Source organism: Semicossyphus pulcher, unplaced genomic scaffold (assembly GCF_022749685.1).
Source record: "Semicossyphus pulcher isolate SPU_LCO1_2020_fin unplaced genomic scaffold, fSemPul1.0.p SCAF_22, whole genome shotgun sequence".
NCBI lineage: Eukaryota > Metazoa > Chordata > Actinopteri > Labriformes > Labridae > Semicossyphus > Semicossyphus pulcher.
The window spans coordinates 18562637-18633512 of NW_027211696.1; the positions used below are offsets into that span (position 1 = coordinate 18562637).

General features: G+C 41.0%; 5 protein-coding genes across 9 annotated transcripts in view; 4 read left to right on the forward strand and 1 right to left on the reverse strand.

Moving 5' to 3' along the window:
* The first annotated feature begins 3636 nt into the window (after positions 1–3636).
* Positions 3637–33776, forward strand: LOC138601749 (ceramide transfer protein-like). 4 transcript variants are annotated; one of them, XM_069672907.1, is made up of 20 exons: positions 3637–4019; positions 4147–4270; positions 6070–6204; positions 17426–17542; positions 17674–17751; positions 22561–22668; positions 22828–22966; positions 24437–24520; positions 24978–25135; positions 25284–25376; positions 25471–25557; positions 25663–25755; positions 25944–26015; positions 28778–28873; positions 28998–29130; positions 29226–29296; positions 29385–29513; positions 29628–29757; positions 30647–30783; positions 30884–33776. In XM_069672907.1, the coding sequence occupies exons 2-19, from the start codon at positions 4160–4162 to the stop codon at positions 30772–30774; spliced, it is 1962 nt and encodes a 653-aa protein (XP_069529008.1). In that variant the 5' UTR covers positions 3637–4019; positions 4147–4159; the 3' UTR covers positions 30775–30783; positions 30884–33776. The 4 variants fall into 4 exon arrangements, with proteins under 4 accessions (XP_069529008.1, XP_069529010.1, XP_069529011.1 ...); XM_069672909.1 differs by having other exon boundaries at positions 17674–17739; XM_069672910.1 differs by lacking the exon at positions 25944–26015.
* A 36-nt stretch (positions 33777–33812) lies between these two features.
* Positions 33813–43190, reverse strand: LOC138601748 (3-hydroxy-3-methylglutaryl-coenzyme A reductase-like). The gene is made up of 20 exons (XM_069672906.1): positions 43118–43190; positions 42389–42592; positions 42157–42268; positions 41964–42051; positions 41471–41555; positions 41253–41358; positions 40666–40772; positions 40456–40575; positions 39192–39325; positions 38823–39094; positions 38586–38734; positions 38301–38495; positions 37734–37892; positions 37489–37646; positions 36983–37088; positions 36715–36885; positions 36213–36353; positions 35938–36096; positions 35285–35439; positions 33813–34766 (listed from the first exon to the last, which is right to left on the reverse strand). Exons 2-20 carry the CDS (start codon positions 42548–42550, stop codon positions 34733–34735), a joined length of 2613 nt encoding a protein of 870 aa, XP_069529007.1. The 5' UTR covers positions 42551–42592; positions 43118–43190; the 3' UTR covers positions 33813–34732.
* Positions 43191–46134: 2944 nt separating this feature from the next.
* LOC138602306 (beta-1,3-galactosyl-O-glycosyl-glycoprotein beta-1,6-N-acetylglucosaminyltransferase 4-like) lies at positions 46135–47403 on the forward strand. The gene has a single exon (XM_069673763.1). The coding sequence runs from the start codon at positions 46135–46137 to the stop codon at positions 47401–47403; it is 1269 nt and encodes a 422-aa protein (XP_069529864.1).
* Positions 47404–57915: 10512 nt separating this feature from the next.
* LOC138602415 (beta-1,3-galactosyl-O-glycosyl-glycoprotein beta-1,6-N-acetylglucosaminyltransferase 4-like) lies at positions 57916–59193 on the forward strand. Its single transcript, XM_069673889.1, has one exon. It carries the CDS (start codon positions 57916–57918, stop codon positions 59191–59193), a length of 1278 nt encoding a protein of 425 aa, XP_069529990.1.
* An 8424-nt stretch (positions 59194–67617) lies between these two features.
* Positions 67618–70876, forward strand: part of LOC138602025 (beta-1,3-galactosyl-O-glycosyl-glycoprotein beta-1,6-N-acetylglucosaminyltransferase 4-like) — a 4144-nt gene continuing 885 nt past the window's right edge. The window contains exons 1-3 of one of the 2 annotated variants that reach the window (XM_069673387.1): positions 67651–67706; positions 67887–67946; positions 70362–70876. The exon at positions 70362–70876 is cut by the window's right edge and continues 885 nt beyond it. In XM_069673387.1, the coding sequence (XP_069529488.1) occupies positions 70363–70876 (514 nt within the window). In that variant the 5' untranslated portion in view covers positions 67651–67706; positions 67887–67946; position 70362. Of the gene's footprint in view, positions 67707–67886; positions 67947–70361 lie in introns of both variants that reach the window. The other variant, XM_069673388.1, reaches the window with a different exon arrangement.

The window sequence follows — 70876 nt, forward strand, 5'->3', positions numbered from 1 at the left end:
GGACAGTCATGCATTTAATTGGAAAATTATACTCAGTCCACACACAACATTTTCAGAGCAACTGTGTGCATTCAATAAATGATAAATCTCAAGCATACATTGAGTAAATAAATGCTCGAGACTTAAGAAAATGTTGGATTTCTATTCTATTTTAGCAGAATGAAGGTATATAGGATTGACAGTCTGTGGTTCATAGTGTGTGTACTCCTCTTGGCCAGCAGAGGGGGCTATTTCCTGTTTCATTTACTTTTATAATAATAATAATAATTACTTTATTTATATAGCACCTTTAAAAACAAGAGTTTACAAAGTGTTTTGACAGCCAAGCAAACAGAAAAGCAGAGAACAAGCAGATCACAAAACCAGCAATTCACAAAACAAGCAAAGCACAAAACCCAATACCCAATAGGCACAGGAGAAGACCAAGGGGACGAAGCAGGAAGAAGTAGAAAGAGTAAATAAAATGAAATAAAATAAAATACCTAAAACAGATAAAGAAAGGAAATAACGCAAAAAGAAATAAAAGCTGTAAAAGCAATAGGAGAGATAGAAACCAGTAAAAGGCAATAAAAACAATAAAAGAGCTAAAAGCAATACAAGCAATGAAAAGGAATCAAATCAGTAAAGCAACGAAAGAGATTAAAGGAATAAAAGCAATAAAGGAGATGAAGGATCAATAAAAACAATGAAAGATAGAAAAGTAAGAATAAGGTGAAATAACATTTTAAAAACATAAATAAGAGCCAATAAGAAGACGATAAGAGGACGTAAGCAGTTTGTATCTTGGTTTTCTTTGAGGTGCCGTGCATATTTTTTTCCCCTAATATTGGAATGATTATAAATTGGCAATTTCTGTATATTTACTGGAACTAAAAACTTAAATTTTACGCCAAATGACATTGAGATAAGACTTTCAGGATGTTCTGTAAACATAAAGTCAACGAGGTATAACTAAACCTGACATATAAGAATAACAAAGTGAAATTTCACATTTTACAAAGCTTTATTCATTACTAGTACATTATCTGTTCCAGTGTACATGCAGGAGGTTACAAAAATAATGCATGAACTGCCCTTCAGTGAGGCAGCGTGCATGTGACATAAAGAGACGCATGCAGCCTGTTAACTCTGTAATACTTCCTCCTCCTGGTTTCCAGCAGCTCTTTCCAACTCGTCCAGTAAGTGTTGTCATGGTGTCGGGATTAGTGTCACAGCTGTTGTACCTTGATGAGATAAAACCACACACACACACTGTTGTTTATTATTGTCTACAAAGGGGCCACCAGCAGAGGGCGCAGCAGGCTCATAAGGCAGGTCAAACTGCTCCAACCTTCCCTGAGGTTTCTTATGCAAGACTTTTCCTCTCACTTTCCCTCCTCCTGACTCTGCTGCACGACAGTCACGTCCACATGCAGCTGGCGTCAAATACTAATAAATATCTTTTCAAAATAAAGCGTACGACACCAGTAAGAAGTCAAATAATCCATCCTGGCCGGGCCAGCTGCTTCTTTCACTTTTACCCACTTGTAGCAGCTGACCTGTGGGCAACACGCAGCTGGGAAGAGGATGTGATTTAATCACATTACAGCTTGATCAGCCCTGCCTGAGTCATGGTCATTCACTCCTGCCCTCTAAATGAATCACAGATGCACTAAGTCAGGGACAATTTGTAAGTCAGCGTGATTAAATCAGCTGCTTCAATCCAGTCAAACAACAGGTTATGTAGGAGACCTTTCCCAGGTCATGTTGCAGAGAGGCTGTGGGGATTTTCAGGCTCTTAATTTGAATGAAGAGAGAAAAAAAGTGCTGACTTTACAAGTACAGTCTTGTTTTATTACCTTATTTTACTCCCCTCTCCTCTACAGCATGTTCATCTCTTCTGATTGCTGTTGAAGCACAAAATAACTGCATCTGAAAGAGGAAATAATGAGTCAATCAAGACATGTTTCCGGACACTACTTGTATAAAAAAAAAAACTGTTTGGATAATGAGTTCACTATATTGTCTCACAGCTTCCTGCCACTCACACGTTTCCTCTTACTGCAGGAGAAGAGCGGGGTTGTTGCAGCTAATAGAAGTCTTGTGGTTTCTTCCTTTCGTTTCAGGTCTCATGATTCCTTGGAACTGCATCCCACTCACAAAACCCATGACATGGCTGAGAGCTCCCATCTCCTGTAACTCACTGCTGTTTGAGTAATGGGAGGTGTGTGTGTGTGTGTGTGTGTGTGTGTGTGTGTGTGTGTGTTAAATTGTGCAAGGATTATCACCTGACTCATGGTTAACATAAGAACAGGCTTAAGTCGAGTAGGGAGAGAAGACAGAGAATGTGTTATATCAGTAAGTATTATGGCGTTAGGTATTAACTGGAGCATAATGCCTCCTTTTTTTTAAAGCATTAGCAGAAATTCAAAAGCACAAGCAGATAAGAGCTCAAACCATCAACAAACACGTGTATAATAAATGTATTAATACATTTTTCAACAATAAAATGCCGTCTTTTTCCTGCAAATGAAGGCCGGTAATATCTGACCACAAACACAATAAATGTTCCTGCTAATGTTCCTGCCTCATATGCAGTAAGCGTCTGCACTGTAAGTGCCCTATACTTATAGAGGTGAGGTGTTAAATTTCATCATGATTTAATTAATCAAAAAAATGTGTCGAGAAAATATCTAAGTCAGTTACAGGAGTGCAGTTAACTTCCTTGGGTTGAAATCTTATTAAATGATGGTGGAACTATTAAAACTGTTCAGAGCTTTTAAATGAAATCAGCTTCTCTATCTCATGACAAAACATTCTGCCAAGCATGCAAGAATTTCCGTTGTTCAGATTTTTTGGCTGATTTTGCTGATATCATGCACGTTTAATCAATTAATGTGATGAAAATTGTGGTGGGTTCTTTGCTGATGTTGCCAACGTTGTCAGAAAAAAGTGATCAGGCCAAACTGACATGGTCAGGATGATGCAGATTAGCTGTTTTTCTGAGGGTTAAACTCTTGATATTTACCCCCTGTGATTGTTAACTGTTAATGTTCAGTGTGATAGAAAAACATAGTTTGTAAACCTCCTTTTCAGGAGGTTTAAGGCAAAAAAAGAATAACTTTGTGATAAGGAAACGTGTATCATAATTGAACCTGACTAACTTGGAGTGGGACACATGTGTATGACGATATATATCCACCTCTAAAGATATAATAACTTTAACAATGGTTCTGTTGTATTCAGGCGTCTGAGAAAGCCATGACAGGCAGTCAGCATGCACACAACCAGGCCCATGAAATTGAAGCAGCTAAATGGAATACAGCCATCATTAATGCTACTATAATAGAGATTTAAAGATGAACAAAAACGATATTATTATTTGTTTTGGTTGGCCAGTGCATTGCTAAATAACTAGTTCGGATTTAGGGATTTCCCATCGGTGTGTTCAAGCTAAATTAGGCTAATAGTCACACCTGCTGCCGTCTGGAGCCTGACACTGATGATGAGCTCCGCGGTCTATTTTCAGAGCGCTATAAGCAGGGGGTGGGGCCTGCTTCCTGTTTAGGAGGGGATTTGGTGACGTCAGCTCAGCCAGCGCCCCTGCGCACCACACAAGTTGGAGCACGCGCTCACCCACCGAGAAGAAGAAGAAGCTCGAGACGTCAGTTGAACATGGCGTTGAGCTGGAGAGCTGTCACCAGTCTACAGAGGGAAACAATCACCGCAATTGCCACCGCGTTCATCTGAAAGACAGTGACGGATTAAACCTTTGACTGGTGAAGCTTTCCTCAGCATATCTATTTTTTTTTATTTCATCCTTTTCTGCCGCTTTTGGGACTCACGAAGAAGAGAAGAGACTGAAGAGCACAGTTGACAGCTTGCGTTACAGGAGGCGTAGCTAACGTTTAATTACCTGGACAGCTTGACCACATAATGTGTACCAACCTTTCAAGCTAACAGACGCTATCTGGAGCTAGCTGGTTATCGATCCTGTCAAAGCGCTCAGCTATTTGGGTTAACTCCTCGTGCACTAAGAGGTATTAGTCAGTCAATAATAACACAACATGATTCAGTGAACTGTTGCTCCTTTATATATATAGGTCCAAACTGCCCAGCTAGCTATCACTGTTAGCTTAATATTGTTTTTTTTCTCGGCTTGCACAGTGTTAGCTTAAAAATGTCTGATAATCAGAGCTGGAACTCCTCCGGTTCCGAGGAAGATGTAGAGCCCAGAGACGAGTCTGGACATCTGGTTAGTGTCGTCGACTTAAGCGGAGTCCTTAGTAAGGTAAGTCACTGTAATAATTAAGTTTACTTACTTAGCTTGCTCAATGTCAGTGCCAGGTGCTAAGGGCATGACTGTCAGGTAGGCGCCTGTCTACATAGCCGAGACGAGGCATTGTTGTAATGTTTTATGTCAAATCATGGCATGTTTCACCCTCTGTCAACATTTCCACGTTGCAGCTCAGGAATATAACACTGGTATTCCCCACTGAAGCAAAAGGAAAACTAAGTAGATTCGTAATGCACAGCTAGCTTTGTGAGGTTATAGATCTTTCTAGAATAATTTGCGATTTATTTTATTGTGATGTTGGTAAAATTATTTCCAGGTTTATGCATGTAGTGTGTCACCAGTTGTACACAAGTATCTGGTGTCCTTAGTTAGCCATGGCATTGGGGATGTTTACACAAAGCTGTCACCAGTAAACATACAGGATTAGGTGGGGGATGAAATTAGCCCCTGCCACCTGCCAAATGCAAGGTAAATATTGGCTGTGGCAGGTAAAAATTCAGATCACCTTCCACCATTGCAGATAGATTTTCCGTATATTCATATATATATAACTTGTAAAAAGCTATTATTAAAGCTACTGTGATGAGTTTTTCACTGGTTATGAATCATACTGAAATTAATTCTGATTACTATTTATGACCTACAAAAGCAAACCAGACAAGATTGATTTTTGCTATGTAGTAATTTTTAACGCCTCAAACTGCTGGCGGTTGGTAGGTGTCGGACGAAGCCACTAACTTCATGCTGCCTTTGTTTACATTTTCCAGGGCAAACATTTAAAGTGAATGATACATATGATTGTTAAAGAAAGCAGGATGAGATTTCTTGTTAAAAACCACCACTTAAGCATCTACAGAACAAAAACAGCAAAGAGATGAGGGGTACGACTGTGTCCACAGATGGTGCCAAAATCAACACAAACAAAAAGTTAATCACAGGAGCTTTAAGTTAATGATAGTTAGGAATTAAGGTCATGTGATACATTGTACACTACTCTCGGGAACAAGTGACTCAGTGTCAACAGTTTTAAATCGTTCTACAAAGATACCGTATTAGCAGTGGTGGATAAAAACGTAATTTCAGACACTGTTAGCATAGTGTTTGTCTTATAGTAAGATTTATTATTTGACTACAAAGAGCTCATTTCTAAGGTAGCTGTACATTCCCTTGCCAAGTCTGCTTTGACAACAATGTTAGTACAGCGTTAGTGCTCTTAACATTGTTTTGACAGTATGCAAGGTACAGGGACACATGTACAAGTAAACTGAGTGCACTGAATAACACTTCAAGCTATTGTTGACCTGCCCTGTTTTTGCTCGGTAAACAGACAGTTAAGCCCACTGCTGTACAAAGGCTTGGTAACCTATTTGGCCATATGCTTCTGCTCGCTTGTGCAATACTTTGTTTTGGACAAATGGCCCAAAGATTTAATGAGTTAAGCTGCTGGCAAGCTAATGTGGTATTAATCTCACTGTACGCTGGCTGCCTGTAAACAGATTGCACGCTGACCCGCTAACCAAGCATATTGCGAGATTAAGCAGCTCTGTTTCCAGAAAAGCTCACCTGTTCAATCATACTAAGCCCGATACACGTCACAGGTCTTGTGAGGATTAATGAGTCTGCACCTTACGTAAAATCCCACATGTGTCAGGTTTTCCATAAGGTGCAGGGATATCAGGTTAGGCAATATGCTTTATGTTTACTTTACTGCTACTCTATGGTGTTAAAATCTATGTGCAAAAGCATACAATGCACACAATGATATTAATAAAGGTGCTTTGTTTATTTTTCAGTGGACAAATTACATCCATGGATGGCAGGACCGTTGGGTGGTCCTGAAAAACAACACACTGAGCTACTACAAGTCTCAGGATGAGACCGAGTATGGCTGTCGGGGTTCCCTCTGCCTTAGCAAAGCTGTCATTACTGTGAGTACTATTGTTATTCTTCTACAAAGCAGCACTCGTCCTTTCTGTGCGACAATCTTTTAACTGTAGGCACCAGAACTTATTTCATATAATTCATGTTCTTGAATGCAGCCATATTGATCCTTTCCCAATGTCTTGCTAGAATAAACACTGTTGTTTGTACTTGTTTGACAGTAAACGGTCAAACTTACTTCAGCACACACCCACTGCTATTCAGGACCTGGGAGGATACTCTCGTGTTTATGTTATTTAAATGTTTATTTAAATAGCAACTTGAAGTTACAACTGCCGTTCTCACTTCACCTGCCACTTTAGCTAATTTTCAGTAGAAAACTGTGTGTAAGTGTAGCTTGACCTCCCATTCCGACAAGCCAAACAGCCAGCTGGTGTACAGGCATTTTAGTTGCAAGACCATGACGACCACAGTGAGTATATTTTCACCATAACAAATGATGAACCGCTTTGCTTATAATTGTGACAAAGTTACTTTTATGGAGTCTTAACCTTCACCTTATATTGGATGACTAACTGAGAGAAGAAGGGACTCCATTCTTTTGCTATTCAGTATTGACATAACTTTCTAAACCTTCTAGTACTCATGGCGGCAATTTGGGGAAATGATAATAGTCATAATTATAATAACTTAATTCATATAGATCCATTTAAAAGCATAGTTTGCAAAGTTCTTTGACTGACAGACAAAATTAAGATAAAGTTAAAACATCAGGGCAACAGATGCAAAAACACAGGAAACAGAATATAGAAGGATGATGGAAAAACGAGGACAAAAAAGCTGATAAAATAGGATTAATAGGAATAAATACAAATCAATAAGCAATTCAAAAGACTCATCTATTACAAATCAACTGTGTCCTCAGCTGATGAACTTAATGGAACCATGTCTTAATAGTCTGAAGCCACTGACAATTTGTTACGCCTACACTGTTCATTATAACAAGTTAAGTGACTTAAAAAAAAAATAGGAAACTGGTCACCTTAGGAAATGTAAGTAAAAGAACTTAACTGTGTCAAGTCATGTGAAATGATTGTGTTTATAATAAACGTGTTATTCGAGCTAGCTGTACTTTCTTATAGATGTGAGCACTTGTATCTCACTGTAAAACCTGATAAGATAGTTCAGCTCAAACATTTGAAAAAAACAAACTCTTTATTTATTGTAAAGGTAACCTAATTAAATTGAGTAAAGAGTACCCATTCCATTCAGTGTATTGAACTTAAAATGAGCGAGTATTTTGAACTTATCAGTTAAGTAAGATGAACTTATTTAAGTAGTTTATCTCTTAAAACTCTCCTGTGTCGACTCATTTCAATTGAGGAAACCGATTACCTTAAACCTTTTAAGTTGCATTAACACAAAACAAATACTGTAGTAAGTTTGGTGTATAAGACGCATTTTGAATGCATATTTTTGTTTTTTCTATTTATAAAAAAATGTATAGTTTTTTTCAATAGCTTCCATGTCATGTGACCCAGTGTCCTCAAATCAATGTCAGATGTTAATACTCACTTGGACAAATAAGACACACCTCATTATATTGGAGTTAATGGCTGTTAATATTTTTTATTAATATTTACATGTATTTTTTTCCCAATTTTTTCATGATCGCCGTTGCAGCGTCCACCCTTACAAAAATCCACATTACTGTAGGCTCCGTTTCCCCCAAGTTTCCCTTCAAAATTACTCTTATTCCAGCAGCAATAGACACGCTGTAAGTCCAGCAAATTATTGCTCAGTCATATCTATCATCGCTTTTTCTCTTGTGCACACTTCTGAACCGGCAAAAACCGGTCACTCTGCATCAGAGCAGACTTTGAGGTGGGGTATACCATTTTTAAAAAAGCTATGAACCCAAGTTAGACTAAATAAGTTATTGTAACTAACTGTAATCAATTACTGCAACTTTAAGTTTTCCAGAAATGAGTCACTCAAAATGAATGGGTACCACTATAATAATTTTTGAGTTGCTGCTAATTCATTGGGATGAGTTATGTCAAATTTCTTTGAGAGTTCAGTTTACTAACTTCTTTTATTACCATAGACTGTTAGGTTTTACAGTGTACATGATCAGTTTATGTGATGATGAAAAATTGTACGCCAATCAACTCTGTTTTGGGCAGAAACTTTGGCTGTTGCGCGGGTGTTTTGCCAGAGTATGAAATTCACTGGATTTCCTCTTCGGTCTCGCTTTTTTCCGTCATTGCATTCTTTGTTAAAATCTCATGTGATCACAACATGTGCTGCAAACTAATCATTAGCTTCTCATAGTAAATGAGTTCTAGTTGTGTGTTACACGTGAAAACCTTCACTTCATCAATTAACATTTCTCCACACTGTGAAATCCCACATGAACTTTAAGCAGAACGTTTCCAGTTGTTGCAGCGCTGTTTAAAACTCTATACTATTTGTTTCTTAACACAAAATCATGATTTTCTTTGGATTTTTCTGCTTCCATGAGCATTCTCCCCGCCTTTCTCTCTTTCTCCTGTAACCTTTCACATAGTTTTGAGAAATTTGGCATCTGTTATATTTGATGTGATTCAGATGTCAGGCATCCATCCACCATATGTTTCTCCTAAATTCATGAAGGAAAGGCTCCGCTCCTTCCTGGATCCATATGTAAGCCTAAGGCTTGTTGACAATTATAATCAGATGAGGAACTTTGCCCTAGAGTTTCTCAAACTTGTTTTTCCACTTCAGGTGATAACCTTTTTTTTTTTTCTCTTCTGATTATGTCCCAAGTTATGCTTGAGGGTTTCTGGTCTGTCAGGTGCTTGTGTAGTTTCAACACAACGTGTTATGTGGTAACATTTCACTGGAAACATCATGAGACTAGTAATGTTGTGTCACCGTGTTGGATTGTAGAGAAGACCAAGTAATCCATGATAGCTGTAGCATACAGCATAGTGAAACAGAGAGTCCCCTGCCTATTAGACTTTAAACACTTCTCTCCCAAAGACTCAAAAGAGCTGACACACTCGACTAAGCACATAGAATATAAATCTAAACGTGTCTCGGTGTTTAACACTGGATGTTCACACTGTTTCACCTTGCATTCTGTTTCATTTTTAACCCTGGTCAGTCATTGACTGAAGCACCGTCTGCATGTCTCTCCAAACAGTAACAAGGGAAATGAATAAGTTACTGTTCCCAGGCCGCCTAAAGCAGGCTTTGCTATTAGCTGTATTTGTTCAGCTTCATCCATTCCCAGCCTATGTAAATATTAACCTCCATGTGGTGCTCTACTGTAGTCATTTCTCATTCCGATGGAAATGTGCGTCACAAAAGTTATAGTTAGTGATGCACAGACAGTTATTACATTTTTTGGCCAGCATTTCTGTCTCCCACATGAACTCTGAGACACTGAAGCATCTCTGAACAGTTTGTTCTCAGACGTAAGACTTTGATATTTCCAGGTAGATTATTTTAAAATTGGTTACGACCAAAGCAAAATAAGCAGTTTAAAATCTTTTGTGACAAAGTTATAGTGAGGTTACAAAAATCTGCTTCCATGCATTGTATCAGCTTTTTACATATTTACAACATACTAAACATACTTCACTTCACTGTGACCCCATGCTTGGGTTAGGGCTGTAGATACTATGAGAATAAGAAAAAGATCAGAATTCAATTTAATAAGTTAGAGGAGTAAAAGAGCTCCAGTGTCGATACATAAGAGCTGCAACATTATTGATAAGTCTTCCAATTATTTTCTCCATTAATTGCTTCATCTCTAAAAAGGAAGAAGATAATGAAAAACATAATTACATGTCTTTTTTTTGTCCTATAAGCAAAATATATTCAATATAATATATTGCATAATACAGACAAGCATTAAACATTCACATTTGTAAAGACGTATGCCATGCCTTGAGGCAGTGCAAGTTGAGAACTGGCGGACTGCTTGACTTGCAGTATTGCTTGCTGCAGCAGTGGTGGGGGGGCTCGCCTGTTAGGAACACATGGACACTTAAGGCGGGCTGATTTTTGAGCCCCTGGATGTTATGCTTGCACCGTTCTTGAGAACTGCTCATTTGATCAACTTCACACTCAACACTGCAGCACTTTGGTTTTAACAGCACACCCACCAAGTGTGAAGTTGGTCTGTTGAGCGGTTTAGATACAGACAGAGCTTCCCTCCATTGTATTTAAATGCAACCGGCGAATGTCTGCAACAGTTATTATACAGCTATTATTGGAATACTTAACTATGAATTTTTATGCCAACCTATTAACATTTGCAGCTGTATTGTACCTATGGTGTGCATGTATGCAGTTCACATGGAAGTCAGTGTTCGAAGATGAACTATGAGCCATTCACAGAGTTCAGTTTCAGGACGCTAAAGGTGAGAAAGTCGTGCAGATCTGACAAGGACAAGGTGTGACTTCTATATTGCAGAATAAACAAAGCCATTGCTCTTGTCCTTAAACTCTGGTTGCTGTCAATCATACCCAATAAGACCATTGTAAGCCATAGGGTTAGCTTACAGTATAATGCAGACACATAGACGTACACTCCTGCCTCAGATTTCAACACACTGGAACAGGCATCTGTTTGACACAGTCTCATCTGAATGGAGTATTCATTGCAGAGCTGCTGGATTGAATTGCATCCACCACCTGTCTACACAATAGAACCGCTCGGTCATTGGCACCTCATTATGTGTTCACACCTTCATTAATAAGGAACTTGATAATAAAAGGGGAATTTGATACCATTCGATGTATCAACCAACATATCTGTGAGTTAAGATGTGAAGGGAAAACTAATGTGACATTAGCTTCAGCGTTAGTACTAGGCAGGGTAACAGTCTCATGCACCTTTCATGAAACAAACAGCTTTACAGAAAGTCATTCTCCAGTTTCTTGTTCCAGTAAGTCCACATTATCCTCGACTGGATTAAAAAGAAACTTAAACTGACTCGCTCTGAAATGCAGAAGTGGCATCTGTTAATGCTGACCATTTGTTCCCTTATGTTCAAAGTTTTGCCTATGATAATCAGTTATCAGTAATAAAGCTTCTTCCTGTTATTCATTTTGAAGAAAATGTCGTTAGGAGAGGATTAAATATGACTATAGCTGTGTCCCAATCCACGGGCTGCAGCCTTCGAAGGAGGCGGTCCACAGAGGACGCTCAATTCACAGCCTGCGTAGGCGTTAAAGCTGAACTGAAATGAGACAAACTTATTTCCTGTTTGCGTCACCAGCTGTTCCCACCCTTACCTTTGAGTCACCGGGCTAACTAGCTAGCATAACTGACCTCGAGTAAGTTAATAATAATTTGTTTCAAGGGCCCTTTCGTTTTCTTAAACATCTGTAACACTAGCTATTCGATTGAGTTGAAACCAAAAACATTTTAATGTGTATTCCTTGGCGATGTAAAAGTCGGCCATTTCGTTTGAATTGGCACGCAGTGCATCTCGGGATACGTTGGGCTGTGAAGGATGCACCTGATGGATCCTTCACGGCCTGGGAAACGTAGGACACATTTGTCAGCCGCATCTGAAGGAGCCTTTGAATTGGGACAGCCTTTGTGTGACTCAATCTGCCTTCAAATACGGCCTGTGAAGGCTGCGGCCCCTGGATTGGGACACAGCTTGTAAAATATAACTACTAAAAGAATCTTTGTGCATTTATCCCCCTTTTTAAGCCTGATCTTGAATAATTTGTTACGCTGGTCCCCTCAAAGTTGATGCTTCAAGTCATCCGTCTAGAAGACCCAAGTAGACTCAAATTTGGTTTGTTAACCCTCTTCAATTTTCTTTTTATCTGCGGCATTTTACACAAAGCAATACAGGTCCAACAGCATGTTTCAAAATGAACCTCTTCTCCAAAACAAGCTAACCCTGCGATTAAAACCACTACAAACACTTAATAAGGCTTTCAGCTACAAAGCAGTGTCTACTTGATGCTCTAGCTCAGCATGTGTCTCTGAAAACTGATCCAGATGTGTGACTAACATCTTTCACCTGCCTCTATGATCAAGTCAAGTCAAAGTTTATTTACACGGCACATTTAAAGCAACCACGGTTGACCAAGGTGCTGCTAATGATAGCTATTAATGATGGGGATGTGACTTAAAACAAAAAGAGAGTAGACTGTTGTTTCGTATGTTTTAATGTCGGCCTAACAGGCAGTGCTTATGGAAAACTCTTGGACACTTGTGTAGGAGTTTTTTGAGGGGCAGAAAAGAAACAAATAGCCAAATCGTTGTATTCAAGGGCCAAAATCCAATTTGACTGCCAAAATCGGTGGCTGAGTACGGCCCTATTTATAGAATCCTTGTTGATGTTATCACACTCGGAGAATCAAAGAAATAATAGTGGCAATGGAACAAACACGGGTAACATCAAACTGTGTTGACAGTTCACTTGGACATTAGGATTATCTTGTTATGTTATTCCAATTTTGTGGCGCTTATGATTGTAGGTTGTCTGTGTTCGTACGCCTCCAAAACACCATTATTGCAACCGTACCTCCACAGTCTGCAAACCACCACGGCCATTTTTAGCTCCGTGGTCAGTTAATAAGAGCACACTGGCCTTGTTGTGATTCTTTCTCTCTGTGGAGTTGATGAGTAGAGCAGGCTGGATCTGTAGTAGTCTGCTGCTGGATGGCATTGACTTCGTCAAGGCAGCGACAATGGATGTGATCATTTGGCTTTGTCCTCATTGTATCTGTCGTGATGATCCACTCAAGGTGGAAAGGGAAAGGGAAAGAGAGACAGATAAAAGGTCAAGAGGTTGAATAGAGTGACGTCAGGCTCGGTGGAAATTGCAAAATGTCTTCAGCCAGGAAATGAGACTCTTCCTCATAGCATGCAACTTCCTCTGCTTTGGGGGTCACGACCACATATTTGTCGTTAGGGTTGTGTGTGTGCAGTTGTGTTCTTACTATCACTGAGTTTTTTTAGCCTTCCTTTTCCTTCAGTTTCCCTCTCACCACTCTGTGAGTCAGTGTTTCTCCCCCGCTGGAGCCACGGGGAGCCCGTTTCTGAGTCAGAAAGATGTTCCTGGCACCTCGCCTTAGCCGTTATGTTGAAAGACCAAGAAACTATGTTTGTCTGGATCTCCTCTGTATAATTATGATGTTTAAAACGAGCACAAATGAGTAATGAAATGAGTTAGGTGTGGTGCAGCTTTGTAGGCATTGTCAGTGTTTGTATTGGTTTAAGTCCTTCTCCATTTGGGTGCTAATAATGACTTGCTTTTTTAAGCTTCCCACACATTCAGCTCTGACAGTAAACACGTTTAGCAGCTCGAAATGGGTTGAAAGGGAGAAGACAGGAGGGAATTCTCTTTGAAGCTGAGTAGGTTGTTTGTATTTGAAAAGAATAGAGACGGATTAAAGCTGTTTTGTGTCATTTCAACTTGTTTGTCCACCTCTTGTCCAGTTTTCACTCTTGCATGTTTCCTTGTAAGTCGAAAACGATCCAAAACACAGAAGTATGAGGCCCTAGAATCAAAGACTTGGACACAGATGATCTGAATGTGGGATGAGGCATTTGACAGACATCAGAAATAGTTGCTGGCAGAGGCTTCCGACCAGAGAAACTGTTCCGTTATGTGTTTGCTCTGGTATCTCAGTGGGTGAGAGACCTACATTTGTGTCTTTTGCTCTGTATGGGTGTGTAGTGGTTGTTTTGTTACGCGTGCACTGGGCTTCTCGTAGGTCCTTCCAGCAGGTGTTCGTAGCTGTTTTTGGAGGAAAAACCAGAACATGTTTGAGCTATAAAATATGATGTCGTTTCAACCACAAACGGTGAATAATATAAAGCTGTGTTTTGTGAGTGAGGCCCAGAAACTCTCCAGTGGAGTTCGTGAACTTTCACCAAGACCCAATAGCAACGTTAGCACATGACATGGTGCCTGTGCAAGATTTGAGGATGATGTAAGACTTGCAGCTTCCCGTATAGTTCTGTGTCAACATTTGGTGTATTTGGTGAACAGTGTGATTTCCTAAGATTGTCTGGGAATGACTCAGAGGTATATGAAAGAGTGTGGCTTCAAGCACTACATATACACCAGCGTTCACCTAAACAGTGTAGAACATATTTTAATGCCTGCTAAAGACTTACTGCCTCTCTGATTAGATTTTCGTCCTTTCAGCGCACCGAAATAATCCTCATAATGATTTGTTCTGGGATCTAAAGTGCTTTTCTGCAGTCACGAATAAAATATCTGTCCATCCTTTTCTTTATGGCCGCTGTGCCTCAGGAGGCCGGACAGAAAGTCTCTCGCTCTTTACATTGATTTTTAACCCCCACACACCATCTGAACTCTCCATTCAGTCCTTTTTTTAGTCTGCTTGCCTTTCACATAGGCCTCATCCTCAGCATGTCATCTTGTGAAGTGCAAGGCTGCTGCCTAGATGACCTTACTGTGATGGATTATTGTTTACTGTCGCCTTGGATCCCTGTAACCTTTTCCGACCCCGTGCAAGCTTTCATTTCTCAACCGTGCTTAACAGTCAGCGTACCCATGACCCCTCACAGTCCAGAGGTGATCAAGAGGAACCGATTTTATCACTTTCCTGGCAACCAAATGACACAGAAATCCCATCCAGAAACCAAGCACTTAGCTTTGGTGTAGTATAGTCTGAAATGTCTGGGAGAATATTAAATCTGAGTAAGGAAAGCTTCCTCTTTAATGCTAGAAGAACAGTGGGTTAGCATTTGTGTTAAAGACCAGCTCCAGTCATGTTTTAAAATGCTCTGCTTGAACTAATAAGTTGTCTGTTTTTTCTGCAAAATATATTTAATTACCTTGTAAAAATCCTCTGGAGAGGGGGCGGTGGTTTAGCTCAGTGGTTAAAATCGGCGAGTGCAGCAGCCCCCGGGTTCAACTCCCGCCCTCGGCCCTTTGCCGCGTGTCATCCCCACTCTCTCTTCCCCCATTTCCGCCACTATTCACTGTCCTCTGTCTAAAATAAAAAACGATAACGGTTACAGCTGGCTCACACATCGCCGAAGTGGTTGCCATATGTTGCACATAATGATATGCATAGCATCACCCCGTCCATTAGCCTTCTGTTATTGAAGTAAAATGTCGCTCACACTTTAGCTCTGTATGCTGCAAGAGTCCTTCGTATTATTTCGGATTCAGCCATTGGTGGTAAAGTAACTAGTCAGTTAGGTTTTCTCATGTCAGCAGTGCTTCCTGTTGATGACCTGTATTCTAGCTGCTTAATTCTTCCTCTCTCAGTTTGTGATGCTGCATTAGACTCAAAGCATCAAATAGATGAAGAGATATTGCAACACAAACTGAACCGCTGCATCAAATCTTTGCATAGAAATTACTTTCTGAAATCAACACAGCATCATTAAAAAGATATTGTGAGCCTCAGGTGTGTCGATATATTTTCTTACACCCCTAACTCCTCACCATCCAGGCTTCTGGCAACACAGCAAAGTCACACTCCTCCTTTGAAACCTCTTTAAAGACACCATAGCGGCACATTTATTACTTTGTCTGCATGTTACACAATCTGCAGTTTGTGCTCAAACTGTCCTTTCTTCCACTGGATGATAACAGATAGTGAGCTTGTCGTTAATGATAATATGTGCATGTTCTGTAATGACTCGTCTCAGTGAATATAACATTTTTGTAACCTTGTACAGATTAATTAGTGTTTATGAGAGTAATCAATGAAGTATAATTACAATACTTACACCAACAAAACTGCATTGATTCACTAAACAGAAGGATCAATAAAAGCATTAATTAAACAAACAATCACTGATTCTGAAAGAGCTGAAATGGCTGTTGTTATTTCTGCAGGACTGCAGACTCTTTGACTCCGAAAAAGGAAAATGAATGCACTTATTGTGCGTTACAAATGTAAACATATATAATCCCAGATGTGTTTATTGTATTGCGGCTAACCGAGGAATGCAGAGTTTTCTTATCTGATTTGGTTTCTCAATTGCTTTCAGTTTTACTGCAGTCTGTGGCATTTCTGCTCATTCAGTCTTTCCCACTTATCAAGCTGTGTCCTCAAGAACAACCCGGACTTGTGCATCAGCCTGTTGTTCCTCTGCGATTAGACTTTGAGAGTGATTTAGCCTTAAAGACCCGCTGTAGAGGTGTCCCGATGCATTCGGTAAATACAACACAGCAGGTAAATACCACTGCTGTCAGTACCACTCCCTCCACCTCCGTCCTCTCTGAGCACACACCCACTAACACACACAGACAGTCCCTGGTTGCTGGTAGTGCCGGCGCAGCACTTTTACAGCTGACAGTACACTAGAGGGCTATTAGGAATATGCTCCGTACTGCAAGTTGCCTTAAAAGGCCAGTTATCTGCCACTTCTCCTCCTATGGGACTCTGTCTGAAAATGGAGGCGGCCGTGACTCTGGTGCATTCTTCTTTGTCCTCTATCTCTGTGAGATATTCACAGAAGATATCACTGCGCTTGTGGTAGATTGCCATGTTCTGGGTGTTAACGCAATCTCAGGAACAGATTGTCGCCCACCATGTAACACACAGGAAAGCGAGCAGGCAGTTTGCTATTTCAGTGTCATTTTAACGGCTATTTACATGGATGGCAACCTAACAGATGCCTCCGTCTGCTCTTCCTGAGCAGGAAGAGATCTGCGTTTCCCCCTGCTATGAAAAGAAACGACAGCAAGCTAAGAAATGTATGACATCAGCAGTATGACGGATATCGAGCCAGTTTGGTCCCATTACTGGCCTCGTTTCTTAGAATCAGCAAGTATCTTTTCCTCTCTCTGCTGCCATCTGACATCGGGAGAGGATTTGATGAATGTTCATCCTTTTGTGAGGGTTCAACCAGGAGCCAAGTTATCCACAGAGGTTTCCTTTTCCCCCAAACATTATAAGAACTGGTAAAAAACTAAGAATAAAGCAGTTAAAATCAGTGTTTATTTGACGCTCTTTGGCAGGGCTTCTGGGCTGCGAGCCGAGCTGCTGCTAACTTTAGCTCGCCTGCTGTCTGAAATCCTTCATCTGGTTAAAATGGCGATGATTAGCAAAACAAGAGACTTAAACCGGCTGATATAGGAGTTTAATACCCCACTGAATTAAATAAAAATGGAATAACTTTGCCACATATGATTTAGACAGAAAACTGAGTCGGGTACATCGATGACAATTTCTCATATTGAAGGGATTAATCATGGTATATCTTCATGCTAACTCTCCCTCCTGTGTCCTTTTTTCTGTGTGTCTGTTTTCCAGCCTCATGAGTTTGACGAGTGCCGGCTGGACATCAGTGTAAACGACAGCGTTTGGTACCTCAGAGCACAAGACCCGGAGCACAGACACCAGTGGATCGACTCCATCGAGCTGCACAGGGTGAGTCACCAAACTGCTGTTATCAAAAGAAAACAAATCCTTGACACACTTGCATCAAATCATCTAATACAAGGTTGGAATTTGTAAATGTGTGTGTTTACTGTATGTGTGTGTGTGTGTGTTTCTATCAGAGTATCAGAGAGGGGAGGAGAGAGAAGGGAGGAGTCCAGGGAACGATAATCATCCCTCCACCACTGGTGCGTTCATTGGCAAGTCTGTAGGATTCTAGGAGTTCTTCACTGTCTTTAGCATAGCACACTGTTTGTGTTAACATGTGCACCTGTGTTTATTTAGCCCATATGAGATTTTTGCATGTATGTGGATAGATGTAACCTAGATGGTTCAGTTTAAACAGAGGACAGGCTTACCTTAAAGATATCTTCATTTTAGAAGAACAGTTGGCTCAGGGTTTTAATAATCCCATTCATACACAACTGGAAACCCAAATACACACAGCCTTCTAACTATGTGATTTGTCGCCTTGTACATAATGTAAGCACCGAAAACTAAACCGAATAACTAATAAGCTAATTGGCTATTTACACCCAGCGTGAGTGTCGTCTGGAGGCTTTACGAATCTCACAAAAAGTATGATGAAAAATGTCGTCAACGACTTTTTTTCAATGTCGAAGACGAGATGTTGACGAGCTAAAAATAGATCTTTGATCATAAAAACAAGTATGTTTTGTTTCTTTAACGAGACGGGACTAAAATGTGCTCACAGAAAGAGGGGTGTTTTGACGCTTCCTCTGCACACAAAGGAGCGATCACCTGCTATCTGCTTCAGTCAGGCTGTTTACATGAGAAGTTATTACAGTAAAAACCAACACTGCTGCTGCAAATAAGGCAAGAGAGGAATGTGCAGTATGTGCTACTGTAACTACAGCTTTGCATGTGTAATGTTACGTCAGGAAACAATTAACAAAGGACGGATGAAAGGACAGCAGATTAAACCTGTATCAGGCTGATTGAATTAGTTTGAGGAGAGGAAATGTTTTGACTAAAAGTAAGGACATTTTATTGACTAAAACTGGACTAAGATGTTTCGAGTTGTCGTAGACTAAAACTGTAAAAATGACTCAAACTAAGAAGCATTTTCGTCTTAAGACTAAATCTCAAATAGCCGCCAAAAGTTGTTTGTTGTACGGACGTTGTGCAGTGCTGGTTGTTAAACCTTTTCAGGGGGAGTTTAGCTCCATGATACTATAGCACAAAGTAACGCTAACAGACATTAATTAGCATTGCATTAATAGCTTTGACAGGGGCAAAGGGTCATGAATAGCTTTACAGTTTAACCCAGGAGTTACAAACACAGCCACACACATTGTTACGCAGCATTCAGTGACCAGTTGAGATGCTTTTTTGCATTTTAACAAGGGTTTCTAATAGTAACGAAGCTTTATTTGGATTTTTGTGAAAGGCTTTAACACAGGGGGTAACTCTCAAAAGGGTTAACACTTCAGAGACAGGATGCTGTGTGTCCTGTTTATTGACTTTCTGCGGAAACCACTGAAAGGCTGAGGTTAACCTGACCTGAGGTAAAGTCACTTCGCTCTGAACTATAGTCGGGGCTATGTTGCATTGCTCTTTGACTTTGCACAGGGCTAAAAAAGTGTAAAAGCTTTGTAGCGTAGAGAGAGCTAACGTTACTCCCATTGTATTCAGTCAGTGTCAAGGACACAGGAAGCAGGTTGCAATCCCTACTGTGGACTGCAGAGCACAACACAATGGAGGAAAGGAAGGCGTTTACGGCCGTATATACACAGTTACCAACCATCCAATATGTAAATGAGGTCGTGCATTGTTGATGGAAAGAGCTCAGTGTGACATCTGGAAACATTTACTGCTGTATTATTCATCCTCGCCACAGAGGATTTGTGATTGAGCAACATCAACAAAACGTTTTGTATGTTTCAAAGTCTTAATTCACGGCAGACATGATCCACAGTGGAGCCAGATTTATGAGCCTGTCTGACAGAGACGAGGAGAAGTCTGTTGCCACACCTTCAGTCGGTCTCCTGAAACACATGCATGCTCACTCGTGGTCCTAAACTTTGGGAAACCCCCCTTAAACCCCTCCTCTTACCTCCTCACTTGCTCATCCCAGCAGCAGGGAGGCACCGTGACTCATACTTGGATTCCTGTGCACGCACACACACACACACACACACACACACACACACACACACACACACACACCAAGCAACACTATCCCACCCACAATGAGTCACCACAGAAAACTCTTCCTCTTCCTAGAAGCCCCTCCGTCCTCCTCCAACCATCATTACTCAGAGCAGCACTCAGCGGCTCAGCATCTCCAGGGAGACACAACACACTACAGCTAACAAGTCGCTCTGCTGATAGTTTTAGGCGTCTGAATGTGAAAACAACACTCGTCTCCAGGAAACAATCTGTAGTAACGTAAGCTGTGGCTTCTTGTTTGTGTTCAATGTGCATTGAAAGCCATATTGCATAAATCCCCGGCTATGTAGACTCGTCTTCTACGCCATATTTGTTCTTCTCTTTTAACATCAAGAAAGTGTCTCTGAAGACGTGAGAGGCAAAGTGGTACATTGTTTTTCTCCTGTGTTGACGACGAACATGTTGTTGCCTGTGAAACAGGTTTTACAGCTAAAATAAACATTACAACAACAAAAACACGAGGTGAAAAATACAAAGTTTTGTCAGGGGAAAACAAAACTTTCAGAGATGCAAAAAAAGAAAAGATTTTTTCCTTTTCTCTTATTTTTTAAACTTTTTTTGTCATTCAAATGTTTATTTATTTTCTGCTGATTACAGACAAGAACAAAAATATGAATGATACAAAGGTGATATGGAAGGATTCACAGAGAAAGAAAAGAAAAAAGAAAAAGACAAAAAAAATAAAACAAAGCCCCGGCACCTCAATGTGTCATACATCAATATATGCATCTACGCATGTATGCACTTACAGTTATCGTATGTACACGTACACATACTGCTCCTTCTTGCACGTGCTCTTACGTTTTCTTTTGGTCACGAAAGGTGAAAAAAAAATCAGGAAGAAATTTTTAATCACCCATCTGGCTTTTGTTTCACTGTTTCACAGAAGACTCTTCTCACCTTATAAAACTTTAATTTTTCACCAGTTTTTACAGACGAAGATGTAACTTTGAGAATTTTTTTTTTTTGCTCACTTGCAATAATTTTCCACCTGTGTCAGTGATGGAAAATTAAGAAATATAGAACGAATATTCAACCAACATTTGTTTTGTAAAGTCAAAAAACACAGGAGAGAAAACAATTTAGATCAGACTTAAAAAATCTACAAAACTAGACTTTTTTTTTGTCTCACATGCTTCTCAGGCCTTTTGTAGAAGTCACTTTCTCCCCTAAGTGCATTTAGTATCTGCACAATGTTTCATATCTCTTATTATTCTCCAAAGTCAGTAGTGTGTGCAGTCATACACGCATGACTTGCTGTGCTGCATGCATCTTAACATAAAAACAGAAGTAAGAAATATGTAAAATATGTAAATTATATCTACAATCAAATAAAAAGATGCTGAGAAATGGGGTCTATTATGCGGTTTACATATAAATGCCAGGGAAATATAAATGAATAAGAGTTAAATAGAACAATGTCTTTAATACTGTTCATTTAACAGAGTATTGCACAGTTGAGTTATTGATTTATTTAGTATCTCCTGATTTGATCAAACATCAACACCTCTCTTTGCTTGCATTTGTGTCCTGTCCTCAGACAGATGAAGCATCGCTCATGCAGACACATAGATAGTCCTATCTGTGATGATGAAGTCACTGGGGTAGCAGCAGTATGTTGGCTAAAGGGCAAGCAGCAGCAGTGACTCAAATCCATGTGAACACAGGCGGAGTTACTTCTGGTCGTTGACCGACAGTTACCCCAGGCTCTTGCAAATGCCAGTCACGTGCGTGCTCGTCTCCTGCCCTCTGGTGGTCGAAACTGGAAATGCCTCTTAAAGGGGAAAACGCATCTCTGTCGCTCTTCTCCAGCAGCGCTCGCTGTGTTGTTGAACCTTTTGTCTCTGCTGTCCCCAACCATCTATTTTGAGGGCCGGGCTGTTATGTAAGAGGAAAGGGGAACCAGTCAGGTTTACAGGAAGTCAGTTGATGTTTCAGTCGTGTGTCCAAGGTGACTGAATCTGTGTCATGTTGTGTTGAGATCACCCTGTCAGAATGTTTCACTGCAACATTAGGAGGCCTTCGTGAAGCTGTGTTTGCAGTTTCTAATTGTGTGCATGGTATTTTGATGCAACACAAGTAACTGAAAGAACTGCTCATGTAGAGTTTTGGGGCAGCAAATGATTAATATTTGAATCGTCTCTTAATCTAGAACATTTTCTTCTTATATATCGATCAGTTATTTGATCCAAAAATGCTGAAAAAACATTCAAAGAAATTTAAAAAGGGACTTTTGTCTTGCTTTGTTTTGTCCACAACCTGAAGATATGGTTTATTTCCACCTCTGTGATAATAAAGTGAATAACATATTTAAATTTAAGAAGCTGAAATCGGATAATTTAGACATTTGTTCTTATGATATGGCTCAAAAAGATTTACTGATTGTCAAAGTGGTAGACCATAAATGTAATATGTGAGAACCATAACGTATTGTTTCTCTAATCCATGATTTATATGCTTCCTTTATGTTTTACTACAAAGGAAAAGGTCAGAATTTCTAGCAGAACACGAAAGAATCATGTTGAAAACGTAGAAATAAACTGGCATTGATCGTATAACAAAGCCGAGGGTGTCAGGTGAGAGCACATCAGATCACATGGACAGAGAGGACACAGATTACCAGGGTCAGTTTAAGGAGGATTATTGGCAGTTGAACTTTGTGTCACTGGGTTTGTTTGGTAAGTCACTGCTTGTTGCTGCTGTCTTTTGTTTAGGTGGCTTACATTAGTAATTAAACTGTTAATTAGTATTTTATTAATTTAGGATACTTTGCAACAACTCGACTAACTTGTTGCCCTGTCTGTTTTTCCTCTTAGGCTGATTCAGGATATGGCTCAGAGTCCAGTCTGCGGAGACACGGCTCCATGCTGTCTCTCACCTCAGCCACCAGCGGCTACTCTGCCACCTCCACGTCCTCCTTCAGGGTAAATATTAAGAAGAGCGTCGGCTTCAGTTTGGTATATTTGTTGGCACACACGAGCTGTTATTTTTGTCAGCACATTGCAAACTAGAAGTGTTGCATTATGCATGTAAATATAAACACAAGTCTAACCACTCTGTTGCTTTTATTGATCTGTTTATAGAAGGGCCACAGCCTGAGAGAGAAGCTGGCAGAGATGGAGACCTTCAGAGACATCCTGTGCAGGCAGGTGGACACGCTGCAGAAGTACTTCGATAGCTGTGCAGACGCCGTGTCAAAGGATGAGCTGCAGAGGGATAAAAGTAAGACCCACAGACACCGACACTGCTGTTAAACCGTCCTGTTGTTACTCTGTAGGGAGCAACTGAAGTGAAGATTATTTAATTGGGAAAGTGCCCTGCCATTTGTCTCATCTTTTCTACTTGTGTTTACTTACCTGCAAGGCAAATTCCTTGTAGTAGGGACATGCAAGAGATAATATTGAGTATTTTTCACCATGTTAAGACAAAACAATTAAATAGATCACAAGGAAATCCCACAAAATGTATCTATATTGAAAATATTAGTTGGTTGAAGCCTCGTCTGTTTTTTCACACAGATGTTGTTAAACTGGAAGGTGCAGATTTATATTATATATATATATGTTAATTAAAAGTTAGAGTGATAATTTTAAATAAATGTCTGTTAAGGCAACTTTTGTGAAAAAAAATCACAAGCAGCGCCCAGTTAGTGACGCGTTTTCCATCGCCCAGCAGTGGTTGGTCTGCCAGAGAGGGTAGGCGGAGCTAAGCGGCTGCTTTTCCGTTCTCTGCAAGTGTTGCGAGTAAACAGTAATCTACTATGGCTGAACACACAAAGAAAAGATGGATGACTACAGATACAACTTCAACAAGAAGTGAAAATCCAAAGAAGAAGAAACAAACTCGACGCTCAGATGAAGCAAACAGTCTGAAAAGGAAAGCGACCGTCAGCCAGGAAAATCAGGAGTTACAACCGGAGCGATGAAACGGATATCATCGAGATTACAACTTTAAGGCTTTTAATAGACAAAACAATTGTTCAATAAATCAGAGGAAAATCGCTATATTGAAAATATTAGTTGGTTGAAGCCTCGTCTGTTTTGTCACATAGCTGTTGTGTTAAGCTTGGAAATGTGCAGACTGACACAAAAGCTGTATGTTAAAATACGTTGATTAAAAGTAAAGTAAAGAATTCCAGGCACCAGAAATAAGAACTTATTACAAAAAGAAGGCTGACTCTTAAAAACCTCCTGCGTGTCAAAGAGACTGTTGAGCTTTAATATTCCATTTATAGATTATGAAAATATTTGTCGTCCAGAAGAACCAAGTACAGATTCTTGTAAGGAATGTGTTTGTGTTTGCGGTGACTCAGAAAGCAGTTATTCTACAAGCCCCCTCCGCCTCACCCCATCTTGGCCGGATGAACATTTGCTAATGGCAGCCTGCACTGTGCGCCTGTGGATGACCGCAGTGAATGAAGCCCTGCTTTTGTTCTCCTCACCTCCCTCCCTCTCTCTCTCTTTTCCTCTCTCGCCCTCTGTTCATTCTGAAGATGAAACCAGACCATTGTCATGTTGTCCCGCACAGCAGAGTTCTGTCAGTCTGATGGTCGGCTGTGCTGGAGCTTAAGTTGTGAATGGGCCACAAGGCGGTACCCTGCCCTGGGACCCTGCAGGACTCTCTGTAGGGCCTGAAAGAAGAGGCCCCGTGTGCAGCAGATACCTGTAAATGTTTCCTTCTTTCTTCTTTCAGTCGTGGAGGACGATGAAGACGACTTCCCCAACACTCGGACAGATGGAGAGTTTCTGCACAACAACAACGGCAGCAAAGAGAAATGTGAGTGATGCAGAATCTTTACTTCAAGTCCCTGAAGAAGTCTACAACCTTCCATAATCATGATTAAAACTTTTAAACTAACACTTTAAATCTCATCTCGTGGTGGGGGGATGTTTCTTCAGGCAACATTTGAGTCGATCCTTCTTTTCCAGCTCTTTGGGGAATTATTTTATGGGGACAAATCCTTTATTTTTGTTTGATTTACTTACTGAAAGGCTTAAAAGGTAGCACAATGTCTACGTTACCTTTGTTATCACTGTTATAATTATAAATCATTTGCAAAATATATGTGTACAAATGTTGTCCACTCTTCTGCTGGGATCAGGGAAACATAGATCCTTTATTTTTTTTGATCAGGTGTCTTCCTGTCGTACTCAAAAGTCAGAAAACATTACAGTAGTTTGGTGTTCGTTTCGAGTTGCGTTTGTTTTAGTCCCTGTGCTCCTCTTGTGTGCAGTGTTCCAGTCCTTGAGTCCCAAGGGAATCAATGGTATAGATTTCAAGGGTGAGGCCATCACATTCAAGGCCACCACAGCCGGGATCCTGGCCACTCTGTCCCACTGTATCGACCTCATGGTGAAGAGAGAAGACAGCTGGCAGAGGAGACTGGATAAGGTGGGAAACATTTGGATCCAATTCAGCATTTTCTATCTAGTCCGACCATAGTGATCTCTTTTTAAAATGTGTCTGCAATAAAAAGGATGCAGGAAAGAAATTTGTCCAAATTGTGGTTTTGAAGTGCTTTTGATTCTTGTGTTTGCAGGAGATGGAGAAGAGAAGAAGAATAGAGGAAGGCTATAAATCCGCCCTCAACGAGTTGAAGAAGAAGTCTCATTTTGGAGGTCCAGATTACGAGGTGAAGCACCTGTTACATTCATCCATAATGCAACATGATATTCTAAGTTGTGTGTGAATTTTAAAGTCATGTCCCCTCTGCACTTTCTTTACAGGAGGGTCCAAACAGCCTCATTAATGAGGACGAATTCTTCGATGCGGTTGAAGCTGCGCTCGACAGGCAGGACAAGATAGAAGAACAGGTAAAGAAAAGATCACACACGGTCATTGCTTTCAGAATAAACCTTAATATATTTTTAAAAGCTGATTATGTTCTGGAGTTTAATTCTGTGGTTGTTTGTGCGCAGTGTCAAACTGATAAGACGAGGATACAGAGATCCAGCCCGGTCCCCCCTGCAGACGTTTATTCCACCTCCGGCTCGCACAGATTCTCCGACAAGGTTGTTCAACCTTTTACACAACTACAAACTACCTCCATCACTCCACCTGCTCCTCCTCCCTTCATTATTTTTCTCATTACACACATCTTTAATTTTTACTCCTCACATCCTGTCATTGTAACGTTGTCTCTTCCTCTCCTTAATTTCGTCCATCACCATCTTCCCTTCTGTTCTCCTCCTCCCTGTAGCCTCATAGTCAGCCTCCCCCTGCTCTGATAGTCAGCGCCCCTCCTCATGACGTCCACAGATTCAGCACAGAGGTAACCCACTGCCAGAGCTCAGCCAGGCACACTCCCCCCCTCTGTGTTTCACCTGTCCACACTGAACACCATGTTTGCATGACTTAGTTACAGTGAGCTTAGTTATTAAAGCACTGGATGAAACTTTAACTCACTGCAGCAGCATGAAGCATGAGCTACCATTAATAAAGGTTAAAGGTGAATTTAACCTGGGCCCTATCTTTTTACATATTTTCTCTAAATGACTATGAGTTCAGAAAGTTTTGGAACTGTTTGAGTTTGATTCAGCAGCCAGGAAATGGACTGTAATCGGTGCAACACAATCCTTGGATGGAATGAGCACAGTCAATGTCCACTTAGTGCATGATTTTGCCAGCGACAGACTGACAGAGACCGATCAGATAAAAAGCTTTTATAAACCATAAACAGCTGTTACATTGCTGTCTTTATAACCACCAGACTCCATTGGTAAAAACAGTAATTTTACCTTGCAGAACATGTACTTGTGTTCTACTGCTGCCTCGATCAGATAGTTTGTTTTGTGTGATTTTGGTGATTTAAATAGCTCGTTCAGATTCAACACACTGGTTTTGTATCACACATTAACACAAACAAATCAACCAATCGAGGCAGAAGTAGACACGCTAATCCTCTTTTGTGCGAGGTTAAATGACTGTTTTTGTCAATGGAGTTTGGTGGCTTTGAAAAGAGCAGTGTAAGGGACCAAGCTTTTTTTGTAGTTGTTTTCAATGAGAGGGACACCTGCGCGCTGCTTTCCTGCGTTTGTGAGGAAACGCTCTGAGTGCCTCGAGTTGAATGTAGAGGCGGGCCTTCTGTCAGTTTACAAAATCACAGTTAGGTTCAAGTCCATGTGAAATGAAAAATATCATTTTAATCCTTTTAGATCACATCCCCAGTAATATTGTGCATCTATTTGACAATATAGGCCAAAAAACAAATACAGAAAATCAATTTCTTCGTATTCTTGTATCAAAATCCGATCATTTTTTCTTCCGGTAAAACTAAATTTCACGCGTGCTTACGTAAGTTAGCACCAAACAATTTCAACCAATCAATCTGCAACATTTAGCCGCAGAGCACCAAGAACGCTCGGTCAGTTAGCTAGCTGCTGCGCCGTGGAGAACGTCTGTCTACGCCCACTTCTCAACGATCAAATCAAATCAAATCCCTCTAATGATATGTCCCGCCTGCACGTCCTGTTTCACTCGGAAACACGTCACGATACGGAAGCTAGGTACTCTCGGAATGCCGTTTCAGCTCGACTTTAATGACAGCTTATGATTCGGTGGTTGCCTTAACAACAGAAAAAAAGGTGCAACGAGCTTCTTTTTTTCGGGACCTAACACCTGTTTTTTGTTGTAAAAAAAGCATCTCACTCCTTAAGGTCCCGATCACACAGAGCGCGTTTCGCAGGCTGTAAAACGTGAGGCGCTCTGCAACGCAAAAGCAGCGCTCTCATTGAAAACAATGACAAAAAAGCCGCCCCCAGCTGCTAAAACGTGCCCTGTCTGATCGGGCCCTAGTCTTTCTCTTCAGGTATCCTTTTAGTAACGTTTGCAGACACTTTGAATAACAGTCTGAGCCTGTCAGTGGCAAAAACAAGCACTCAGGCTGTAATAACTAAAATGTAATGTGCCCGATCAAAGTGAGTCTGCTGTTTCACAGCTGCCTGCTGCCGACAGTCTTCTGGAGCAATTCCAAAATGTTTTATGTTATACCCTATAGATTAAAGATATATTTATTGTCTCTCCGGTTACACAAGTACAACTGTGTGAAATTCTTACAGGGGGCTCCATTTAAAAAGGGGCACATAATAAATATAAAATACATAAAATATATAAAATATATATGACTAAAGCGGTACTAAAAATCTAACTAATGTACATTTAAAGCAAAAAAAAAAGAAATATACAAATATATATTTAAGGGTCAAGTGTGTGTTGCACAAGAGGTTGAATTGCACATGTATGTAATATGTAAAAATAGGTCCCAGGTTTAAATGTACCAGTATTTCCCCTTTAAAGTGTAAAACATGTTCCCAGGTATGTGTGTGACATAACAGCTGAAATACGGGTCAGCTCGGTACATTGAATCTTTGTCTGCTCCAGTGTTAATGTTCTATGTGTACAGTTGTTACCATGAATAGCGCTGTTGTTCACATCTATTGCATTGTTCGAAGAAACGGCTCTGAGGCTGAGAAATGCACTCTGGGTATAAGAGTGTAACTCACCTTTTCTTGTCCACATGGTTACGTCTGTGTTTTTTCTGCTGTTTCGTTGTTGCTTCTTGTTTTATTCAAAAGAGTTGTATTCACATATTGTCCTGTCACTTTTGCTGCCCAACATATATAAGATGCTTGTGTGCAGACGGGACTTTTTAACCAGCAATAGAAAGGACAGTAACATATCCAAACATGCAGGCAGGTCATTAATCGATTACTGTAGGAAAGCAGTCTTATTCAATGTCCATTCATGTCTTTCTATTCATCATTTGTAGATAAAAACAAATTATAACACCTGTAATTATAGCCTCGTTTTAAATGGTCACTCTTGATATATTTTGAGTGTTATTTTAAGAATGAAAAAGGTAACCATGGTGACCTCAGAGGATGTTAAACGCACAGCATAGTTGCAGTCTGTGTCTGGTTCCTTGCACTCACTGACACCATTACGCCGTGCCGAGCTGATATACGAGCCCCATTTCCAAATTGTCATAACACAATCGATCACATCCTCCCTCCGTCCCCGGCCTTGTGTTCACAGGTGGAGGAGATGGTGCAGAATCACATGACCTACTCCCTGCAGGACGTCGGCGGAGACGCCAACTGGCAGCTGGTTGTGGAGGAGGGAGAAATGAAGGTATGAATATTTCAGTAACTGTAAATCACTTTGTTTACACCTGATGCACTGCGTTTTCTTCCACCCAGTCAAAGCCCACTGCTGCACACATCAGACACTGATAATAACACGATTGTGTTTGCAGGTGTACAGGAGAGAGGTGGAGGAGAACGGGATCGTTCTGGACCCGCTGAAGGCCACACACTCAGTGAAGGGGGTCACAGGTCACGAGGTGTGCCACTACTTCTGGGACACTACCTACCGCAACGACTGGGAGAGTACGTCTTTAAATCTACCTGAAAGCTAGTTTAAAACTATCTCCAATGATTAAACCGCTTTATTGTAACACTCTCATGCTCTCTGCCTCTTTTAGCAACAATTGAAAACTTCAATGTTGTGGAGGCGCTGTCCGACAACGCTGCGGTTGTTTATCAAACTCACAAGGTAAGAAATCGCTGCACACTGTCTGTTTAATCACCTTTTATCTATGATGTGCTGAATCTGAAAGGAGACGATGTGATGTGTGTTGCAGCGGGTGTGGCCTGCCTCTCAGAGGGACGTGCTCTACCTGTCTGCCATGAGGAAGATCTTAGCCAACAATGAGAACGACCCTGACACCTGGCTGGTCTGCAACTTCTCCGTGGATCACGAGGATGCACAGGTGAGCCGTTGAACCTGCTGTGAGCTGTTTGCAGACACCGTGTGAGGAGATTCTGAACCATAATCACGCCGAAGCCGCTTCTCTTTCTTAACTCTCCTTCCTGTCGTCCTGCAGCCGTCAAGCAGGTGTGTCCGTGCCAAAATCAACATCGCCATGATCTGTCAGACGCTGGTCAGCCCACCAGAAGGAGACAAAGAGATCAGCAGAGACAACATCCTGTGTAAAATCACCTACGTCGCCAATGGTACGTTTCTGTTTCATTGTTAGTTTATCCAGTCTTTAATTTACTAAAGCCTCATATGATTGCTCTGCTGAGGGCAGTTATATAGTCCGGAAATGCTTGTGTTTCTGATGATGAGCTTTGGGTTGCATTATATATTTATGAAATTAAAGTCTAGTTGTTGAGGCAGTGCATTGTGCACGCAGGACACTGTTCAATGTGTGTTTGTGGAGTGTCAGTCCGCACCATCATGACCCTAAACTTAGATTAATTTAGAATTATAAACAACTTTTAATCAGCCAATTCTGTGCGAGCAAATGATTTGTGATCTACGTCATGATGATTTTTGTGATATAGTGCCGGGAATTACTGGGAAAAATAAGTGTTTTATAATAACTAATTGTAGGCCTGATATTATGTGATAGTAAGGAAGAGAGAAATGAGTGCCTCTGGAGTCTCCTGTTACCACATGTGCTCCTGGAGAGTTTGAGAAGGGGTGCAGAAGGAGAACAAAACATGCACGCAGTTACTGGTGTGGTGTTGGAATAGAAACCCCGAATGCAAAAGGTCTGCAGTGAATACGGACCAGTATATCGTACAAATACACCCACATGCATCAGCACACTTGCCCTCCTCAGGGTGTTTTAGTTTGGTTTGGGTTCACTGCCCCTTAAAACATCCACAGGAAGCTACATGTTGCGATTTTGTAATGTATTGGCTGATAATTATCAGGAGCTTCTTCCTTTCAATATTCCAATTGAATGCCTGGAATTTTCTGGGTATTGTTAGTTTTTTGCCGACATCCTAACCATGGATGGGGATGTTTTTTCCTCTTTAAAATCAATAGTTAGTCATGTCTAAAGCTGCCTCAGTCCTTCAGCTCAGTAACATTCTCCTCTGTGTGTGTGTGCAGTGAATCCTGGAGGCTGGGCTCCGGCCTCGGTGCTCCGCGCCGTGGCCAAGAGGGAATACCCGAAGTTCCTCAAACGCTTCACCTCCTACGTCCAGGAGAAGACGGCCGGCAAACCCATCTTATTCTGAGGCCCACGGGTAAATCACGCGTTAACGTGTCTGATTTGATGTTTTCATTTGTCCTCCTCTGAAGCTTTATTCTTCTCATGCAAAATTATGACGTTTTCTTTCTTTGCAGACATGAGGAGAGAACTGCACGAGAAGCCGCTATAATCAGACGGACTGCTTCTCTGCTGCTGTGACGGGACGGGGAGCTCCTAAAAGAATATATTTTTCTCTCCCAGCTCTCGGATACAAGTTAGTTCCAGTAAAGGAAGAAGGGTTTCTGGTGCCCTCTAGTGGCTGCATTCAAACATTCGTTTCTCCTGAGCGTTTAATGAAACCTGGCCTGATGTTATAACTATTTCAAAGTTAATTCCTGCTCGTTTCTCCCTCTTTTCTTGCGATTTAACTGGCAAAATACTTAATAGTGGGGATTGTTTTGAGTGTCATAGAAAACAAAGTAATATAAGAAGAATGCACCCAGCGGCTCCTCCCAAAGAGAGTTCTTGCAGCAGCTCCTGACGCCTCGGTCGATGCCATATTTCACGCTCATGTAGAGGATTGAGTGCAGCCAACATGTCAGCTCGTGTCTCTTTCTTACAGATATATTAATATATAAATGTACGTATGTTCTATAAGAGGTTTGTAAAAAAGAACCAGATCTTTGCTAATAGACTGAAATATTTTATTCTTGCCATTTATAGTTCCTATTTTCAGTAGATGTATCTCTCTCGTTTCTCCATACTTAGTCTGTTTCCAGCGTTCTTTTCAAGCTGCTAACTTTTTGCTAGTGAAACATCAACGATCGACTTGAAATGAAAATCATCTTACTTGTATTAAGTCCAGAGGGCTGTCATTAACTCATGACCCCGATGATGTAAGACTTGACCTTTCCGACTGCGTCCCTCTCATGAACACGCCGCTCAGCGGCGCCGACGGAGCGACGAGTCCAGAGGAGTTTCATGTACATTGTTTTCTTTGCTTTCTATTTGTGTCGTAGCACATATTTTGAATGTTGTACATAGTGTCACTAGCATTTCTCTGAAGGTCTTTTTGTGACTGAGTCGAGCCCGAATGCCTTAGTGTAGGAAAAATATCGTTCGAGAAGAGATGAAGGCTGCTGTAAGAGCACCAAGAAATCACTAGTTAAGTGCCTCGTAGCTGATTATACCGTCTTATCTCCCCGTCTCTCAGTTTCACGTATATTTACTGAATGAATGAACCAGCTCACTCTTGGTATTTTTAAACCATGCACCTATTTTTTTACATATTTTGGGTCTTAATAACTTGCATGTAAAGGAGCTTTTGTACCTCTTAGTTGGGTGAGACGGGGTGTAAATGCTCCGACATTATCGCGCCCAAAGTACCACCACTTTTGGTTTCATAGTGTTATTTAAACTGTCTGACTTCATTACAAAAAGGAACCCTACAGAGAGACGGCTGTTTCTCGTTTGGAAAACTCTTTAAAAAACTGTTACATCCCTTTCTTCAAAGCCACCAAACTCCATTGACTTAAACGGTGATTTTAGCTTAACACAGGAGTTGCTGATCTACTGATGCCTTGATCACTTTTTGTGTGTGTGTGTGTGTCTTACTCAAGTATTGTTTCGAGTCAGAACACCAAAGGCTTGAAATAACACACAGAAACTAACCGGCCGAAGCAGCTGTAGACCAGTGACTTCCTTCTTCTGTGAGGTAAAATGACTGTTTTTGTCTATGGAGTCTGGTGGCTTTGCAGAGAGCAGATTAACAGCTGTTTTTGCCACTGAAAGGCTTATATTGTTATTTAAACTGTCTGACTACATTACAAAAAAGATCTGATACCTCGCTCTCTTAAAAACCACCAAACTCCATTGACAAAAACAGTAATTTCACCTTGTGTAATGCAGGAGCTGCTGATCTTACTGATGCCGTGATTGCTTTTTTTTGTATGTGTGTTATTGTCTGTTACTGCAGCATTAAAACAGCAAAGGTTGAAACAACACACAGAAACTAACCGGTTGAGACAGCAGTAGATCAGTGACTTTCTTGTTCTGCGAGGTTAAAATTGATGTTTTTGTCAATGGAGTCTGGTGGCTTTGCAGAAAGCAGATAAATGTTTGTTTTTTGATTTAATAAAAAACATGTTACCTTTTTAAAGATGTTTATCTCATAGGGATCCTTTTCATAATGTTGTCAATCTGAGCCTGTCCCGGCGTTCTGTGTGCTGGCTGACGCAATCAACTGGAGAAATTCCAACACTTTTTGTAGACCCCAAAATATGTAAAACGACAGGTGCAGGTTTAAAGGTCAAAAACGTTCCCTCTGAGGGCTTGCAGGATATTTCTAAACACTGAAGTATTATCCAGATTTATTTCAGTTTAGTTTCAGTGTAAGAGCTGCTTCCTCTTGCTTTATTTTTGTGTGCCTGGTATTTGTTACATGTGCTGTATGTACTGGCACGTCAAGTACTGAAACTATTCCGCTAATACACAATGAGCTTTGGTCTATGTAGCATGGATTCCCTGTCTGAAAATGTAGCTTTATACACGTGCAGGGCTGCAAAGGATCTCTGTGTTCTCCGTGTACTTGCAATTCCTAAACTGTTAAACTTTGGACTTGAACCAAAACCTTTTTCAATGGTCTTAATTTCCAGACGTTACATTTCAAGTAAAGCTTCAGTACCTGATTACTTCTTCCACCTGTGGACAGCACAAAATGTATTTTCTTGGGTCATGTCAGTGATAGATTTGTTTTCAGTCTGCTCTTTGATTTCAACGCCTCTAGCAGATCGATGTGGACGAGAGCGAAGCCAGATGATGCTCGGTGTCTCTGAGTGGAAAGAAGCCGGGCTGAAGCTCGTCCACTTAAAAGCATTTCAACATTTTTAACAAGTTTAGTCGTTAGCAACTTGAATGTAATTAGAACTGTTTGTTTTTGTAAATAATTTGTTCATACTAATGCTGTGGGATCAACTTACAAAATGTACTGTGACGACATCGCACTTCTTCTGCCCTGTTTGAAAGTGAAATAAATAAGTTCATCCTTCACTGTTACGTGTTTCTTCATGACAAATGAGACGTCGCTTACAGGGAACATACTGTCATTTTTTCTTTAAATGAAACAGCACAATCTTTTCACATTTAGTTGCTGTAAATTTAATATTCTATCTATCTAGAACATGCTATGGCTGAGCTTCTCCTGGACGTTCTGTATGTAAGGCCACTTCATTGCTTGCCAAAAAGAAAAGGACAAATCCTGCAGAAGCTGAAGTCAGTGATGCTTTAAACTCAAATCCTGTTATTGTTCCGTTTATAAACTCACTGGGAAAATGTTTTAAATAAGTTAATATGGCTTTAATTTTCCAGTATTCCTCCTCGCCTTAAAACAAACCTGCCTGTAACAACCTGTCTGCTTCTTCGTCCTCCCTGGTACCAGCAGCCACAGTCCATCTACAGTATACACAGTATACAGTAGCACCTTAATTCAATACAACACTGACTCAGTAAATCGTACATTCAGACAGAACGTCGGCATTTTAAGCCTCGCCTAAAGCAGCTGTCTCGAGCAAGCTTTTGGCAAGTGCAAAGATTTGTCAGAGGAAACCAGGATGTCACAGCCGTGTGAGTCATGCATTTCAGACCGAACATTGTTTGACAGGAGAAGCTATTCAGAGGCACATTGAACTCGTGTGGTGGATTCTACCAATCCAACCCGGTCAGTAATTCACAGTCATCTCAAAGATCAGTGCCAACAACATTAACAAATGCTTTCCAATCCCTCCTGCAGAGTTCAGCTGCAGAAAAATGGCACAAATAAATAATGGCGACGCAACATCTCAACCTAAAAGTCTTTCTTTGTGCCGTATGTCAGAGGAGACACAAGTGAGCACATACTGGTTGTGGTCTCCAGCGTGTGTTGGACTTCATTTATTAGGAGACTGAAGCCTCTGTGTTGAAGCTGGAGCGCTCGCTCGGTCTGGAAGATCTGACGTCGACGGTTTGTGTCACGCAGCCGACTCCGAAAAGTTGGTTTTAGATCTGCGAGCAAATAAGAGAGCAGAGTCAGAACAGGGAGAAAAATAAACAAGGAAAGTGATTAAACAACAGTCTGTATAAAAAGATGGCCGACATGACAGCTCCTTAAAAGTGAAGCCAAACCCTCTCTATCGCCCCCTGCTGACTGGCTGCAGTATAGCTCATAAAGCCCGCCTCCTCCATGTTAACAGATGGGACATGAGTCAAACCATAAAATCAAACATGGTTTCTGTCATTATAGTTAGTTCTTATCATGCTGATTTATGTCCAAGTGTTCATTTTTCTAACAAGTTTGCTTTTAATTAGTTATTTGATCCTATAAAAAGGGGGTGTGGCCTCATGATTGACAGCTCTGTTGACAAATCGTGCTCCTGCAGCTCTGGCTACAAATGATGTCACCATGGCAAGATGGCAGCGCCCGTCACGGGAGCTATTTTGGCTTCAATTTCGTACAATTTTGAGCAGATGGAGACGCGTCATCCTTCTATACACGGTGTACAGTCATTGGTAAAATATCGAACCTGTTGTGGGTCATGTGGCTCTTGACGAGGTGTCCAGCAGCTAGAGCGGCCATCAGGGAGAGCTCTCCTGCCAGCACGGTGCCACAGACGATGCGGGCCAGCTGACGGGCGTTCTCGCCCGGCTGGTCTGAACTCGTACCTTGAACACCGAGCATCTAAAGACAAAGACGAAAACAGCTGGTTGGTGAACTTTGCACAGCAGAGAAATAGAAGAGAACATTTTGCTTTAATGTCTACACGTCATCTTTGGGGCAAAATACTTTAGTTATAGATTATACAAATTAATGTTTTTTTTCCTGCTCATGTTCGGTACGAGAGTGCATATTCTTCAAAGTTTAATTCCAACGTTAACTGTACATTTAAGTTCTCTGGTGATTGTTCCTTTAATATCTATAAAGAACTTTTTGTCAGGTAAATAAATTCCCTTTTTTCTGGAGCATTTCTCTGTTGGACTTTAAGTCGTAAAATAAAATAAAATAAAAGGCCATCTTGTTCAGTTTCACTCAACCTTCCTTCCTCCTTGTTGAACTAAAACCAACATAAAAAAAATACTTTTTAAAGATTAAACACTTAAAACATAAACATCTTACATGAACTGAAACCATCTTGCTCACTTATATAAGTTAAGAAAAGAAGAGTACAGGTGACTTTACCTGCAGACAGGCCTGCTGAGGTGGCAGGTTGGTGCCTCCTCCCACAGTTCCCAGCTCTATGGAGGGCATCGTGCAGCTGATGTAAAGATCCTCCCCATCTGGACCTGCAGGCTCCATCTGAGTGATGCAGTTAGAGCTCCCCACCGTCTGAGCGGGGTCCTGAAACACAGAGCATCAATAATTATGCAGCCCAAGTTTAAGCTAAGTAGCAAAAGTCACCTCAGGAATAAAAGGTCATTTAAAAAACAGCAGGAGTCAGAAGGCTTCAACGTTACCTGTCCACAGGCGATGTAAATGGCTGCTACAATGTTTGCAGCGTGAGCGTTAAAGCCCCCGATGCTGCCGGCCATGGCCGAGCCAACCAAGTTCTTGTTGATGTTGAGCTCCACCAGAGCAGCTGTACTGCTTTTCAACACCTACAAATACATGAATGTGTTGATTTAGTCAGAAATAAGCAGCAACAAATGAATAAACACAGTAAAACAGGCTGCGTCCTACACACTGTGCAACTAACATACCTGTTTAAACTGCAGAGAGAGGTATTTTATTGTGTTGCAGTATTTTGCCCAAAGGATGGCGCTATAATCAAGCTAAAGCTTCGTCACAGACGTGCAGCGTTATGACCGCCGGTGAAAACAACAACGTTACCATAGGCTGAGCTCAACTACCGCACCGGTAGCTAGCTGATATTCTAGTGCGACTTATATTCCAGATTTTACGGTAAATAAATATATAACCTGTGCTTTGATCCTCGGCTGATAAGAGTTAAGTCCGTACCTCTCTGACCACCTTGGCGGGGATGGTGGCCTCACACACAGCAGACTTCCCTCGGCCCATGATCCAGTTAATGGCAGCAGACTTCTTGTCAGTGCAGTAGTTTCCGCTGACTGCCAGGACCTCCATGTCTGGATACTGCTGCCTGAGTCTGTGCAGAGCATGCTCAGTCCCCTGAGAAAAACAGATACTGTTCAGTCTTTACAGGAGAAACACGAAAACATTGTACAGACAATAAGCTGACTGGAGACAGGAGGAGGCGTGTTTATACCTTGGAGAGCATGTTCATGCCCATGGCATCCCCTGTCTGAGACTGGAAGCGGATGTACAGGTTCCTCCCGGCTAAGCCCACCAACAGCTTCTCCAGACGAGCAAACCTACGAGAACAAATGCTTCTTTAATATCTGTATATCATCGGAATGCACGATAACATTTTACAGACGTGACCAAAGAAAACCAAAATACCAGCGCTTGACTGTTATGTTGGTCAGGCTCTGATAATATCTGATATATTGGCTGCAGTGTTGCACTGACATTAGGCTTGGGCAGTGTCACAGGAAACCAGGGTATTTAGAAATCCAGATGGCATGACTTTTTAGACGCTCATTTTTATATTAAACTGATACAGATATTATGTAGAGGTGATGCGTTGTAATGCACAGCATGCACCAGCAGAGGTCAGGCTACTGCTGGAGGACCAGGTGAACGGCAGAGCTGAGAGAGATGCTCCAACTGTAACAAATAATATTGGGCTCCAGAAAACACCACCAAACTGACCTGCTGGTCTGGTCGAATGCCTCTTTGATCAGGCTGAATCCGTCCGAGGTATCGAGCCACACTTTGACTTCTGCAGCCCGGCACGCTGAGGGCAGCCTCACCACAGGACCCCTGGTCATACTGTCAGCGAGAATCCTGCTGCTGCAGCCCCCACTCAGCTGAACAGGAAGCACAACAGTCAGCAAACACACACACACACACAAAGTCAACAGTGTGGAGAAATACACTGTATATCCCAAACTTACAGAAAGAGCTCTGCATCCTCTGTTGGTGCTGGCGACCAGGCAGCCCTCTGTGGTCGCCATGGGGACGTGAAACTGCTTCTCATCCAGCAGGAGAGGACCAGCGACTCCCACCGGCACCGGCATGTAGCCGATGACGTTCTCACAGCAGGTCCCCATGACCTACAGAGATCAACGTAAGGTCACACAGACTGGTTAAAGCTGCAGCACAGATACACATTTTCTTTGTAGAGATCAATACATTACATTTCATATCTGTGTATGAGAGAGCCAGCAGCTCCCACCTGTCACTCAAGTGGCCCGGCCGCTTTGATTTAAGGCTAAATATAATTTAAACAGCCAAGTTATATAAAACCCCCCGTACAGTGATCTTGAACCATAATAAGCTTTTCATAACAGAACTGCAAACACAATTGGCATTTTTCCACCTGCCGTCATGTTATTTCTTGGTTTCTGGAGCCTCATGTGGCCACTCGAGGAACTGCAGTTTTTTGCACTTCTGCATTGTCCGCAGTTATAACCAGTTCTGTTCGTCTGGTTTTGTTCTGAAGATATTCATGCTTTAAGTACCATAGTGTAGTCGTAGTCCTTATACGGCAGATCAGTCAACGCAGAGGAAACAGGCAGTTTGGGTGAAAGCATCTCCCTCCTGATGGCCACGCCCCTCTCTGGAGTCTCCAGGACAGCTTCCAGTTTGTAGTTTAAGATGTTACGAGAGGCTACGAGGTTCATCACCTCTTTGTCGCTCAGAAAACTGGCCCCTTTCTGAAAAGCAACAAGGGCAAACCGGTTATTTCTTAAACCTTCGGCTAAACGCACGATAACCACAGACTTCTGTCTGCTTTGGAGACTTACCTTTGGATCTGAGAGGATGCCCATGCATTCCTCAAGCGACCGGGTCCCGGAGTTAGTGCTACTTTGTGGAAGACAAGGTGCTGGAGCAGGAGACTCCCCAACACATGGAAGACAGGGGCCATTCTCCACTAACGGGGCTGTATGAGAATCTGCAGAGAGAAAATACATTTAGGTCAGAGTTTTAATGTTTTAATCAGCGAGTACAGACGTTATCAAGCTAAGCAAGACAAGTCTCACCTTTCTCTCTGAGCGCTGTGTCAGCCTCAGAGGAAGCCTTACAGACAGCTGAGGATGCAGGGCTGTTTGGTAAGACACCGTTCATGATCTTGTGCGGTTTAAACTCCCTCCTGCAGCAGTCTCCTGTAACTCTGGGCTTCTGAGTCGAAGGGGAGCTGATGATGGGACCCTTGAGGGACAGGGAGGACTCGGTCTCGGTTTGCTCGAAGAACACGTACTTCACGGCCAGGAGAAGGGCAAGACCGAGCGTGATCACCTGCTCCAGGTCCATACTGGAAGAAGGAGGAGAGTCAGGAATCAGTGGAGACTGAATAAACATGAGAATGCTTTTGCGGAATAAAATATCTTCCTCGTTTGATGGATGGATACCTGCTGAGCTTCAGGGGCAACATGGGACCAGCAGAGTCCAGTCTCTTTGTGATTGGCCCCTCAGCCGTACGGTTGTTACCTGGATTCTCAGCTGCTAAGCGAGTTTGAGCGTGAACCAAGGCCAGGCCCAGAGACTGAGGAGGACAACAGGAAAAAGAAACCCCAGTTAGAATCGGCTGATTACGAGGGCTTCCACGGCGAGGACATTTTCTCACCAGTTAAAGGAGCAATTCACCTGTGGAAAAAGCTGCCGTCAGTCAAAGCTGGTGTTCTCTTTCATCAATAGAAGCAATAATATTTGAAATTGGCGCCATAGCTGTGGAAAAAGTTGCATGCAGCTACCATAATGGCATTAGCTCCCCATAAAAGCATGATAGGACTGAGGTTGAAAATCGGCTGACCTAAAAGTAGTGTTTGTAAACTTTAGTGTTACAACTTCAAATAGAGCTATGCAGGCCGTTTCATTAACCCTCTAGAGCTCAGAGGACGCTTAGAAATGTTTCTGCAGATCGTTCGAGGGGGTCGAGAGAGTTTGTGTGGAGGAGGGAAGAGTTCAAAGGGGGGTGAATGTTTCAGAAAGGAAATAAAGTCGTGACAACACCGGTGTTACAGATTAAACCTGACATTTTACAAGACAAGATATTTGCCGATGATGTTACCTGAACAGTGTTTACTTTCATCCGTTGTCATCTAATGATGTGTCGTGCTGTTTGTGTACGAACATCTTGACTCAATTAACACCTGCTTACATGTTAATATTGACCATTTAATTAGTATTTATTGGCTATCTGGCGTGAAATACGCCCTCGCAATGATTTGATTTGTGTGACTCCAAATCTTGACACCAAAAATTGGCAGAGCATCTGCGGTGCGTTCGGCAGCTACACCTCGACTCCTGCTACTCTGTGTTGCATCTCTGCTACTGTTACACAAATACTTGTAGTGTTCAGCTTAAAAAGTGTGGCACGCCCGCTCCGTTACCAGCCCGTATATGTAGCCACAGTGTTTACAAGCACCAGAGTGACGTGCCACTGATAGACACGCTAAAAAGCCGCCACACGTAACTAAAAGCCTGCCTCGATCATCTCGCCGACATGATCTATGACAGCAGCAGCGTCACGTCGCGTGCTTGTTTACAGTCACAGAATCTGCAGCTCAGCGGTCAGTTCACTCTGTGCTCTCATGAAGAGCTGCACTAACGTGATATCAGACGGACTTTTGTTGTAGATTAATGATGGAAAACGAGAAATGACATGTAACTCACCATAATGATTTTAACCCTCTGAGTCACAGGATTGGGCTTGTTGTCCTCTTCTTCAGCCAGCACACAGGCAAACTGGCTCAGCTGCCAGATCGGACGGCCCTCACGGCTTTCCCTCGACAGCTTCACACACAAAAGGTAGCAATCATGAGATGAATCAATTAATTTCTACTTCCTGTCTAAACTTTAACAACTGCTGCTTATCATCCTTACCTCCAGAACAAGGGAGACACAGGCAGGGAAGAAAGTCATGAAGACGAAGTAATTGGCTAGGACAGACATGCAGCCGAAACAACACATGATCTCCAACTGAGGCACACCTGGAAAACAAGAGAAAATGTAACATTTGTTACACAAATGAGCTTCATATAAAAACCCTTCTGTTATCGTTTGGAGGAAAACAATCTCTCCTCTCGTCTGAGGACATCCCAGCAATAGAGTCTCTGTGGCTTCTGCTGTAGCCAGAGGTTATTTCAGCCAAAGACTTCCTGTTCAGAGCACTCTTCATTGCTTACAGTCCGACTACCTACTAATAAAACGAGAGTGGAGTTGAGAGACAACTTCTATAACCGTATTGTTAGCTGAACTTATATTCAGATGTGTTTATATAGATTAATAAAATGCTAAATCGTTGATCTTTTGCTCTGCACACAGACCTCTCTCCTGCAAACAGCCAAAGCCAGCTGAAACACTGAGAGACCAGGACGCTTCAGACACCAACACTTCTCCCCCCTGCCTACAGATTCTTCATTTAAAAGCTAATTCTGTTCATCGCAATTAGGAGGAAAATAAATATTTACCCGACATGGTGCCAATCCCAATAACCAGACACTCAACCAGAGCATCCAGGGTGAAGGTGGGGCCCAGGATGGCCATGCCCTGGGAGATGTTCTCCCTCACCTCCTCCTACAAGACACAGGACCATGGTTCCAGTCAGTGACACTTTAGATACATTATATATTTATCTTACTTCAGTTGTATTTCAATCATACAAACAACCACGGTGTGCGACATTGACCTGAGAGTTTGAGCTGAGGGCAAATTTGGCCAGCGTACAGGCTTTGGACAGGTCAATGAGAAGGAGGAAGAACGGCAGGGCTTCACTGCAGGGACAAGAGACAAAAATTACAATCAGGGAATGACTGACCAACATTTCCAAGTGTTTGAAAAGAGACCATTTTAAGCTCCTTTTTAAATCAAACTGCTAATGATTTATCTGAAAGTGCTCAGGTTGTGTTTCTTTGACATCCATATTTAAGGATGTGCAGTTTGTTTAAACTAGAATCCATAATTTTACAAACTTTTAAAGCTACAGCAGCCTTTATATTATTATTATCTTTTTTGTCTTTGTTCATCTAGTGTAATAACAATGTGATAACTAAGGTATGACAAAACTGCAACAGACAACAGCCACCTCAAAGCTGAACCTCTCCAAGGCGCTATTGTTTACTGGGGAATTGTTTCCATTAACAATGAATTCAGGTATATCTAAGTGCATGTGACGCACTTACTTCAGACCCGTCAGCTCCTTCCCAAAGAAATGGATGACCACTGTACTAAAAACAAAGCTGGAAAATACTGTGAATAACCCCGCAATACCTGCAGGAAGAGAAACAAACGCAATTGTTAAAAGTTTTCTCCATGAAAAGTGGGGCGTTTTAGTATGTCAGACAGTTGATTGCTAAACAAGTGTGTCATACCCACCCAATATATATTTAGATCCCAGTTGTCGCAAATTCTTGAACTGGAAATAGATGTAAATGATGGCCATACAGCGTGTAATTGTTAGTATGATTACGTCACTGCTGTGGATTTTCTGTAAGAAAAACAGGCACAAATGTCTTTTAACACAACTTCATCAAGTCCTTTTCCCTGCTTACATTAAAGATGACCTGCCACCTCCCATCACACCAGCCTCCTCTCAGGCAAGACTCACCTCCTCGACTTTTGGGCACTCATTCCAGCTGCACATCTGGTTGCTGACTGCCAGGTTGTTCATAGACATGAGACAGACGGTGACAGCGAGGGTGCCCACTATGACCTCCCACGGGTGGGAGGCCACCAGCAGGCCATGGAGCCGGAAAAGACGAGCTAACATGGTTCCAGGACGCCTTCCTGCTACCTAAGGTCAAAGGCTCACCTGCAAGTTAATAAAAGAATATAAACAACACCCCATGATTGCCTGTAAACGAGACCAGATAGGGTCCAGTTAACATTAATGTGCACGATTATGATATGAAAGACGTTGCCACACATTGTCGCTGATGTGGGGACGGAGATAATTGCAAACAAAAGCCTAAACCTTAACTGTCTGTATGTTTAGCTAGCAGGTGCTACACATTAGCTTCTTCTTAAAGCCGTCCTAACAATGCCGGTAAATTAATGGAGACTAACTCGGGTGTTTTCTTTAAGATTTATAAAGACAATGTCCGTCTTCCTATTATAGTTGGGTCTCGTAGTATACAATGTACGCTGACAGTTACCCAACGTTACAGCTACTACCAGAGGACACCGTTAGCCTTGGTTAGCACTAGCTACATTAGCTGTCACACCCAAACTCTCTAACACTTCATACCAAGTTAATTTTATCCCCAGCGTTATAACAATTTTATAGTGACTGTTTAATAGAAGCATTGGATTCACGTAATTTTAAATTTGGACTTACCTGTGGTCAGAGAGTCCTTGTCATGATGATAATATATCTCTAACAAACCGCTCAGCTAGCTAACATATTCAACATGGCGACGCGGAAACTCTGACGTCATGATAACGTGATTCATCTACGTAAAACACGTCATTGGGCGTGTTAAGGCACACGCAACATACACAACGCAGCTGACACTGGAGGGAATTAAACTAACAGACTTAAAGTGTAATAATAAGCATATTCGCCAGGCTTTTCATAGGAAGAATAAAATTGTACCAAGAGGCACATTTTTTTGGAGGTCTACAATTGAGAAAATATGCCGGAAAAAGGCTTGGCTTTTACCATATACATTTCAATATTATTTAGTATTTCAAATAAGGCTAAGGATTTTAACATTTTACACAACATATACCCTGCAAACTGTCTTACTGCTAAATGTATAGACATTCATAAGTATTGTACCTTTTGTAAACATAATTTAGAAACAACTTCTCATCTGGTTTTTGAATGTGAAATATCCCAAAAATTCTGGTCAGATGTGAAGTCTTATTTTGACCCTGCTCTGTTTACTCTTTCATTCTTAAAGATATTGTCTGTTACTGTGAAAACCCAGAAGATTGCACTCTTGAGTTTCTCATTAACTTCATTATTCTCTATGCAAAGTTTTTCATTCACAAACATACATTTTCAAAATCAGTACCTAAGCTTCTAACTTATCTTTTGGAACTAAAATCCTTATTTAAATCAATACGCTTATTGGAAAGAGTATTAAGCTTAGGGAATATATGAACGCTTTTTTCTTGACTCCTCCAACTGAATACCTTTATGTATCTACACATGTACCCCTCTGTCTTTCTTTTTTATTTTCTCTTAATATGATTTAATTGTCCTTAATTACTGTCAAATGATTTTCTTATGTTTTTGTACCAATCTTATTCTTAATTGTATGTGCCACTATATTTTACCTGAAAGTTTATACTTGTTTGTTATTGTCAATAATCCCAAAAAAAAGAATGAAAATATACTGCTTTTTCCTTACGAGTAGAAGTGCTACTGTGCGTCCCCGTATGAGTAACAAACAGAGACTCGCGTGTTGTGAACTCTCCGATGTATGCCCATGATGCGCCTTTAAATAGCAGAGACAGCCTGCGCCACAGAGTTGCTTTCTGTGTCCTAAAGTTAGCAACGCGCCACCTGTTTGCCTGACCACACCTCATTTTAAGACCAACACGCCCATGGGTGCTAACGTGGGCGCAAGATTACCTGCTATTTACATTTATCAGGTGGAAAATAGCAATGCGGCTCTTTACACTGGGTGCACGATAGGGCCCACTGTGTTTGACCTGTCAAAGGTTTGTCTAAACCCACCAAGGAGACACGATATGCATTTTATATGCTTGTTTTAAAACACACTTGAAACCTAATTCTATGAATTCATACTTGGAGGTTAAACAGTTGTTGAAGTATAATCTGATGCTTGAACAAAGTTGTTGTTTGAGGATTGGTCTTGCTATCATTACACATGTTGCTGTGTGGCAGGGAAGCGTTGGGAGGGAATCCGCTGTAGTATCCAGGCACGACAGACCTCCTTAGGATCCTACGGAGAGGAGGAAGAACAGGAAGAAAGAGGCGATGGAAAGAAGCAGGATAAAAGAGTGTAAGCGTAGCAGAGGGTTTTTCAAGAAATTCAACCCAGTCCAGTTGCCTTTTGGAATAAAATTAGAACGACCATGACCGGGATGACTGAGAACCTTCACAAACAGGAGAGGGTTTGATCAATATTTATTGGAATGCCAAAAAGGCCTGGTTGTTTTCCCTAATAGATAGCTTCAGTTCACAAGAAAGGACCCTACCATCAAGAAACTAATATTGCTTACATAACTTGTGATGGCATGTTTTTTCATGGCTGAAACAGGACAGCATGCAGGATGTGTAACAGGTAATCGGGACAAGAATAAATGAATGACAGCTGCACAAACTAAATAAATAAATGCATATTAATTAACAATTTCTTCATCTTCAATGACAAGACTTGGATTTAGATCCATATTTATTAATGTTAAATCCGTCATTAATCGGCAGGAGTCCCTTCTGTTACGTCACATCCAGTTGTCCGTTTTGATGGGGAAATATAAGAATCCAGAAGCTGTACTGTATTAATTCATATATTTCGTTGAAAATATTATTTCTTAATCATTTTCCTACACATTGATTCACTGGGGCCTCCAACCTGTAAGTTCCTCTTTAATGAGGTCGGGTTTGATCAGCGTGATGCAATTTCTATTTTCCCAGAAATTCTTAGCCTAATAATTTTCAGAGTTCATGAACAAAACAGTGTTTGGGCTTATTAAATAATGAATTCAGGTAAGATTATCAGTAATTATAAATGCTAATTTTAAATTAACAAATAATATAATAATGATTAATGATGAATTAATGATGATGATGATGATTACACTAATCTTGTTGACGTTGCTGATGATTATTATTTTTTTAAAAACGCCCTACACTGCCTGTCAGCACCACTTGAAGCAGTTTGTTGGCTCTCACTGACTTCGTTCCCTCCTGTCTTGATCATTGCTTGTGTCGTATTAACTCTCAAATGCACGTCGCTTTGGACTAAAGACTCTGCTAAATGAAATTGGAACATTGTAACATTTTAAATTAGGGGACCAATAATTGTCCACACTTCTAATGAAATTGGTAAGTTGCTCTTCATGTTTTCTCTCCAGTATTCAGCTTTATAAAGACTTATGCCTGAGTACAGACATATGTTTTAAATGTAAATCTATCCTTCATAGGGTGTGACTCAGTGAAACAGGTCTCAAGACGAACGGCTGTCTGGTGCGTGTGTATTCATCGCAAGGTGAGTTTGTATTTAATAACTAAACAGGATGTTTGTCAAATCCAAACATGTTCTTTCCAGGTCACATGAAATTTTCTCGTCTACTGTGTTCAACCATGATGTTAATTAATATCTAATATTTAACTTTTAGTTTTCCCTCTTTTATCATGTTTTTCTATCTCTCAGCAGAATGAATACAACATGTTCATTACTGAGACTCAGCAGAAGGTTCATCCTTTCAGGACTGTCCCTGCTGACTCTGTGCATACTGCTGTTGGTCAATGTGAAGAACAGCTATATCACTGAATCTTCACCTCCACCTGTCGACATTCAAACTTTTCACAAGTACAATATCAGCTGTTCAGCCATATATGACATGGACCCAGTGGAGGTGGAGAAATCCCTGATCATCAGAAAGACCCAACTTGTGGAGGACACGGATGACAGTCTGTCTAAGCTCACAACAAACTGTCCGATATTCATCAAAGCAAGAGGTTATGATAATGTGTGTGTGTCCGAGGAGGAGGACGAGTTTCCCATTGCTTATTCTCTGGTTGTGCATAAATCTGCATGGATGGTGGAGAGGCTAATCAAGGCAATCTACTCCCCCACTAACATCTACTGCATCCACTACGATGAAAAGTCCCCAGCTCAGTTCATCTCAGCCATGAAGGGCTTAGCTGGCTGTTTGCCCAACGTTTTTATCGCCTCCAAGCGAGAGGTCGTCTATTATACTAGCATCACTCGATTGAAAGCTGATCTGAACTGTATGTCGGACCTTTTGAGGTCAGAAGTCAAGTGGAAGTACGTCATCAACCTCTGTGGCCAGGATTTCCCCCTCAAGACCAACATCGAGCTGGTGTCAGAGCTCAAAGAATTGAAAGGAAGGAACATGCTAGAGACATGTCGACCAAACAGCTATAAGACAAGCAGGTTTAACTTCCACCACAGTTTAAAAAGAAGAATGGTAAAAACAAAGCAGATAAAGACGCCACCTCCACACGGAATTGAAATGTTCACTGGCAACGCCTACTTTGTCTTATCAAGAGACTTTATCGTTTACATGAACTCCTCAGCTGTGGTGAAGGATTTTCTGGCCTGGTCGGAGGACACCTTCTCCCCAGACGAACACTTCTGGGCCACGCTTGTGCGAATACCAGGTGTACCCGGGGAAGTGCCCAGGTCCCGGCCTGATATCAGCGCCCTAATAAGTAAGACAAGGCTGGTAAAATGGAAATACAAGGAGGCGGCATTGTATCCACCATGCACAGGGACACACATCCGCAGCGTTTGTATTTTTGGTGCGGCAGAAATACGTTGGTTACTCAACTATGGTCACTGGTTCGCAAATAAGTTCGACCCCAAAGTAGACCCCATTGCAGTTCAGTGCCTTGAGGAGAAGCTGGAGGAAAGACAAAAGCTGTTCCAATCAGCGGCTTCAACCTGTCATTGGAGTTAACCAAAAGCTAGAACTACATATACTATATAATTAAAAAGGCTGACTAATTAGTAGTAGTAGTGGTAAGTCCTTCTTCAGAGACTTTAATGTTCCCATTAAATCAAGAAAGAGATTTTTCTAACTAACAATCTTGTTACACAATTATTAGTGGATAGTATCTTTTACACTAATAAGTTATTTAGGAGATATGTATGTATGTACAAAGTATGTTTGTATGACTCATCCTGCACTGTGGGATGTTATTTTTGCGTCCAATGAAACAATTTTCCCCTCCCCCTGAAGACACACATGAGCCGTCCACCGAGGATGCTCCAATCATAGCCTGCGTAGACCGTTAAAGCCAAACTGAAATGAGACGGTCTGGTCTACCCTTGCGTCACCAAACGCCACTCCTGTCGCCTAGCAACAGGAAGCTAGCGGGCTAATTAGCTAGCATAACTAACGTTGCGTAAGTTAACCTCTTATTTAAGGGCCCTTTCGTTTTCTTAAACATGTGTAACACTAGCTATTCAATTGCAGCGCAATGCATCTCGGGATATGGTGGGCCGCGAAGGATGCCTTCAAATTAGGACAGCCTTCGAAGTGCTTCTGTGACGCAATCAGCCTTCAAATATGGCTGCAGCCCCTGGATTGGGACACAGCTATGGCCTGTAAGCTAGCTAGCAGTTAGTAGACTTTAAATGTTCTCATATTCAAGAGAGATTCATGTTCATGAGAAGAGCTTCTTTCATTGAAACGGAGCAAGTCTGGAGGCTGCCACCCTATTCCAGCTGAGATAAAGAGGTGTTTGCGTGGTTGCCGTGTTGGTGCAGAGGTGAAGGCTAGGAAATGGAGATGTAGGCCCTTTCTGCCATCAGTCATCGTGGGACACGTCAACTCTCTGCCCGGCGGAGGTGATGAGCTGGAGATGTTGGCAACTGCTGAAGTTCCATGTTCCAAGTTCTCCAGGAAATAGTTGCCAGGATATAGACTAAACATCCTGAGGCACTTTAAATATCAGGATGGAGAGGTAGATAATGACAAAGTGAAAACAGGTTTTTAGACATGTATATATATTGTATATGTTACGAACTTAGGTTGATGAAAAGAGTTTAATGAGGATGGGAACAGAATCAGTGGCCTGATGGCTGGGAAGGGAATCCAGGGGGCAGCAGGAGAGGGTGAGGCGAGTGGTGAGGCTGAGGTGTACTGAGGGAGAGCAGGGCTGGCAGAACAGGCATAGATGATCCTGAGGCAGAAGAAAAAACAAGTTAGGAACTTAGGCAAGTTAGGCAAGATCACTAATTACTAAATTACTAAATGATTTGGCCGAGAGCGTGACTACCACTGTTGGTTGAACCAGGGTTGAAATTCTGCAGGCTTGATGAATTGATGAGAGGAAGGTGCGCTGAGCCGATTGAAACCAATTAAACAAGTTAATTTTGAGCCCTGTTCTATTGATTACAGACACCAGCTTTGACTGACAGGGGCGAATTGCTCCTTTAATAATGAAGAGAACATTTACTTAAGACAGACAAAGCCAAACTCTGTTTCTGTTGATGCTCCCATTTTATATAAGTGGTTCAAGGACAACTATAATTAGACATATTTACTTTCGACTTAATACAGATGACTGAAGTCGAAGAAGCTGTTTCTTAGGGCCACTGAAAGTCCTCTTTGATTCTGCAGGCTTATTGTTTTCTTATATCACTGGATTTTACCTTCACAATTAGGTATCTACTTGTTTTCATTCTTTGGCTTGAAGCTTATTTATCATACACACTTTACTATCCCTCTTTATTCAACACTTTGTGTTGTACACATGTGCTTTGCAGTGACATCTAAGAGACCTCAGATTTGGGTTCCTTTATTTCAATATTGGATTAAAAATAAGGAAGTGACCATGATATTGACAGCTGAAATCAGGTGTGATCAAATGAACCAGACACTCATTCAGAGTTCTCCATTACTGTTCCGGGATATCGGAAAAACAAAAATCTACTTTTTCTCAATAAACTATCTGTGTTTTTGTTTACTTGAAATGAAACAATTTTCACAGGAAAACATGCTTTATTTTTTGATAACAAAAAATTCTAGATAAAGGCGTTCAAAGGCTGCAGGCTGCACTGGGTTGGAGTAGACAGATCTCTAACTTGTCCTTTAACTGCTCGCGTAACTGCGTGTCTGCCTCAATCATCCTCACTGACCTGACGTGTGGCTGTCAGTCCCATCACACCTGTCGGCAGTCACTCATTGCGTAACGGCCTCATGTTGATTTTAACATGAATACCCCACAACACAAGCCACAGCTTAGTTTTGTTTATATCCTACACTTAATTTTAAGCATATGAGAGGAGGGTGAGCTCTCATATTTCTCAATGTGAGCCCTTTGGTAACTTCCATTCCTTTTTTATTCCAACCTCTAATTAACCAATTAATCTATAAATCAAACTGTACTTGTATAGCTACTTTCAGGTACTACAAACTAGTGCAGTTTAAAGTTCAAACTTCACTTGCCGAAATGAAGCGTGATTTTAATGATGCTAGGTGTGGCCAGTTTCCTTTTTGTTGCACCTTTCTCTCTCTCTCCCTTGCTGTGTCCGAAACCGCATACTAACGTACTGCCTACTACATACTCAAACAGTATGTACTGCATACTGCCACTAACCTGACTATTATGATGACGGTGGCATCATACTCAGAGCCGTCTTCTCCGTATCACGTGACTTAATCGTTTACGTATGTCCGGTCTGATCTCCGGTCCATCTCCGCCATAGTAGAAGCTGAATAGCCGCAATGCATTTTGGGGCGGTTGAGTACAACCAGTGAGCTCCCGTCTCATACTCAAATATCTGGGCCGATCTAGTATACATCCTGGCATTTCTCGCATACACAAAATTGCATACTATGAGATGGGAACGCATGACATACTCAATTTTACGTCATGGTTAGTATGATTAGTATGATAGTATGCGGTTCCGGACACGACGCCTGCGTCTCTGGTCTCCTCCTCCTTCTGCCTGCTGCGCACCTGAGTGCAATGAGCGCTCAGGGAGGGGGAGGAGATATAGAGGTGCAGAGAGAGTGGAGGGGGGGGGGGGGGGGGCAGGTAGGGACACACGCAGACAGCAACCTCTTGGTGAGGAAGGTTTTTCTTTAGTTTCCTCCTAACTTTCATTTTTTTCTTTCCACACAGGTCTTTTCCCCCAGCGTGTGTTATATTGTTGGGTTTCGTTGTTTTAGTTTGGGCTGGAGATCTCCGGTAGTCTAGTTATTTCGTCTTTTGTTTAATGATAGCTTTTTCCTGCTTAGTTAGTTTAGGGGGAGGAGCTGGGAACGACGGTCCATTACTTGGCTGGCCCACCACCTGCCCGTTTTTGTTCATTTTGGCCGGGGTCTCCAGCTCCTTTTCTTTTCCCTTAGTTCATGCGTGATGATTTGATCTCTTTATTAAATAAAAAAACCTGTGGGTTCAAAAGTTGATCTTTTGTGTGGCGTCCTTTTTAAATATGTTGCGGTCCTCATTGTGAGCCTTTGTTATTTTTCTTCCATTTAGTTAGAGAGGCTGTAACATGTGCTTATAGCTGAAACACGGGTGTTGTTTTTCCCATCATGAATAAGAAAATTAAATATTTACTGGAGTGTGTTTGTTTGCAGTTCAGAGTGCTTTCCACAATACTTACTAGGAGCAAGTGTAGACTATAATAATATGAACACAACTAAAATTAAAGAGAAAATGAGAGAAAATGATTGTATTATAAAAAAACAGATATAACAAAACGATTTTTAAAAGACAAATACACTAAGTGAAAAAATCATTCCAAAATTATGATTAAGTGACGCTGCAGAAATCTCAAGTTAGAGATATAAACACTTTAGGTCTTCTTGCATCAGACAGACTGTTGAAGTGTCTAAAAGCTGCTCATCCTGATATTATAAGCACCTTCATATTTTTCACAGAGTTGTCCACATTTATTCGGTTTCATAAAATAATAAGGTAAGAAAGGCAACAAGAGTAGATACGCTTTTCATACACTTTCTAAGCTTCAGTAGATTGTAGCAGTTACACGGCAGACCCTCTAGACATCAGTCACATCCGCCCAGCGCAAGTGAGTCAGATTTCTGCATACCGCGGTTGTCTTTTCCTGACTCCTTATGAATTCTCCTTCACACCTTGCCTTTACCCAAAGATGTTTTCCCTCGAGGTCAATGAAAAGTGGCAGGGAAAAGAGAAAGACGGTCGTCCGTAGCCTCAGACTTCTTACTAGGGGAATGGCAAAAAAAAGTCCTCTCAAGGTCCAGTTGAACAAATTTGGCCATTTTCTTTCACAAATGCACCCAATCCTTGACAGCGTCTGGAAATTTTAAGGAGTGCATGTTTGAAAAGTATTTAAGTCACAATGTTCTTTCCAAAACGAGGTACATCTGAGAGTTAATACAACCAAGAATCAAGACAGGAGGGAACGAAGTCAGTTAGTGCAAACAAACAGCTTCAGTGTTGATCGGACACTGGTGTCGACAGGCAATGCTCAGGCAGATTATCATCATTGTTGTCTATTTCATCATCGTCATGAATATCCTAATCAACATCAACAAAATCCTCAACATCACCATCCTGTTATGTACATGTATGTTTATACACTTGAATTCTACTGACCAAGACAACTTGAACTCCTTAACTCACTAATTTTAATGAGTGCAGTTGACTCCAGCCACATCATGTTCATTATTCTACCTTAATCAGCTGCAGGGATATCTGTTCAATTCAACGCATAAGGTACTTCTTGACACTGTAATGGAGAGCTGGAACAAGTGGATATTGTCAATAGACACCAGGAGCAAATTGTGTATAAAGTAGTGGAAAGATAATTGACCAATCTTCTTTTTCCTCGTGACATTGGTAAGTTCCTTTTCATGTTTTTGCTTTTTCATTATTGGAAGCTTTATTGTCTTAGATGGTAAACACAGTTGCGTCTCTTTGTTTTAGATATTCATGATTATTAAGGTTTGTTGTCTGAGCAAAGCATTGTGTGTTAATTGTGAATTCATCCAACTTTTAAGAGGTCACCTGGTAAAACGGGTTGCAAGGAGTTTGTAAGGCCGGTACATACGGATATAGTACAAGGTGAGTGTGTATTTAATGCTTGTAAAATCTAAACGTGTGTTTTCTCAGGTCTCATCACAGTTACTCATATGTTGTGTTCAACCGTTATGTTAATGATAGGGCTGTCAGCAAAATGCACTAATTTTGATTAATTAATTAGGGAAAAAAATGTGTCCAAAAAATTTACACAGATTAATCGCACTCTATCATATCCCCTGACCTCATACATCCCCCCCCTCCCACCCCGCATTAACGGAGTATGGGGGAAAGGGTGCAGACCTTTAAATTCCTGGTAGTCCATGTATCTGAGGACTTCTCCTGGCCATCCAACATCACAGTGACTTTAAAAAGAGCACAACAGAGACTACACTTCCTGTACTGTGCCTAGGAGGAACAAGGTGGAGAGGAAACTGCTGGTGGCGTTCTACCGGGCGACCATCGAGAGCATCCTCACATACTGCATCTCGGTGTGGTATGCAGGCTGCACTGCTGCAGATAAAAAGCATCTGCAAAGAGCTATTAAGTCTGCAGTAAAGATGGCCGGCTGTGGCTGCCCTCCCTGGAAGAACTCGCCACTTCATGCTACATCAGCAGGGCAAAAAAACATAATTAAAGACCCCTTTCACCCTAGTCACCAACTCTTTGAACTGTTGCCATCTGGGAGATGCTACAGAGCTGCCAAAACACGAACCACCAGACTCAGAGACAGTATCTTTCCCACAGCCATCAGCACTCTAATAAACAAAATAACAAAACATGTTTTTTACTGCCGACACTCTACCATCCACTTAGACACTTTTATATTATATACTTTTATATTTATTTATTGCTGTTCTAAGTCTGTTGTAAATGTTGTACGTGCATCATTTGAGTGACGCTACTATTTTTGTTGTATTCCTATACAATGACAATAAAGGCTTTCTTATTCTGACAAGAGTGTCTGAGCCACAGAAAACCACAGGTAAGTTCACAGCAAAACTCGCACTGTAGTGTCGTCACAGGGAAATGCCAAGGGGAGAGGCAGACAGAAACCCGAAACGCTAAGGCAGAACTGTAACAAGTTTATAATGGGGCAGCATTGACCCATCTTTTGGTCCTTTCTTCTGGGGTTCCTGTGTCAAAATCTTTAGGTTACAAAGGTAACCCCGGTTCTCTGATAACATGAGTGAGGTATCTCACTATGGGGTACGCCCCTCTGCGTTGTCCTCAGAAGCCCAATAACATTACGCCAGCCACATTGGCTGGCAGTCGTGACGACTGCATCAAGAGGAGGGACATCCCCCTAGAAAGCTGAGAATAATAGGAACTAAGGCCTGGAAAGAAACCTCCTGTGACTTTGAACACCAGTCCTCAAAGACACGCCATTTGCAATCATATAGTGACCTGGTGGAAGAGGCTCTAGCACTCTGAATGGTCTTACTGACATTCTGTGGAAGTCCAACTGCATCCAGATTTAGCCTCTCACGGGCCAAGCCCAGAGCGCCAGCCGCTCTGGGTGAGGATGAAATATCTCCCCTCGCGCCTGTGATAGCAGGTCTCTGCATAAAGGGAGGGGCCATGGCTGGTTGTAAAGAAGTCGGCTACTGAACGAATGTTTGAAAGAGAACTAGTTGTAGGACCTCAATTATTGTGGTTTTTATCATGTTTATTTCATCTTCATTCCTACTAAGTTGTGTCTCAATAAATAACCAATCCTTAGTCGGAGGATACATGACACCAAATTTTATTTTATGGAAGTGCACTGTGTTGATATGTTCCGTATCTTATATTCAGCTAGATTGAATAAACTGTCTTGTAATTGTGAGCATCATGTAGCTGTGTTGCAGGTAGGAATTTTGTATTTATGACTCAAGCAAATCACAATGGGTTTTACTGCAGAGAGTCAAGATACTCTGTGTTCTCATTTGTATTCTCTTTAAATAAATTACAGATCAGCCATGTTACTTTGTATAGATGATGGTGTTCACTAGATAATAAACTGTGAGTATTGCACTGTGTGATACTCAAAAATTAATTTGGGTTTCTGTAATAAACACTTTTCACAAAAAAATTCTTCATACTAAATTCCTCGTCTGCGTTTCTTAATACATTAATAGGGCCCAAGCACTACACATTGCGGAGGCCCCATTGTTTTTGCTGATAGGAAGTGACTTGCATTTTTGAGGGGCTTATCATGCTCTCATTAAACTCATTCAACTTTGGCATGGCGGTATGACGAATTTTGATGTTTTACCATAAAAAAGTTCTTGTAGCTCTTATACATAAAGTTCAATCTGCTCAAGATTTCACACATTTGATGACAGTGTATAATGTAGTCCTTGATCATATCCACTTCGCACGTAAAGATGCTTTATTGTGAAAAGTCTGCATTTTTGTCAATGTTTCCCTGGCGGCCAAGCGAACATTGATGTTATGTCATAAAACAGGAAGTTGTTGAGAAGCGGCAGGAACATTAAAACATACAAAACTTGGTACACATGTCAGGAATGCTGGAATCTCATACCTTATCTGGGTCTCAGGATCTGGTGTGGAAAAGTTGCTCGCTAGCCCCTGAAAAATTTGCACCCGCAGTTTCACTTAGGTGTACATAATTTGGTTGGCACAAGTAACAGGTGTCTCATGTGACTTACCACAAACACCATATCCCCATCCATCCATTATCTATACCACTAATCCTGTTCAGGGTTAACGGGGGCTGGAGTCTATCCCAGCTGTCATTGGGCGGAAGGCGGGGTACCTGGACTGGTCGCCAGACAATCACAGGGCTGACACATACAGACAACCTTTCGCACTCACACCCTCACCAATGAACCTAACGAGCATTTGGACTGTTGGAGGAAGCCGGAGACCCCGGAGACAACCCACACATGCACGGGGAGAACATGCAGACTCCGCACAGAAAGGTCCACTTTGTCCAAACCAGGGTTTAAACCAGTGACCTTCTAGCTGTTTGGTTAAGATAAGACTTTGAGATAATCAGCCTCACATTCTGTTCATATCAAGCCATTAAACACTTAATCTGCTGGGACAAAAAAAAACCTATATAGACAGGCTATATGTTGGAATTTCTTGAAATCTACTTTAATCAATTGTACTCTAAAAGAGTAATGTATAAAATGGCTGGAATTGATGTGTCTTAGTTCTGGAAGAGAATAATATAGCTATAAATTGCTTTATTTTTTATCCAGAATATAACTGAAAGCTGACACACTTATGAGGATGTTAACATGCTGATGGTTTTTGACATGTGAAACCCATTTCCATAAACTCAGTATATCCACAGTCAGTTTAGCGTAGTTGACCTATCAGCCAACAAGCCTGTCTGGAGTTCTTGAAATGGGAAATCTTAAGTTGATTTAACATTTTCTTCAAGTATTGTCATAAATTTCAAAATATTTTTATGCCTTTCACTGCATTTGTTTTTCACAAAGACACAATCACAGATGTAACACAAATGTAGGGATTTAAAGGATTTATTGGGTGTGGACATCACCCATTCAGCCTCGTTACCAGATCAACCAGATCTGCTTACTGATTAGTTTTACTGATTATGTTCCTCTAAGTTGTCATCCTAGCCTTAATCTCACCTGAAAGACTGACTGTTATGATCACACACTGCTCAAGACAACCTTTACTTTGTCCTGAGTGCTTCTATAATTAACACCAGTGTTGATATTTGAATTGACTTAGCTCATATTTAAGCTCCGGTTTTCTGTAATTGGTGTATCTGGACTCCCGTCTGAGCCCCTCCCTGTTCTTTCCAGGTCAATTGCTCAGCTTTCCTCTCATCTCCTCACTTGGACTCAACAAGGGTTCCTAGGGCGTAATGTACTTCTTAAGCCTTTTTATACTGCAAATAAATAAGTAAAAAAATGTAATATTGAATGCAGTTAATGGAGAGCTGTTTCAGGTCGATATTGTCAATAGATGCCACAACAGTGGTGCCTTAAAGAGTGGAGAGATAACTGTCCATCTTCTAATTTTCTGTCTGAAATTGGTAAGTTTCTTCTCATGTATTTGCTCTAAACATTCCTTAATATAAGCTTTATTGCTTGAGAGGGTCTGTTGCTTCCAATGTCTTTGTTTAAGCAATTTGTGATAATATTACTTTATTGTCTGAGCACAGAACTGTATTTAATACATCCAACATTTAGCTCTTGACCTGGTGAAACCCGGTTGCGAGGCATTTGGCAGACCGACACATGCAAATACAGAGCAAGGTGAGCGTGCATTTAATAATTATACAGAATGTGTTCAAACATGGGTTAGTGGGTTTCATGACATTTTCTCGCCTGCTGCAGTCAACCCTTATGTTAATGAAAGCCTACAGTGTTAGTTTAAGTTCTCTCTCATTGTTTTCTTTCCTCTCTCGTGGCAGAATAAATACAAGACTTTCCGTACTAATCACTTGATTTTGGTAAACCAAAGTTTCTCATGATAAATCACTTCGTAATGTTGAAGATTCTAGCTTGTAGATAAATACCCATTGTCAAGTCAAAACAGGCTTCATGTAGAGATTACAACATTTACAAGGATAAAAAAACAAATATTCAAACAGCTGTGAAAATTCATATACACTTTCCTTTTGTCAGAACTGCCAATTTCATAGGAGAAATAGTTAGATAGTGTTATACTTCTGTCTTGGATAAAGTTGACAATTCTTTTTTTTATTATTATTCTTGCAGTACACCCAGTCGGAAGAATTTAATAAAAGTCAGTGCATAAAAGCATAAAAGCTTAGATTCACTCATTAAAATTCTTCAAACAAGCTAAAAACAAAAAAATTGGCTTGGATCAGATCTAAAAATGTATTGTTATTATCATTATTAAAATGAAGGGTTAAAGTGAAGAGAACGCATAAATCATCTAGTTTGATTTTTAGTGGAGCGACAAAGCGGCAGCCATCATGTGTGCACGTAAGTGTGATTGATATTCACAAATGCCCTCATAAGTTGAAAGCTCCTAGCAGTTGTTTCGCGCCGCGCGGACGTAAACCCTGGACCAAACACATTTTTTAATAGCTTTGACCCCTTGTTTCCATCTATTTCTTGTTTCCCCCCTTCCTTCCTCCACCCTTAACTCAATCCTTGACCCTTACCTTCATCTCTTTACACAACCCTCCATCATCAACTTGATCTCTGGCTCACATATAGTATGTTAAATATCTGTTCTTGAACTATGAATAAAACCAAAGTAAGAAAACATTGGTGAATGTCAGAATCTTCTTGAAAACTGCCTTAGAGGTTTTCAAGAAAAAAATCTTCCTGAAAAGAGGTGGTTAATAAAGCCCATTATCGTCTTCCAGAACTAAGATAATCAATTTCACATAATTTCTGCATACTCTTAGGATGTCTCAGGCTACAGTGGATTGGAGCAGACTTTTACTAATTCAGCTCTCCCTCTGATCATGTTTTCTGTCTTTCCACAGAATGAATGTAAGATGTTCAGTCCCGAGACTCAGAAGAATGTTCATCCCTTCACTTCTTTCACTGCTGACCCTGTGCGTACTGCTGTTGGTTAGTGTAAGGTACAGCTATATCACTGAATCTTCACCTCCACCTGTCGACATTCAGACTTTTCACAAATATAATGTCAGCTGTTCACACATATATGACATGGACCCAGTAGAGGTGGAGAAATCCCTGATTATCAGAAAGACCCAACTTGTGGAGGACACGGATGAAAGTCTGTCTGAGCTCACCTCAAACTGTCCGATATTTGTCAAGGCAAGAGGTTATGATAATGTGTGTGTGTCCGAGGAGGAGGACGAGTTTCCCATTGCTTATTCTCTGGTTGTGCATAAATCTGCATGGATGGTGGAGAGGCTAATCAAGGCAATCTACTCCCCCACAAACATCTACTGCATCCACTACGATGAAAAGTCCCCAGCTCAGTTCATCTCAGCCATGGAGGGCTTAGCTGGCTGTTTGCCCAACGTTTTTATCGCCTCCAAGCGAGAGGTCGTCTATTATGCTACCTTTACTCGATTGAAAGCTGATCTCAACTGTTTCTCTGATCTTTTGAGGTCAGAAGTCAAGTGGAAGTACATCATCAACCTCTGTGGCCAGGATTTCCCCCTCAAAACCAACATCGAGCTGGTGTCAGAACTGGAGAAGTTGAATGGAGCACACATGCTGGAGACATGTCGTCCTAGTGATTACAAGAAGGAAAGGTTTACCTTCCACCACGAGCTCGTTCAGCACGATTTACACAAATTTCTAAAAAGAACAGATGAGTTAAAGACACCACCTCCACACGGTATTGAAATATTTACTGGCAGTGCCTACGTTGCCTTGTCAAGAGATCTTGTCCTTTACATGAACTCCTCAGCTGTGGTGAAGGATTTACTGGCCTGGTCAGAGGACACCTTCTCCCCAGACGAACACTTCTGGGCCACGCTTGTGCGAATACCAGGTGTACCCGGGGAGGTGCCCAGATCGCACCCTGATATCCCAGACCTGGTGTTTAAGACGAGGCTGGTGAAGTGGAGTGGCTTTGAGGGGTATCATTATCCACCATGCACAGGGACACACATCCACAGCATTTGTATTTATGGTGCGGCAGAAATACGTTGGTTACTCAACTATGGTCACTGGTTCGCCAATAAGTTCGACCCCAAAGTGGACCCTATTGCAGTTCAGTGCCTTGAGGAGAAGCTGGAGGAAAGACATAAGCTGTTTCATTCAGCGGCTTCCACCTGTCATTAGGGTTAAACAAAAGCTACTACTGTAATGATTAATCTAGTGATAGAAATGCAATTATCACAATAATTGACCAATTGTTTAAGTAATTTTTCAAGCATTATTGACACACTTGATTGTTCTAATTTCTTTACCTTGAGAATTTTGCAGATTATCCTGTCTTAAGTGAGAGGAAATTGATTGTTTGGATTTTGGGCTGTTGGTCAAACATAAGACATTTGACATCAACTGCTATACTTTTATTTTCTTGAACCACAAGACTTGTCATTTGATGCAGTCTTATAACATTGTGTTATGTTTGGTTGCAAAACTTTGTAAATGTAAACCTACCTTTATAGTGTAGTTTTTTTCTCACTGACATTTAGTCTCTATGCTGTCAGTTGTCTGAGTCTTTTAAGTTCCCATGATATCAAAAACATATTTAAGATTACATTTAAGCACATATTTTGACACATTTGCCAGCATCTGGCTGATCAAAAACAAACAAGTTGTCTTGAAGATATTGTAAAAGTAAATGACATTTTAGAGTTTGTCTTCCTGAAACAAAACAAAATATTTTAATGACTTATCCTGCAGTGTGGGATCCTACAACTGGAAGCATTTTTACATCTAATGAAATACTATCTATAACTAACTATTTTTATGTCCCTACCCCAAAACACATAGGAAGAACAGATAGGACCTGCAAATACCAGTTTCAGTACCGTCACCAGTGTCGTGTAGTGCCATGACATGGATTTTGCCATACCAACGGAAATGAACACAAATGTTTTGGTTTTTGTACACACACATTTTTGTTTTGGTGCACAAAAGAGGGACATTTACTTCCCTAAACACTGATTACCTACATAACACACAGCAGTTTTTCCTGCACCTGCTAACGGCCCCCCAAGTATATTTGGCAACTGATTCTATGGTGTTTATGTAATCTGTCCAAGATCTTCATCCACGGATGAATGATTTCTGAAAATCCTCCCCTTGCGCTCTGCCCCTGACGTAACTGTCAAGAGCAGTTTCGCCACACATGCTCGTCACAGAAACACAGAGAGAGGGGACTTCTTGTACGTCTGTGTTAAATATGGACCTTCTTTCACCACAATTTTTAAAGCTTTTAAGTACAACTGTGTATTTACGGTGTCTTCATTTTAAAACGCGCCATCTTTAATGAGGTGCTTCCTACATGCGCGGCTCACCTGCTGCTGTGAAAATGGAATTGTGGGCTAAGATGTTCCCCTACATTGACAAAAGAGTAAAAAGAGCTAGAATCATGTTTTTTGAGTACAGTATTTTCATTTGTTGCTTCCTCTGTAGATATTAAGACATCATCCAAATAAAAAACTAAACAATTCTTATTTTCAGGTGATGAAACACTAATGACAAAATACTTATGGAGATAATAGTCCACATTTGTCAACAGATCCTCATAAATCATACACACTGTTCCTTTAAAACCAGCAAGATTATGGTATAAGCATTTTTATACTTATTTAAATACCCGTCTCCTTAAAGGGTCGCTTCACCCTAATTTACCTAACTTAACCCCTCTAGTGGGGTGTTTCCGAGCATATTTTTGTCTTATACGACCAATCTCAAGTCTCACGATTTGTGAAAAAAGTAATAGAAATAAATGATGTAGTAAGTACATAGACATGTATTATGCTTCTTTTTTCATGTCAGTCCGCACAGAATTCAAACAAGGGTATTATATATTATATATAGTATAATATTAAAGCAACTGGGTCGATTTTGGCAGATATTGTCTAATAATGAGTTTAAATAAAATACATTTTCATTATCTCTGGACCCCAAGGACCCCAAGTTTGTGCTATTTCAAATTTGTACAGTGTTTAAGAGATGTCCGCAGCAAACTTTATATACAATGGGTTCCACATATTTTCCGCATATTGCGGTTCTATCAAAATTACTGTGATTTTTATTGTGCAAATGAGGTTGATTTTTCTTTGAAAAGTTGTGTCTAATCAAATTACCAGCTGAACTTGATGGGAACTAATTTTAACGTCATAATCTGTACCTGTTGTTCGATAACCCACTAAAAATATTTTTGTGGGAATTAAATGTTATTTTAAATATCATGTCAGTGCCTATTTATATATATGGAAGTGAATTCGCTCTCTCTCTCTCATGTGGGTGTAGGGAAATACTGCAAGTTGTAAAGAATATTAATTCTGAATTACGCAGGGGACACACCAGATGCGGAAGCACTAGGAATAGCCGCGAAGCACCGAGAAGCGGAGCCAGTTTCCTTTCGGCGCCCATGTTAACCGATTGTGTCGTTCTCACGAGACACCCCGCGGCACGCACCTCTGCGGCCGGCTCGCGCCCTGCAGCGATCGTTCCGGTGTCGGGTCTATTTTTGCGCGAGCCTCGAGCGATCGCTTCAATCCTGGCAGGAAGTCACACATGAAACAACGAGAGAATCCGGTCAATTTTCAAAATTAAAACAATTTTCAAAATAAAACACTGTGATTGACAAATGCGATGTTATATTTATGTGCTTTTATATATTTGTCAGTATCTAAAAAGCGCGAGAGAGATGAAGACGCACGCACGCACACACACACACACACACACACACACACACACACACACACGAAAGAGAGAGACACAAAGTGGGCTGGCTATAGGGGGTGGGGGTGGGGTGTCAAAACACACGCAAACAGAGAGAGAGAGCAAGACAGAGAGGCATAGACGGGTTGTTGTCAAGTCAAGACGGACGATGTGTAGATGTGTACTATAGCCTACGACATTCATTCACGGATAAATAGTCATCACTAATTGGACAAACATGCACAGGAAAACATGGCGTTATAATTCTATGAGGTTTTTTACTTACCCATGATGAAAAAACAGCTCCAAATGTGAGTAAACGACAGCTGAGAAGCAGAGGCGCTTGTCGACATGCGCGTCTGGTGTGAACGGGAGTGCTCTGGCTCGCGCGCAATTTTCGTTGCTTTGTTGCTTCGTTGTTTTTATTTAGTTGTATGTTTGGGATCAATAAAGTCCATCCATTCATCCATCCATCCATCCTTCCTAATCAGCAGTCAGGTATGTTTTGAGGGATATCTGAAGAGCTCAAACTCGGTCTGGAACTTTTTACCCACTCTTACAATAAACTATGTAATATTTGTCTTTGATAAACAACTTTGTTGACATTAAAACGCTTAAGAACATATTTGAGCTCCCATTATCTGTAATTATCTTTCTGGGTTGATTTCCCAGAGCACAGGAGCACAATGCTCTCCTCTCATCTCCTCATCAGGACATGACACCGGATGCAACACGGTACACATTAATATGATTTAATCTCTGGATGCAGTCAATGGGAAGGTGGTTCAGGATGTTAATGCAAATAGATTTTGCACCAGTTGTGTCTAAAATAGAGGACAAATAATCCTAACCGCACTCTAACACACCTGATTTGAATGATCTGCTCGTTATCAACCAACTGAAGCGTCTCAGGGGATTGGTAATGAGCGAAACATTCGAATCAGGTGTGTTAGAGTACGGAGAAACCTAAAACATGTAGGAAGGAAGCTCTCCAGGAGCAGGGTTGCCCACCCCTGACGTACCAGGACACCGGAATCAACAGCAGATTTCTCAGACAGAGGCAACACATCACTTAGAATAAAAGACTGCGACGCCGCTGTATCCCTCAAAATAGTAACTGGAACTTTGTCACCCTCCCCAGTTAAGGACACAAACCCCTCCATATGAAATGAAGCAAAAACTTCAAGCTCAGATTCTCTGGAAACAGAAGCCAGCTCTGAAGGATTAACGTTAGAGGTTTGACCAAAAGCAACAGCTTCTTATCCTTTTGCAAAGCATGACCATTTACAACTATATGACCATGTAACACTGATTAAGCATGTCATGATTATCATAGGTTTATTGTCTGTTTATTGGTGTGTCTGAGGATGAGGACGAGTTTCCCATTGCTTATTCTCGGGTTGTGCATAAATATGCATAGATGGTGGAGAGGCTAATCAAGGCAATCTACTACCCCACAAACATCAACTGCATCCACTACGATGAAAAATCCCCAGCTTCTCTCAACTCAGCCATTAAGGGCTTAGCTGGCTGTTTATTATTGTGGCCTAAGTCGAGTGAAAGCTGATCTCAAGTGTTTCTCAGACCTTTTGAGGTCAGAAGTCAAGAGGAAGTATGTACCTCTGTGGCCAGGATTTCCCCCTCAGAACCATCATGGAGCTGGTGTCAGAGCTCAAAAAGTTGCAGACACATGCTGGAGACGTGCCGACCAACCGCTTACAAGAGGATTCCACTACGAGCTGACAGACAACACTGAATTTAAAAGTACTGTAATGATAAGTCAAAAAAAGAACACGTATGGGTAATAATCAATCGTGCCTTTTCAAGCTGAATCGGTACACTTGATTGTTCACAAACATGAGTGTTCAGTTACAGGAAAAGTTTTTGGTTTGTTTGTCTAACAACACAAGACATTTGATGTCATCACCTTAGGTTTTAATAATCAGCAAATGGCATTTTCTTTTTTTAATAAATCGTGAAAATAGTTAAGTTGCAGCCATATTTCAATACATTTAAAGAGGTTCTTTATTTTTCAACAAGAAATATTGCTGTTTCTGAGGCTTCAATCATTTAAAGGAACATTGTGTAGTATTTAGTGCCATCTAGCAGTGAGGTTGCAGATTGCAACCACCTAAAAATAACTTTTTTGGTCGTGAAGCACCCCATAGACCGAGTGTTTGTTTTGTCCATTCTGGGCTTCTGTAGAAACATTGTAGTGACACATGGCACACTGCATGGCGGAGGGTCGGCTCCCTCTGTAGATATGAAGAACTTATCCGAAAGGAACGAAAACACAATTTATATTTTAAAATGATTATACACCAATGTTAACATGATGAACAGTCCATGTATGCCAATAGATGTGCCTAAATTTTGCACACTGCTCATTTAAAAAGCCAGCTTGAATGTGATACCTGTATTTTAAATCATAAGGGCCTGTTATTTCCAAAGGTCAGGGCAATCGAATCACTACAAAACACATTCTCACATATCACTTATCAACAGTCCATGTCAAAGATGCATCTAACGGGACAACAACATTTACAAACTAAAAGTAAACAAGTAAAACATCATTCATTGATGTTTCTAGTTAGGTCACTATCAGACCAGTCGCAAACCTGAGAGCACAAGGTCACAGCCTGTCTGTCTTAACGCATTAAATCAGTTTATTAACTGCTGACATTAGCTGAGCTTGTTTGGGTTAGAATTCCTTCAGTTTTCAACATTTATGAGGTTTTAGTGGGAAACAAATTATCTGCTGAGGTCTAAAATAAATCAGACCCAGGAATTGGAACAGCTGAAAATACTAAATAAAGCATTTTCAGGTTAAAAGTCAGTCTTTGTCTGTCACTATTTGGCAGACACAGAATGTCAGGTGAGTGAGCTGCCACTTGCATCCCTATTTATTTTCTTTTTTTTTCCAAATGTCATTTTTTTTTACACACTGAACGGCTTATGTGACACAGCGTCGGGCAAATTTGCCTCAAGCTGAATTTTTGATGAAGAGCAGATTGTTTGCTGAACTTACATGCAGATGTCTGTTTAGAGATAAAAAAAGAAGCTTAACTGTCGTCAGATGACGCTGATGGGAGCCATGATGTCATTACGGTGGATTATGTTCTAACCTGCTTTTGCTCTCCTCTCTCGACTGTTTTTCCTGCATACGCCGCAGCCTGCTGATACATGTTTGGTCAATCATAACAACCAACAAATCGACATCACATCGAATCATATCGATACCCAGCCCCATCTGTATGTTTATCTGACAAGAGTAATACTACATCAGTTTCTTATAATAGGCTAACATTACAGGGAAAGTTACGCTAAAAATAAAAATTATACAGATTTCTATAGGAAAATTATACATTTTAAACTAAAGTTAGGAAACATAGGTCTTGGTTACCGGTGTATGCTGACAGCTAGCTACCATTTAAGTTGGTTAGCATTTGCTACATATTATCCACTATCACTTACATTAGCTCTTGACTTCCAAACGATCTTACACATCCTGCCACCAACGTAATTTTATCCATCTGGCTGATCAAAATTTCATAGCTTCTTTGCACTTAAAATATAAAAATCACATACTTACAAATTTAAGTTTCACTGCGGTCAGAAAGTCCTTTCCATGATAATAATGTCCCTTCAACTTACTGCTTTCGCTGGCTCCTTCAGTCTGATGTAACAAATCCAATATGACGCGAAAATCCTGACGTCACAATAATGCAGTTCATGATTACTTAACAAAAGGCGTGGCGAAAGGTGAAACAGAGGCGAAGACAGTAAAAGTCAGAAAACTGCATTTAAAATATTTCTAAGGCATTCATTTATGTTGAAATTTTCAATTTTTGTTTTGTTAATATACAAGTTATGGACATATATTTTTATTGTTCTATTCATATACCAACATTTATAGGAACCCCGATTGAATGACATAACCTTTCCACTAATAGTTCAAAGTTTTATAGAATATAGGCCTTAAGTAAGCCTTGAACCGAGCTAACACCTTCCTAAGAGTGTAAAGAAAAAAGAAAAAAATAATCACCTTTTATATCCTAGTTGCTAGTACCCAGGATACACATTAGCCGACTATAGCCCATTAAAGTTTGATTATTTTAACCACAATTTTGAGGTATGTAATATGGATTTTAGATTTCTAATGAATTAACAATACTCTCAGTACTTTTAGAATGATAAATTTAGCTGTTTTTACAAAATGACAAGCTCATAGAGTCATTAATTAGGCTAACTTATTTGAAATGATTAGTCGTCTTGTTAAAATTAAATCAACACTAGATGTATTTTAACTTCTTTAAGCACATTTCACTAAATTTCTGTAAATTAAAACTACAAATTCATCAACAGCCTTCCTTAGTGCAGTCCACTGTGTAAGAGTGAATGCTAATGAATGCTAATGAATGTTAATTGCTCGTTAACGTGACCGGAATCACGGTACACAGAGCTAATAGAGCATCCTTGCTAGCTTACACACAAACTTTTCTTTAAACTAAGACTAAACTACAACAGGAGGAAATGAAGTCACTCCATATGAAGCTAAATAAAACACTGAAATACTTAGAGAACGTGTTACCTTATCAGGCAGCTGCTTGACGAACAAAAAGTACCGTATTATCCAACGTTTTAGAGGAGACGCTTGCTGTTCTACCGCGTCTCCTCTTTTCCCTCCGACTATTGCCCTTTCAAAGTAAAAGCACATGTTATTATACCGTAACGTAACGGAAGTAAAAAAACAAACAAACATACATTTTCAACACCTTGAAACCCTAACAATAGTTGATGTTTGTTTTTGTTTCTTTATTTTAACTATTTATTTTATCTATTGTTTATTGCAATTTGTATTGTTTAAAGAAATGTCACCACTATAGGTGCAGAATGTTTGACCAATCGGTTTGTCCTCTCTTGTTGGCAGGTCCTTCGACAAAGGGCCTTAATTATTGTGTGTTTTTATTGTTTATGTTTGTTTATTTGGTCTTAAAGTTGTGTTTCATACGTCTTACTTGATAAGATATAAATATTCATAACACTTTATGTTTCTAATTAATCCTGTTTTTGCACTGTGTGGTTCTGCTTGTTCACTAAGCCATTAAACACTTAATCTGCGTGTTTCTGAGCTGCTGGGACGACAAAACTAAATTGAATTATCACAAAAAGAGAATAATATGTTTTATCCAGAATATATCTAAAAGCTGACACACTATGAGGATATTAACTGATGGTTTTTTTACTTGTCAGAAGTTTGTCTAAACTTGCCTGGCGAGATTTCAGCTTTTTTCCAAAACACTTGAAACCTATTTCTATCTGAGGATTTACTGACATCACCCTTTCACCTTTATAACTAGATCAACCAGGTGTGGTTACTGACAGGTTTGACTGATTATGTTCCTCTGAGTTGTCAGCCTCAATCGCACCTGACAGATTGTTTTACAGTAAGTTCACACACTGTGTGAGACAAACGTAACTTTGTCCTGAGTGCCACAGTTTCCTTAACTCTCGTCTTTTAGTGATTGCAGATGACTCCAGCCACGCGGTTTTCATTCATCCTCTTTAATCAGCTGCAGGGGTATGTGTTTAGGCATATCTCTGATTTGCGCACAGCTCTAACTCTTATTTTCACTGTCTATCCGCTCTTTCAAAACGCTTCTTGTAATAACAATATTTAATAAACACCTGTGTTGATATTTCGAAACGACTAAGATTATGTTTAAGCTCCTGTTTTCTGCAATTAGCGCATTTGGTCTCTCCTCTGAGCGCCTCCCTCTTCTTTCCGGGTAGATCGCTCAGAGCGCAGCGCTCTCCTCTCCTCTCCTCGCTGGGACACAACACTGCGAATCAGCGCGTAATGTGCTTCTTGTGCCTGTTTATGCTTTGGATAAACACAAAGTCTTTTTGTCGTGCGAAGTATAGTGGAAAGATCAGTTTTCCTGAAATCGGTAAGTTTCTTCTCATGCTCTAAACATTCATTATTAAGCAGTGTATTGTCTGAGAGGGTAGACACAGGTGCTTCTTGTGTCTTTGTTAAAGGAATTCATAATTATAAAGTTTTATTTATTTATGTTTAGCACAGAACTGTCCGTCAAATGTGAGTTCATGCTGTGAATTCCAACTTTTAGGGTGTCACATGGTGAAACGAGTTGCATTTGGCAGACCGGTGCGTAGGAATATAGAGCAAGGTGAGCGAGCATTTAATAATCATACAGAATGTGTCCGAACATGTGGGTTTTCTTAGGTTAGAAAGTTTCATGACTAACCGTTATGTTAACGCCTAACCATTATGTTAATGAAAATCTACAGTGTTCCGTTTTCTCAGATCGTTTTTTCTCTCTCATCGCAAAATGACAAGAAGACTCTCCGTACTTATCACTTCATTTTAGGAAAACAAGCGTATTTTTCTTATCACTTTGTAACTCTGAGAATCTACATTTCAGGTAAAATAACCCACTCTCTGTAGAGGTTAATCCTTTTTGTAATTTTTACAACATTTCTAACTCTTGGTCTTTGGATAATGACATAAATAAAGCAAGCGCTGTCATGTTCAGCTTTCTTACAATATTATACAACAGTTAGTTCTGACCAAGTAATCTGATTGGACAAGAGGCATTCCATGAGTGCTGATATAGAGTACATGCCATGTCTGCCCGTTAGGTTAAGTTTTCTTTTATTAGACCTCTGGTTCGGACCCTGTTTTGCCTTTTCGCCTCACCTTTTTCGGATACCTCTGCTTGTTTCTGACTGCTTCTTTTGTGTACTGAACCTTGCCTGGCATTAAATCATTCTGAAATCTGTCCAATGGTTTTGAGTTTGCTGTTGAGTCCTTCCTTTTGGTCCCCGGTTCATGACAGTACAACATGGTTGGGACTTTTCACTCTGTGTATCACTCTGCCTCAGCCAGGTGTTCTGACTACTGTTAATCAACATTCCAGCAGACATATGTCTAGATTAATCGAGCTGCAGGGAGAATGTTTGGGTTGCTTGGCAACAAAAGTCCTGTCTCAGTTAAGTTGTAGAACTAGTTGAGTTGATGGAGCAACGACTATTTTCTGCTTGTATAACTGTTGTATAAAAGCAGTATCACACTTGAGGTTGTGATGTTATACTGACTATCAGCAGTGCATGAAATGTCTCTTGTCCAATCAGATTACTTGGTCAGAACTAACTGTTGTACAAGTACATTTTTATCATGTATTTAAAGAAGAGTTCTTTTTGAGAAATCACCCTCTTAGGTGGAACCTGGCAACCCGCAGGCAGTACCTTCCTGCGTCAGTGTGTCCATGGCTGCTTCTCTTGTCTCTTATTTGATATCTCCTCGCTCCTCGCTCGAATCGGAAGTAGTCCCGGAGCCGCCATACTGAGGACCGTCTCAAAGCTCTTATCGCTGCTTGGAGGAGCGAGGATCGAGGAGAGAGGAGGGAATTCAGAGAAGTGATAAGCGAGGATACACGAGAGCCGCCTCCACGGAAGTCTTTTACTGGCCTTATTAGATATCAGTTAGTGATTGGACGCTGCAGCAGATCAGACTGATGTGAAACTTCACAACATCACCGGAGTTTCATACCGCAGAGAGGAAGAAGCGGACCTTAAAACAGACTTTACAGGGTGCTTTGAGACCGACTATAACCAAATGTTGGTATAAAGAGTCGTATCTGACAACCGAGGATCGCTTCGAACGAAATATTGAGCATAACTTGTCATAAAATAAATAAAATGCAGTGAATAACTGCAGATATGATTTGTTTTCTGCGTCACCGTAAAGTAAAAATAAGTTAATTGTCTAAAAATCAAAAGTAGCAAAAGTAGTTCTATTTTATTTTTGTTAAAAAAATATCTCTAGTCATGATCAGTTATTGCCCCTTTTAGCTTTTATTGTGGTTTCTGCAGCTACTACAGCATTAGGTGCTTCCCAACCTACCCCTATCTTACTCCTTCCTCCACCGCTGGGGAAATGTACCCAGTCATCATATGGGTATATCAGATCCTTTAGATCCCATGAGCTTTACTCAGGGCATTCCTCCTAGATCAGAGACGCTTCTATTTCCCCGAGGCAGAAAATCCCTGGCCACATACTTCCGATCTTTAGTTGGTTGTCCGAATAATGTCCGAAACGCTCACACACATTTGTCAAACCTGAAGTTTTAGTTGAGGATCCATTCTGAAAGCAAAAAAAGGGTTTGGCTCCCCCCACTCAGTGTGTTTACCCCACTGGTTTCCTCATGTCCTCCTGAAACAAGCGGACACGTCATCCCCTTTCCTCCACCCTCGCTCCGTACCCTCATCTCTTAGTGCCTTCATCCCTCAACCCTTACTCTCATCGTCATCCCTTGACTCTTACCGTCATCTCTCAACCAACCCTCATTTATCATCTTGATCTCTGTCATACATATTGGATGCTAAATATTTAACTATAAAATAAATCCAAAGTAAGAAAACATTGGTGAATGTCAGAATCTTCTTGAACACTGCTGAAGTGGTTTTTAAAGAGACATTTCTTCTTTTGAAGATTGAACCGTTGTCTAACTCAAAAAAGCAACATTTGGCTTGTCCTTTTTGTGTCAGCTCTCCCTCTGATCATGTTTTCTCCCTCCCCACAGAATGAATATAAGACGTTCAATCCCGAGACTCAGAAGAATGTTCATCCCTTCACTTCGGTCATTGCTGATCCTTTGCATCCTGCTGTTGTTCAGCGTAATGTACAGCTACATCACTGAATCTTCACCTTCGCCTGTAAACATTCAGACTTATCACAAATATAATGTCAGCTGTTCACACATATATGACATGGACCCAGTGGAGGTGCAGAAATCCCTGATTATCAGAAGGAAACCACTTGTGGAGGACACGGATGAAAGTCTGTCTGAGCTCACCTCAAACTGTCCGATATTTGTCAAGGCAAGAGGTTATGATAATGTGTGTGTGTCCGAGGAGGAGGACGAGTTTCCCATTGCTTATTCTCTGGTTGTGCATAAATCTGCATGGATGGTGGAGAGGCTAATCAAGGCAATCTACTCCCCCACAAACATCTACTGCATCCACTACGATGAAAAGTCCCCAGCTCAGTTCATCTCAGCCATGGAGGGCTTAGCTGGCTGTTTGCCCAACGTTTTTA

Excerpts from the sequence above, each read along its gene's own strand:
- LOC138601749 (XM_069672907.1), top strand. The coding sequence starts at position 4,160 with ATGTCTGATAATCAGAGCTGGAACTCCTCCGGTTCCGAGGAAGATGTA. Across the intron at positions 25,377-25,470 it reads TTGGAGGTCCAGATTACGAG|GAGGGTCCAAACAGCCTCAT; the intron begins GTGAAGCACCTG and ends CTTTCTTTACAG. Across the intron at positions 29,514-29,627 it reads TGGATCACGAGGATGCACAG|CCGTCAAGCAGGTGTGTCCG; the intron begins GTGAGCCGTTGA and ends GTCGTCCTGCAG.
- LOC138602306 (XM_069673763.1), top strand. The coding sequence starts at position 46,135 with ATGAATACAACATGTTCATTACTGAGACTCAGCAGAAGGTTCATCCTT.
- LOC138601748 (XM_069672906.1), bottom strand. The coding sequence starts at position 42,550 with ATGTTAGCTCGTCTTTTCCGGCTCCATGGCCTGCTGGTGGCCTCCCAC. Across the intron at positions 42,269-42,388 it reads AGTGCCCAAAAGTCGAGGAG|AAAATCCACAGCAGTGACGT; the intron begins GTGAGTCTTGCC and ends TTTTTCTTACAG. Across the intron at positions 37,893-38,300 it reads AGGACTACGACTACACTATG|GTCATGGGGACCTGCTGTGA; the intron begins GTACTTAAAGCA and ends TGATCTCTGTAG.
- LOC138602415 (XM_069673889.1), top strand. The coding sequence starts at position 57,916 with ATGAATGTAAGATGTTCAGTCCCGAGACTCAGAAGAATGTTCATCCCT.